The 71,839-nt window shown below is 29.6% G+C and overlaps 9 protein-coding genes and 1 long non-coding RNA gene across 12 annotated transcripts in view; 2 read left to right on the top strand and 8 right to left on the bottom strand.

Moving 5' to 3' along the window:
- Positions 1-5,560: 5,560 nt before the first annotated feature.
- LOC137832567 (dof zinc finger protein DOF1.4-like) lies at positions 5,561-7,650 on the top strand. Its single transcript, XM_068640790.1, has 3 exons — positions 5,561-5,611; positions 5,702-5,781; positions 5,964-7,650. The coding sequence occupies exons 2-3, from the start codon at positions 5,722-5,724 to the stop codon at positions 6,939-6,941; spliced, it is 1,038 nt and encodes a 345-aa protein (XP_068496891.1). The 5' UTR covers positions 5,561-5,611; positions 5,702-5,721; the 3' UTR covers positions 6,942-7,650.
- Positions 7,651-19,437: 11,787 nt separating this feature from the next.
- Positions 19,438-21,473, bottom strand: LOC137832575 (dof zinc finger protein DOF3.4-like). The gene has a single exon (XM_068640801.1). The coding sequence runs from the start codon at positions 20,644-20,646 to the stop codon at positions 19,753-19,755; it is 894 nt and encodes a 297-aa protein (XP_068496902.1). The 5' UTR covers positions 20,647-21,473; the 3' UTR covers positions 19,438-19,752.
- Positions 21,474-24,400: 2,927 nt separating this feature from the next.
- LOC137832576 (uncharacterized) lies at positions 24,401-25,955 on the bottom strand. Its single transcript, XR_011084598.1, has 2 exons — positions 25,613-25,955; positions 24,401-24,591 (listed from the first exon to the last, which is right to left on the bottom strand). It is a non-coding gene; the product is annotated as an uncharacterized lncRNA (long non-coding RNA).
- Positions 25,956-27,778: 1,823 nt separating this feature from the next.
- Positions 27,779-28,913, bottom strand: LOC137832568 (uncharacterized protein ECU03_1610-like). 2 transcript variants are annotated; one of them, XM_068640792.1, is made up of 2 exons: positions 28,728-28,913; positions 27,779-28,479 (listed from the first exon to the last, which is right to left on the bottom strand). In XM_068640792.1, the coding sequence occupies exons 1-2, from the start codon at positions 28,848-28,850 to the stop codon at positions 27,877-27,879; spliced, it is 726 nt and encodes a 241-aa protein (XP_068496893.1). In that variant the 5' UTR covers positions 28,851-28,913; the 3' UTR covers positions 27,779-27,876. The 2 variants fall into 2 exon arrangements, with proteins under 2 accessions (XP_068496893.1, XP_068496892.1); XM_068640791.1 differs by having other exon boundaries at positions 27,779-28,485.
- A 2,239-nt stretch (positions 28,914-31,152) lies between these two features.
- Positions 31,153-34,221, bottom strand: LOC137832577 (small ribosomal subunit protein eS6-like). The gene is made up of 6 exons (XM_068640803.1): positions 34,082-34,221; positions 33,937-34,001; positions 33,536-33,593; positions 33,319-33,427; positions 32,191-32,463; positions 31,153-31,659 (listed from the first exon to the last, which is right to left on the bottom strand). Exons 1-6 carry the CDS (start codon positions 34,085-34,087, stop codon positions 31,421-31,423), a joined length of 750 nt encoding a protein of 249 aa, XP_068496904.1. The 5' UTR covers positions 34,088-34,221; the 3' UTR covers positions 31,153-31,420.
- A 5,848-nt stretch (positions 34,222-40,069) lies between these two features.
- LOC137832569 (VQ motif-containing protein 4-like) lies at positions 40,070-41,164 on the bottom strand. The gene is made up of 2 exons (XM_068640794.1): positions 41,027-41,164; positions 40,070-40,885 (listed from the first exon to the last, which is right to left on the bottom strand). The coding sequence occupies exon 2, from the start codon at positions 40,881-40,883 to the stop codon at positions 40,260-40,262; it is 624 nt and encodes a 207-aa protein (XP_068496895.1). The 5' UTR covers positions 40,884-40,885; positions 41,027-41,164; the 3' UTR covers positions 40,070-40,259.
- Positions 41,165-49,503: 8,339 nt separating this feature from the next.
- LOC137832578 (eukaryotic translation initiation factor 3 subunit D-like) lies at positions 49,504-52,754 on the bottom strand. Its single transcript, XM_068640804.1, has 2 exons — positions 50,926-52,754; positions 49,504-49,795 (listed from the first exon to the last, which is right to left on the bottom strand). Exon 1 carries the CDS (start codon positions 52,618-52,620, stop codon positions 50,929-50,931), a length of 1,692 nt encoding a protein of 563 aa, XP_068496905.1. The 5' UTR covers positions 52,621-52,754; the 3' UTR covers positions 49,504-49,795; positions 50,926-50,928.
- A 7,071-nt stretch (positions 52,755-59,825) lies between these two features.
- Positions 59,826-61,367, top strand: LOC137832579 (transcription factor bHLH162-like). Its single transcript, XM_068640805.1, has 3 exons — positions 59,826-60,055; positions 60,641-60,979; positions 61,152-61,367. The coding sequence occupies exons 1-3, from the start codon at positions 59,939-59,941 to the stop codon at positions 61,230-61,232; spliced, it is 537 nt and encodes a 178-aa protein (XP_068496906.1). The 5' UTR covers positions 59,826-59,938; the 3' UTR covers positions 61,233-61,367.
- A 2,953-nt stretch (positions 61,368-64,320) lies between these two features.
- LOC137832582 (serine/threonine/tyrosine-protein kinase HT1-like) lies at positions 64,321-67,912 on the bottom strand. Of its 2 annotated transcripts, XM_068640809.1 has the most exons (5): positions 67,537-67,676; positions 67,390-67,442; positions 66,324-67,244; positions 65,677-66,132; positions 64,321-64,854 (listed from the first exon to the last, which is right to left on the bottom strand). In XM_068640809.1, the coding sequence occupies exons 3-5, from the start codon at positions 66,975-66,977 to the stop codon at positions 64,585-64,587; spliced, it is 1,380 nt and encodes a 459-aa protein (XP_068496910.1). In that variant the 5' UTR covers positions 66,978-67,244; positions 67,390-67,442; positions 67,537-67,676; the 3' UTR covers positions 64,321-64,584. The 2 variants fall into 2 exon arrangements, with proteins under 2 accessions (XP_068496910.1, XP_068496909.1); XM_068640808.1 differs by lacking the exon at positions 67,390-67,442 and having other exon boundaries at positions 67,537-67,912.
- Positions 67,913-70,467: 2,555 nt separating this feature from the next.
- LOC137832584 (uncharacterized) overlaps positions 70,468-71,839 on the bottom strand; it is a 2,060-nt gene continuing 688 nt past the window's right edge. Inside the window, exons 2-3 of the mRNA XM_068640810.1 lie at positions 71,457-71,685; positions 70,468-71,065 (exon numbers count right to left, since the gene is read on the bottom strand). Of these exons, the coding sequence (XP_068496911.1) occupies positions 70,635-71,065; positions 71,457-71,685 (660 nt within the window). The 3' untranslated portion in view covers positions 70,468-70,634. The remainder of the gene's footprint in view (positions 71,066-71,456; positions 71,686-71,839) is intronic.

Here is a 71,839-nt window from a genome sequence, read left to right on the forward strand (position 1 = left end):
GTATTATGTTATATATATATATATATATATACACAAAATTATTATTAATAGTAATTTCCATTATTAATATTATTGTATGAAATAAATAAGGGCACCATGGTTTTTTCATCTCATTTCACCCTCCTTTCTCTTCAATTATGAGAGGATCTTAAATACCCTCAACTTTCCATTCACTCTCACCCTCACCCTCCCCTTTCATAAAAGCAAACAACGGTGACACTCATTCACCCTCACCCTCACCCTCAACCTCCATCACCCCCAAAAGTAAACACACACTTAGGTTGTGTTTGCTTCTATGGATGTATTGTTCACAAGAAAAGAAGTGAGAAGATATCAGTGATTTGGATCCAGGGTTTTGCAAGAAAGAGGAGGAGAGGATATACATGTAAACAGTAAATATCTTCTCCCCTCAAAATGAAGAGATGTAGAGAGAAAGCCACATCAACATGTGTTATTTTTTAATTTACCCCTCATTCATCTGTAAGGGTTTTTAATATTAAAAAATAGTATTTTTTTTATTTATATAAGATATGATTTATTTTCTAATTTTATAGTATATAGTTAATTTTTAAAAAATTATTTGAAGTTCTCTTTTTATTTAATTTGTTGTTGTGTTTATATTAATATTTTTTTATAATTATTATGTTTATGAGTTAGTAATTTATTTGATAATAGTTGTTTATGAAATTATTTTCTATTGTTAAGTACATTATATTTTTTTAGTATTTTTTTTATTATTTTTCATTACTATAAGATTTTTAAAAATAAAAAATATAATCTTTTATTTATATAAAATCTGATTAATTTTCTTATTTATTTTCTAATTTTATAATGCATGTTTAATATTTTAAGAAATTATTTGAAGTTTTGTTTTTATTTAATTTTTTAAATACATTTTTTTTTCTAATTATAATTTTTAAATTATATCTATTTATATTTAATATATATTTATTTTTTAATTTTATTTTTTAAATGAAATATGTGAAAGTTGTTTATTTTTAAATAAAAATAACTCATTTCATTATTAAAAAATTTTAATAGGCAAGGAACAATTTGTAAAGTAACATTTAACAATTTAAAAAAAAAATAAAACTCCCTCACAATCATCATGTCACTCGCAAACTCCCATAAAATATTTTCACATATCCACTCTAACATATCCCAATCCAAACAACCCCACTTTCTTCATACTTTCTTCTCACCTCCACACCCTCAAATCCTCATACATCCACTCCTCAATCCGAACACTCCTCATTTTTCTTCATTGTGAATGATAAATTAATTTATTGAATAATATATGTTTAAATAACTTTATTTTCCAATCATTAGGTCTAAGGTAATAAAACAAAATTGTACTTCACAATTTAAGTGTCCAAAAGTTGCGATTTATAGAAATGAGTTTAGAATATGATTTAACTAATAATTAATGGTTGGTTATTAATTAGTTATGAATATTTGTTTACAGTAAAAATTACAACAGTAATTCAAAATCTATATGGTGGAAGAACGTCAGTTATTAAAATGTTAATTTATAGATTTTTTTTACCAGTAAAAAATAATTATGTCAAAGCAGGTCTTATTGGGTTTATTTTATTTTTATTTTATTTTATATTTTGTTCAATTTAATTTATATTTGATAATTTTATAAATATTAGGACGCTCCAACGCATTTTATGATAAAAAGTATGGTCACCAATTTCTTTCTTGACAGTTTTCTGTACTAATAATAAAAAGTAAAATAAATATGAATATTAAAAATATTTTAATTAAAAAAACATGTTAATCCATATCAGAAAGTTAATGGTGAAAATCATGTTAATGTAATCCATAAAATATAAGAATTCAATTCAATTCTATAAATAAGTTAACCGACATTATACCAAATACATATTTATTATAATCAATTATTTAAAATGGAACACTAATTTAACTTGTGAGATAAATACTTATAAAGAATGGAAAACCAAAACCCATAGCTTGTGGGCCGAGGTTGAAGAATAATGATTTAAAAACAAATTGTAGAGTGAGGTATTTGAAATGGTAGCGTATTAAATAGAATTTAAAAAGAATATGATATTTGTTATTTATTGTTTAAAATATTTGAATTTAATTATTGGGTGTTTTGTTGTGTTGGTGGTTTATTTGATTTTTCTGACATATTTGGAACAGGGTATATGCATTGCATGAGGAGTGAGTTGCAGAGAAATATGTGACTGAAACAAAATCCATTGGTTTTTATCCATTTTAGCGTAAACATTGTGCAGAGAGGTAATGAAGATGAGAAATAGAATTATTGGGGAAGGAAAAGGAGAAAAGAGTAATTAGACGTGCAGACATGAAAAAGAGTGAGTGAGAGGTAATAATATTAATAATAAAAAATAAAAAATGAATCTGAAATGAAGGAGAGTGAGATCTTTGTCTGCACGTTGTATAGGGTGCATTGGTGTCAGGTTTTGATGGGTTGGGTTTGGTCCCCTAAGCTTTTTACTATCTTCTTTCTCTCTCTCTCTATCTGTTTGCACAATTAGAGGGTTGCCTTCGCTTTCTTTCATGCTTCCTTCTCAAATTCGAATCTCTTCAATCGGGTCCCCACTCACTAACTACTGCATGCCTCTTTCCACTTTTACCTCCTTCTCTAACTCTACTTCTAAACTAATTTACCTCAAATTTCAAAATATAGAAGTGTTTATTTTGATGTAAGTAAAGGTTTCGTCTTGAATTTATATAAAGTCTAATTATATTTTTTTTCTTACTTAAATTAGATTTTAAATTTATTTTAATTAAAAAAATATAATATTATTTATGTATAAGGATTGGATCACTCCTAAATGATTTTCATTGTTGATGAAAAAAAAATATCAGCACAAACAAATTATTGTGGAAATTTGAAATAATAAGTGTATAAATAAAGGGGAATAATGAAGTGGTGAAGAATAATGATGGGAAGTTGAGAGGAGTAGGAGATCCCTTGGGAGACTACAAAATCCATTTGTTCCCCATCTCTGCTTTGCTTTATCTCACTTTAATTCCTTTTCCTTAGAAGCTGAGCTGCCACCACATGATTCTGCACCTCTCTCTCTCTCTCCCTCTGACAACCCCATTAACGGTTTCAACACCTTTCCTTCAAAAATTTAACAAACATGATGACATGTCATTAATAATCACATTTTAAAGAATTTTAACAATTTTTATTTTCTAATCATTCTTATCAAAGGAGTGTTTAATATGTAGTGGCCAAATCATGTGGGAGAGAAGAAAGAAGGATCTTAGAAAGAGGTTCTTAAGACCAAAGCGTGCCCTTCCTATGTTCTTTAACGTGATGGCTTTTTGTCCCTTTCATTTGGAACCTTTTACTCCATCATAATACAAATATATTGTTCTCACTTTTTCTCTTTTTTTTTAAAAAAAAAATATCTCTGCGTATTATATATTATATTAATCTTCCCATTAATTCAAACTAACTTACATAAACATCACAGACAATAATTTTTTGTATATTGTTAATGCAATTTATTTAAAAACCAGAAAATTAAAACCACAATTTAAAACAGACTTTTCTTTCTCCAATTAACTCACAATTTGCTCTTCATCTATACATTTGGCTAATACAAATGACATGTTTTCTCATATTGTTCATGAAAAAAAAATATAAGATTCTAATTAAAGAGGATGTTTCTCAACCAGAGCATGTCGATTAAATTCTGAAATTGTCAAGTGATTATATCTTTGTAAGCTTCACGGACTCCAAAGAAATGAGAGAGTTCTACCTGCAGAAGATAAAAACATAAAATATAACGAGTATAGTGTAAACTATGAGTTGAAGTACTCCATGTGTTGTCGTATTATGTGAATTTTTTCTTTTTCTTAGGTAGGATAGTGTCTTCCCCTTCTCCTTAGTCTTATTATTAATTTAATTTAATAATAAATATTGTCTCTTAATTAAGACTGATTATCCAAAATTCTTACTGAGACGATATTAATATTTTTAAATGTGAATACCAGTAAATAATCTATTTATACATAATATCAACATCAATTAAGACGTTAAAAAATAGTTAGTTAAAAAATTAGTGTAGTGATTAATAATTGGTAGAAAGTGGAAGTGAGATTCTTTTGTTACATAGGGATTCCCTCTTCGTACCTATTTATCAGATTGTCTGTGTAATGTGTAGAAGTTAGAAGTAGGAATGTTAGGTCGTCATGCGCGGACTCACGTCTACTCCTGGTTATTGTTTATAAAATTTAACACCAAAAACTAATAATTTATATTTTAATATATTTTTTTACATTTTATTTTTTGTTTATACAAGGTAGCTCAATCTTTTTCAACTAATGTACAAATCTATATGAATACTTTTTTTTTTTCAAAATACAGTGTCGAAATATTTATTATTCCATTCAAAATATAAATACGATCTATATAATAAGATAAATTATTTATGTTCAAATATTTTTAAGTTGTATATGTATTTTGGTTATAACATAAGTTATTTTAATTTTTAATGACATATTTTATCTTTATATCTGTATAAAAAATGAAAAGAATTCAAAATGTTTGAAAATCTAAAAAAATATACCTTAAAAGATATTTATTTCTAATAAAAAATATTTTATTTATAAACAAAAAAAAGATACCCTTTTTCATCGTTTTTGCACCTTCAGATTATTTAACAAAATATTTCAAATTAAAAATAAACTAGCATGTTATTTTTCAACGTTTTGCTTTCAATTATAACATTTAAATAGCTATTATGCTAATCATCCATTAAATTTAATCGTATTCAAGCTGATAAAGTTTACAGAAGGGTGAAATTAATTAGATTTTTCAGAAGAAAAAAAATAAAACTTGATTCAAAAGTCAAATAAGCATAAATTGACATCAATCATTTGTTACTTTTTTTCTCTTTTGAATTTCGTTCTCATATTTTATTAATCTTAATTTTTATATTCATCTGAATTTTTCCCCAGTATCTTAAATTTCTTTTTATTTAATGTATTTTATCAAATCATTGATTATATATATAGACACTAAACAGTACTTTTCTTTTTATTATTCTAATTGTTGTTCAAAAATGGCTATTCACATCCAGATGAGTATATACACACTATGGACAGAAGAGAGATACCAACGTAAAAAAAATAAAAAGTGGTTTACAATACATAAAGAATAAAAATAAATAAAAAGAGGGCAAGATGATATAAAAATTGAAATGTGAAAAAACTATAACTATTTAACTATAATAATAATAATCTTAATTTTGAATTCTAATATAAATCAAACTCGTCACGTAGGTCATGACATGAACTTGACAATTTTTCTTTTTATCAAAGTCATTAATATAATTCTAGTATCAATTTTACAACCTGAGCATTATCCTTTAGGGTCTGAAAATTAAAAATGAAAGAATATTAAAAATATAATATTTAATAGTATTAATGCGTTGCATGCGGTGGTTTTTAATAAAGAAAAAAATCTGGATTACTTTTTATAAGAATGGTTAGTAAAAGTGCAAAACCAATTTAATTAATATATATATTATCCTACAGTAGATAAATAATTAGGTTGATGTTGGTATGTGGTGATCGACAACTTGAAGTTTTCAGCTTCTGAGTCTCTTCTAAAACTCTCACTACATTACTATTTGAAACCTTGAAGCGAGTCTCATATCTGTTCTTTGTCTGTTTACTCTTTGTTTTCAAGGATTCCTTGGAAGCAGCAAAATGTCGGGTAACTGTGAGAAAATGGTAGTCATCCCTCCAACGACCAACCAATGGCCACAGGTTCATTTCTCTCTCTTCTTCTAACACACACAAACACACTTATTAGACGAATACATGAGCAGTGCAATTTTGTTGCTTAGCTTTTGGAAGAGAATATCACACCTTAAACGGGATCTTCCTTTTCTTTTCCTCCATATTTTATTTTTATCAATTTTGCTTACCCTCGAGTAATATGTTATCAGGTGGATGATGAGAAGGTGTTGATGGGTTCGTTCAGTGGAAGTAAGAATAGTAAGGTAATGGAAAAAGCAGATCAAGAGGTTTTGCAGCAGCAGCTGCAACAACAAAGCCTCAAGTGCCCGCGTTGTGACTCATCAAACACTAAGTTCTGCTACTACAACAACTACAGTTTGTCTCAGCCTCGACACTTCTGCAAAGCCTGCAAGCGCTATTGGACAAGAGGTGGAACCCTCAGGAACGTTCCTGTTGGTGGGGGGTGCAGAAAAAACAAGCGTCTCAAGCGTCCAATAACAATCTCTTCTTCTGCTGCCATTGAAACTGCTTCTTCTTCTAATTCTTCTGCTCTCACTGCTGCTTCGCAACCCCAGATCGACACTGCTTCAACCTCTTTGTTTTATGGGTTACCGAGTAGCTCCACCGATGTGAATCTTCCACTCGTCCCTAGGTTTGGTTCCAGAATCTCCACTTCCAGGTTTGATCTTCAGCTGAATAATGCCCTTGGATTAGGTTTTTCATCCAATGAAGCTAGTGAGAATAACAGTTTTAGAAACGGGTTTGGTTCAAATAACGCGCTTCTTTCAAGTTATAATTCCATCTTTGGTTCCTCTTCAAGTTCTACATCCACTACTCCAGCTATGTCTTCCCTGTTGAGCTCTACTTTTCTTCAACACAAGTTCATCGGTTGTGGATTGAAAGATGGTGTTGATAGCAACACTTTCCAGCATGGCTTAGGCTTAACCCCACTAGAGCAGTTGCAAATGTCTAGTGATAACAGTGAGGCAGGGATGGTAGCTTTAAAAGATGTGAAAGTAGAATTAGGACAAAACAACAGGTTGGAGTGGAATGGTGCTTGTCAAAACCAGATCCAGCATGTGGGCATGTACGATCCTTCGCTTTATTGGAATAATTCAGCAACAGCTTTGGGTGTTTGGAGCGATCAAGCTGCTAATATCGGTTCTTCAGTCACTTCTCTGATCTAGAAAATATTACCCAATCGAATCAAGAAACATGTTTTTCAAGTTTGTCTCCCCCTTCTGTGTTGTTACTGCTACTTTTTTTTTTCTTCTCTTGGGGTAAAATGGGTTTGGTTTACTCAATTACATAAAAAATTTATTGAAGAAGGAGGAAAGGTGATACTTGTGAAAAATGGGAAAGCTAAAGGTGAGAGGAGTTTGGATCGGAGCGATCATGTCAGCTGCATCCTGCAAAAATATATAATTACTCTTCAGCCTGTTATTTTTATATGTCAAGGTTGAGAAAAAATTGCATATATTGCTCTGAGAGGAACCTCGGATCCTCTTCTCTCATCATCTCACAGTTGCTGCCACCTCGTCAAGCAGTGTTCTCCATAGTTGAGCAATGCTAGTTGGTCTTTCATTTTGCTATGTATATACGCAATGACATCTCTTTTTTCTTATTTTGTAATGTATTAGCTGTTTCAGCCAGGTGGGGTAGCGGATTTAGTCCTTGAAGAAAGGAACTAGTATTGGTTTCAATTTTGTTAACTTTGCAATGATTTTGGGTTTGGATAGGGAGAATGGGAATATATTGGGTACATTTGGTATAATGTGGTATAGAAGAGAGGGGGAGTATTTACTTGGTTTTAGGTGGTTAATGATTTAATGTATGTGGGTGATTTGGTGCTTATATGTGTTCAACATTTTTCTATCTATTGGTTCTTCCGAGAAACTTTGGTCCATGCACAGAATATTGCTGCTTTAATTTATGCATGTATCTTTTCAGATACTTGACATTGGAAACAATACCCATATATTTCACACAAAGCAAATGAGCATGCTGAAAGGGTATATATGTATCTGTAAGATGGCGTAGGGAATCTAGATAATCTCTTGCACACAATAGGAACCTAATCAGGGTTTGGACTCATGCTGTCTTATGGTGAGAGGGGACATTTCGTCTATACTTTTCAATTCAAGAGATACATAACAACGATTTAGATATTCTCACACCTTTACTTTTACCGTATTTTTCTCACACCCATTCTTTCTTAAAACCTAATAAGTTAAAGTATAACCTAAGCTAACACCCACAGGGAAGATAATTAATTAATCCAGGGTTTGGCGACCTCTTAGGTTGTCTGCAATGGGTAACCAACGGATCGAGACTCATGCATGAGACAGCCTTATTATGATGGGTCATGTAGCGAGGTAGTGTGTCTTGGAGGTTGGATAAGTAATGAGGCGAACTTTGATGTGAGTTTACCAGACGATTATTCATGCAACTCAGACTAGATCAAAAGGGCTAACCAGGAAAACCTAATATTCAAGGATACACCAACGATAACTAATCACCAACTATACCATATCTCCACGATACTACCTTAAGGCAAAGTCCCATATCGACAATGGCTTCTTCACCAAGATACATCATCCTAAAAAAACGACTAATTAATCAGTGACTGCCCAAAATATTACTAAATAAGATTATTTATATTGGTCTTAAATTAGTATAAGTTGGATTAAGTGATGTTTTTGAGTTGTTGATTAGTAAAAAATATAGTTTTTTACTAATATAATGTAATTTTTAATATATATTACGTAATAGACACTTTTATTTTTTTTTATTATAATTTTGTAGAAGTCGTGTACTATATCAAGAAGCCTTACATGTTTTTTTTGTTTTTTTATGTGTTGATCTTGTTCTTTGTTTTTTTTAAGTTAAGAATTTAGTTTGGTAACGTTTTTATGAGTTATAATCTTTATGTTTTTTTTAATGAAATTTTGCTAAAAAAGTTACAATTAGTTGAAAGTAGAAAGATATTTTATAAATATATATCTTCTGAATTCGAATTATAAAATATTAAATTATGTATATTATCTATGTATATAAATAGAATTAAACTGAGGTCCATTATGAATGAGAGGAGTAATTGAGGTCCATATTATGCAGGATTAATGTAGGCCATTGCATTAGAGGCTTTAATTAAGTGATTTCAGACTAACAGGGAAGATGGTACTCATGCACACAATGTACTCTTCAAATTAGATTGAGACAAGAACTTCGTTCTCGAGCAGATAATAATGACGATGAATGGGACAACATAACAAAAAAATTGGGAGGTAGAAGCACAGAACCATATGCTCTAAAGATAAATAGCATTGTGAAACAAATATATAGAATGTATATTGGTTATTAGCCTGTTTTTTTTTTCCTCAACGAATAAATGAAATAGTGATTATTAAATAAACAAAGTGAACAGGGAATTTAAGGTGAGTATTAAAGAACAAAGTGAACAGGGGAACTATACCAATTTATTTATGAATATACATTATTATTTTCTTTCTTGAAAAAAAAAATTAAACATTATGTAGGGGAGTGAAGTGAAGTGATACCATCCTATAATATATTCTAATTGGTGTTTGGAACCTTAATGTGAAGATGATGGTTTCTTGATTTTTTTTTAAAAATTTTTTTAATGCGGGTAGGGTTTTTGTTAGTTAGTTTGGTGGTATTTCTTAAAAGTTGATTTTTGTGTATTTTGCATAAGGATTGAACCATCACTTCTCAAATGGTTTTCATTTATTTATTATTTTATTGCTGATAAAAAAAAATGAATGGTAGGCATACTTTTTCTTTCAAAAAGTTTAACAAAAATAATAATCATTGATTTATCATCAACTAGACTTTCTTTAAGTGATAAAAGAAATTAATAAGATGATAATTTTTTTTTCCAAATGTGGTATTAAATTCAAAATTAAAGTCAAGTCTAATCATCTATAATTTACCCGGACCTAACTCACAATAATTGAAATAAATGACCGATCTAATTAGATTAGGCAATTCTATACACGTTACCAAAATGTTATCGTGGTCCAGCATATTCAGTAGAGTCAGATATATTGGAGTTGAGTTTTGATTATTGAATGGAATTGATTTAAGAAAATAGATTAGCAAGTGATACCTCTATCAATATTCAAGTTAAACCAATCATGTTTATAACCTCACACAATTAAATTAACCCACAAAATATTTATTGCTGGCTAGCTACACAAATTGCAGGTTAAAAGCGCTTATCACGATTCAATTTAATCAAGTTTAGTCATGTAAAACATTATAATATATATAAGTAATCCTCTAGGATATTATTCTTCTATAACTCATATCAAAGTGAGTTAATCTCTCTCTCATATCAAACTATTATTTAACAATTTAAATTAATAATATACATTTTATGAAATAATTCAAATAAAGAAAACCTCTAGAAACCTTGATTTTTCTAGAAGCAGCCCCACCCTTAATATATTAAAGTCAACTAATTAATATCTCTTTCGGACTTTAATTGTCATTGATTTGAATGGTGAATGCATTCATTTAGTTTATCGACAATTGTACAGCTATAAGATTATGTACAAATATTACTCATCTCTGTACTATAACTCTAGCTAGGCTACCAGTCACCCTGTAGGAAAAAATGTGAAATAGATTAAAATAATAATAATAATAATAATAATAAATAAAATTATTGTTACAATTTGCATGTAATTTTTTTTCAAAATTTTTCTTATACAAATTTATCCACAAACCCGCATTACCATTGTTACATATGGTCCATCATCAAACGCTTGTCTTGATTAACAGATTAAGAAGGATTAAAGGAGAATTATCACATTAATTAGTTGTTAATAGTAGTAATTTTTGAACTAAACACGCTGCAATAATTAGACCCAAAAATGGATACATTAGTCTTATATTTTTCTCTGTATGGGCTTTAGAGTTTTAAGACCTATTGCCTATTCCAGGCCTAAATGGGCTTCCAGCCTTCAAGGCTGAAACAAACAAATCATTTATCTTTCTGTCTAAGAATATTTGTGCCCCCGTCAAATGAATACAGGATATGTTTTATTTTTTTATTTTATTTTTTAAGTTATTTAAACTATTACTCTCCTCAAATTTATTAAACTATTTGAAAATATTGAAAAACAAAAATGCATATCATATCTGCAAATCATGCATATGCATACTTGTGCATGTTGGTAACATAAAATATTTCAACAATTTGTTTATGTAAAATATTTTAATATATATCTATATTAACTCAAATAACTTGTTCAGGTGAAAAACACAATATGCTAAATTTAGTTGCTTAGTTGCTTTCGAAATTGGACCTTTTTTCTTATTCAAACGCTATACATATCATATTGCGTCTAAGATCATCTGCGTATTGATACAGAGACATACGTAGTAATAGTTTTATTGAATTATATATATATATATATATATATATATATATATATATATACACACACCCAATTTCGAAAGTAACTATGCAACTGAACTATACAATATTTTAGATTCAAACTTAATTGCTAATATTGTAATGAAAAACTGTATCAAACTAATGTTTGTTAATTAAATTTTGTTCGAAATTACTTGTCTATCATATAAATAATAAATAAGTTAGATTTAGAAGATCCCAAATATTAGTTTCAGTCATATTTTTAGCCATTAGGAGTATTTGACTATTTTTGTATTGATATAAAAGTGTTGAATTTTTTGAAATAAAAAAAAAATGTACTTATTTCTCTATGTTTCAGTCATACTACTACTTTTTACTTGGAATTTAATCAATTTATACATCTATCATAGTGAAAATGAAAAACAAAGTTATCATGCATTTATTGTAGAGTATAGATGAAAAACGGTAAATAAGAAATTTATTAAGTTTAAGCAAAATTTACTAATACTTCAGAAGAGAAGTTAACATAATTTAATTCTATTAATCGCATCTAAATAATTTATTTCTTCACGGAATTATTTTAAGAAAGAAATTTAATTTCAATTAACTGAAAGATATTTTTGGAACGCTATTGTTAAATAAGATATAAAAAATAGTTAAAATTTATTTATATTTGATTATACTAAGCTTTCTTTTACTTATAATTGAATTCAAAAAAATATGTTTTAAAAATGATTACATATTAAAAGAATCTTAAACAACAGTTATGAATATGAATAAGTGAAGGTAGTTTATAAATATGTTTCTCTTGATCGTCCCCTGCGTTGACTTGTAATAGACCGAAACCTTATTTCCATTGTTGTGACCCAACACAATCTCTGACGTAATAATAGAAGAGTAATAGTTTATTAGCATTGTTATAAAATAATAATATTTTTGGTGAGCATAATCTTTGGCGTTTTGTTACGCCCCCACCGAATTCATTGAAAAGATTTTGGTTAAATATTATTTTAGAGGAAGACAGCCTCCACGAAAATCATTCTGGATGGCAGCCAAATAAAAACACGACAAATGGTGAGAAACCAGACACGGGCAGTTGTATGGCATGAGTGCACACATGTCGTCACCCACAAACTTTTTTCTGTGGAACACAACAACAAAATATGCGTCTGATGTCAAGCCTTCAATTTGTTCCTATGATAGCGTCAAACTTCTGAAAGCTTTAGTCGCACGGAACCCCCAAACACACCAGATAGAAAAAAAGTAAAGCTAGGGAAATGTTCCAAAATGTTTTGGTGGAACCAAGTCAAAACTAGGTTGAAATGCGTGTTAGGGAATTATGTGCCTTCTTCTTCGGACTCAAGAAAAGAATCGAATAAATTCCATCACCACCACCATTAACTTTTTTTTCTCCGCTTCCACTTTTATAAGTCAATGCTTACTATTCTTAATTTTCAGTTGGTGGAGTGTGATCATGCTTTACAGATAAACTAATTCAAATATACCATATGAACTGAAACCGTAAAACCTTTTCTTAATAAAAACCTGGTGCACAAAATGCTCATGAATAAAGTATTTGATATTTTTGGTTAAGTTATTCTTATTAGTGTATGGTATAGGATATTAAAATGGCTTAAATTTAGCGTCTAAAGTTGATTCGGATGCTGTTGCTGCATATTTAGTGATAGACACATTATAAGTTTTACCCTATGCTACGTAGGGGTGTACTCTATAAATTAACTTACAAAATTATCCTATTTTAGTAAAAAAAAAAAACTAGATTGAGATATATTTTGTTTTGGTGAAAAGCAGTGAAAATGAACGTGATTTGAGATTGGAAATTGGGAAGTGATGTGGCTCTGAAGAGAGATATAGAAGAATGAAAGGGATGAAATGTAAGTTAGCAGAAGAATGGTGTTTAAGATGGGAAAGTAAAGCAGTGTTGATGGGATAATAGAGGTGTAGATGAAGGGTAAGGAGTCCCATCCCATGATATTTGATGGCATAGGGCTCCACCACCACTACCTCATGCCATGTTGCTAATGATACATTCTCTGGAAGAGCACGAGAAAAAAAAGATAAGAGTCCCACGCATACACACATGAAAATGATGATGGATGAGATTGTGGTGATAAAGCCAGACACTGGATTGTTCCTCCATGCATGTGTCACTAGCAGCTTTAAGCAAACACTGGTATGGTAGACCACCATTTCTAGAGTTCAAGCAGCAACAAGATATGGACAAGGTCCCCACTTCCACCTCCCATCTTCTCATTTTTTATGTCACTTTAATTCTAAGCTTTCACAAATAACACATGTCTTCTTTTTTTCTCGGCTACACTCAAGAGTTTTAATTATAAATTATTAAATTATAATAATAAATAAATTTATTATTTTAATTTATATTCATATAATGAATTTATTTTGGTGTGCTAATTTTATGTTGTTTAGATTAGTTTGAAAGAAGTATCTATCTTTACAAATAGATTAAATATGCAAAAATTCAAGTTGTTTTCTTGAATTAAAATCGAAAACAAAATTTGAGGAGAAGAAGAAGAAAATAAAATCTATAATATCTCATAAACATAATTAGAAAGAGAAAGGGGGGAACTTCATAGAGTTTTCTTAGTTTCTTTTATTCTTTGTAGTTCTTTTGTTTTGTCTCCGCGTGAAAGGTTAAACCTCTTTGATTCTTTTGTAATTACTCAGTGTAGTTCCTTTGTAAATCTTTTGAAAGACTGGTTTTTGTTAAACGTTATATTTGAATGCAAGATTTAGAGTCTTCCTTATCTTAAGTTTTGGTTTTTTAGTTAGCTCACATTATTCTAATTAATTTCTTGGGAACATCATATTGTTCTAATTAATTTCATTGGCGCATGATTCAAGAGAGAGAAGATAAGTATACACATGGAACAAAGTGAATACTGTTAAAATAATAGACGTATGTTTTACTAGTGAGTTTCAAGTTGAATCAAATTGACACATATTCAATCTGGTTTAGCTCTCTTTGTACATTAAGAAAGAAATAATCTTTAGAGAACCTGTAAGCAATTCATTAGTGGAAGAACTTGGGGATCTATCACTTTTTATTAGTTTTTTAAATCTCTTTTATATTTTATGTTAAACAATCTCAACCCTTTTTATCTTTATTGTTATGACTAACTAATTTTTCATGCTGAAATATATATTCTAAACACTGATTTACTAATTATTGGATTCGTTGGAAAATCACTTGGGGTCATCTTTTCACAATTATATTATCATCTCTCTAGCGTTAAACAAGTATACATTGTAATCATCTTAATTTGATAACAAAACGACAACTATCAATAGTATATTATATAATTTATTATATATATAATATATTATCAATTATACGTTAATGTATAGTTAATTATTGTCACAGAATAACTCCATGGATAATCGATTATGACCAAAAAAATAAATGTATGGACAATTAATTTAGATAATCGATTATGGTTAAAAAATAATTTCAAGAATAATATATTATGGCCAGAAAATAAATGCATGGATAATCAATTTGGATAATTGATTATGGTAAAAAAAATAATTGTATGGATAATCGATTATTGGTTACGTTGAAACATAATGGTAATCGGTTATGATTAATGAAAAATAGAACTCAAGTCAATTCCCTCTAGTTAATGTGACTTTCCTTTGAAATCCACTCATCTAAGAGAGGAAGTGAATAAAGCACTCTCACTTGCTCACATTCATACTGAAACAAACAATCATCACTCTCACTCTTCCTTTCTTGCTAACAGTGGAACCCCTAATTCAAAAAAAGGTTTAAAGATGTAACAATACTTGAAGAAGATTTGAGATGAATGATACATTTTTTTTAGCAAATAGCAATAAAATTAAATGATGTCACTTTAAGGGTGATCTAATCCTTATACAACAAAATGATTCTTCCAAAGAACTTTTCCATCTACATATCAACTAAAAGACCTCTTATTGTCTATCTCATCTCTACCAATAATAAAAGAAACTCAAGAATCGACATTTTACATAAAACTAAACTAAATGCATACATACCAAGGGTTCAAGACACCAATTAGAGATGAATGATACATACCAACTACATTCAGATGGAATTTCGTCCTTTAGTAATTATAAGTAATAAATATTATTTTTTATAGTTAATTATTATTTTATTTCTTGATTAAGGGTATCATTCATATCTAAACTAACTTAAGTAACTTGTTTGTTATGTTTCATATGTGATACATATACATAAGTATCATTTTATTTAATAAATTATTTATATTTTTTTAAATGAGATATTTGATTGTATAATTGTTATTATTTTAGGAATATTATTTTAATATTATTTATTTTATTTATAAAAATAGGTTTTCGTGTATTATAATTAGTTATAATGGTAATCATAACCCTAACTCCCATACCCAAACCCAAAATCTTTAAGTGCCATAAGAATAAAACTTACACCCAAATCATAATTCTAATCCATAAGACATTGGATTGTTAATTATTTTTTAAATATTTTTACAATTTTAAATATTAAAAATTTTATTATAATAGAAAATTTATTTTTATTTCTTATAATACTAAGTAACTCATATTTTATTATTTAAATATTTATAAAACACAAACAAATTTATAAAATTACAAATATTTTTTAAAAATAAAAAATTCTCCTACACATCTTATCATTCACTAACACCTGATCGTGGTTAAACTAAGTGAAGAATCCTTCTTAACACTCATCTTAATAACAGTATGAAAATATATTTAAATATTCCACTATTTGCATCTAAACCCTTTACCTTTGAAATCTTTTTACAAATAAACTTAAATCTCTAACACTTTTATTTATCCCGTCATCGTACAAATCATTATGCTTGTTTCTAAGTTTAGGATAGTTTAGTTTCCTCAAAAAATATCTAAGGCAATGTGTAGAGAGACTTCATTCCAACATTTTTTTTATTCTCTCAAAAGCCAAAACTTTCCTTTTTTCTTTCAACATCAACACCATGGACCAAAATTCATCGGTGAAATAAACAAGAAATTCCATTATAGCAGGATTAACAAAAACATCATTAGACTTCCTCCATCTATTAGTACCATATTTATCATCTTTTTTCTGCTAGTAAAATCCAACACAAGACTCTTTTTCAACAATTTGAACAAAAAAAAAATCCAATTAAAAAAAATGTGGGATAAGAGTGAGAGAAATTATACTTTGAATCATATGTCACGTTAGTAGTCATTTTACTCTTAGGTTCTGTTTGTTTCTATGGGTGTACTATTCACAAGGAAAGAAGTGAGAGGATATCAATGGTTTAGATTCAGAGTTTTGCAGAGAAGAGGAGGAGAGGATATATAGTAAATATTCTCTCTCCTCAAAATGAAGAGATGTAGAGGGAAAACCACATCAGCATGTGTTATTATCGAATTTACCCTCATTCATCTGCAAGGGTTTTTAATATTAAAAAATAGTATTTTTTTTAATTTATATAAGATATGATTTATTTTCTAATTTTATAGTATATATTTAATATTTTAAGAAATTATTTGAAGTTCTCTTTTTATTTATTTATTTTTATAATTATTATGTTTATGAGTTAGTAATTTATTTGATAATAGTTTTTTATGAAATTATTTTCTATTATTAATTACGTTATATTTTTTCCATTACTATAGGTTTTTTAATAATAAAAAATATTAATTTTTATTTATACAAGATTTATTTTTTAATTTATTTTTTATGTATTTTCTAATTTTATAATGCATGTTTAATATTTTAAGAAATTATTTGAAGTTTTTTTATTTAATTTGTTGAATACATTTTTTTCTAATTATAATTTTTAAATTATATATATTTATATTTAATATATATTTATTTTATAATTTTAATTTTTAAATCTACGAAATATGTGAAAGTTGTTTATTTTAAATAAAAATAACTCATTTCATTGTTAAAAAAATTTAATAGGCAAGGATAAATTTACAAAGTAACATTTAACAATTTAAAAAAATAAAAAAACTCCCTCACAACCATCATATCACTCACCAACTCCGATAAACTTTCCTCACGCATTCACTCTAACATACTTCAATCCAAACAACATCATTTTCTTCACACTTCCTTCTTACATCCTCACACATCCACCCCCTCAAATCCTCACACATCCACTCCCCAATCCAATCACACACTTAATCCCACCAAGAGAAGGACTCGTAAACTAACAAAATGAACATTAAATAATCCAAATAATTTTTTTTAAGGACATTAGTTCTTAATTTTTACACTTAGTAGAATCTCCCTTGTTTCTTTTCCTTGTTATCATAACCTTTGGTCTCCTTTTAACATTCTTCATATGAAGTTTGTTTGTACTCAACTGATTCATTTTTTTTATAATTAAGGCTAATTTTGTGAATTTAAACTCAACTTAATTGAAATACAACAAATACGAGACCAGATTGGGACAACACAACTTATTTCCATAATAGATGACTTTTTACCTTGTCTTTAATGCACTCAAACTCTTGACTAGAGATTTGGGGCTTGCACTTTGGAAGCATCTGATGTGAGTTTTCTCCCAACTACTCCGTTATTAACACGCATAGCAATGTGATGAAGCTTCACTGGAAAGATTTTCCAATCCAAACAAGTCCTCCCTTCATTCTCATCATCACAATGTCATCAGTTAAACACCTTAACATCTCATGGGCTCTTCAACACCCATAGATAAATTTGTTAAATTGCTGAACTATCACTGATATTATATAAATTCGAAGTAGTTCTTATGATATTTTTTTGTAATATTACTGATATTACTTCGTTTAGAGTCAAAGTTAAAGATAATTCATATTCTTCTTCTTTCCTTAATTTATTAAAACACTTTTTAAGAACAAACATGCGATGGAGTAACAACTTTAAAAAGAAACAATATTTCAAATACAATAATTCAGCTATGTTCCAGGAAATTTTGTTACATTGGCAGCCCTAATGAAATGCAAAAACTGATTTTGGTGAGCAGAGTAGGATGGTGGTATTTTCGAATTCTACATAGTGATTGCTGATGCATTCTATGGTGTCAGAAGTTGCACATTCGTGTGACAAACGATGCGGCAGAGTGGGGAGTTATCTCGAGATGTTTCACTGCTTTAATATTCTCTCTGCTTAGAGATCTCCTTATGGCAGACCAAAGATATGCTTTAATCGAAAGCCACGACTCACACACCCCACAAACCCCGCCATTTCGTACAATTTTTGGTCACTTCCTTCGTAGGCCACTTTTCCACAACACCAGTTAAGCTCCTGTACAATAATACTAATGTTATGGCCATTGCTTTTGCAATTGCCTGGCACAAAAATATCATTTTCACGTGCAATTTCATCCCAATTATACATCAACTTTCTTTTAAATTGATATATGATTTACTTGTGTTTAACAACATGCACTTGTAGGCATAATAATTAACAATTGACGAGATGCAAAATGAGGTGAACCTTTTGCATCTAACATATATTATTTTAAGCCTGCTACTATTTATATCATGCAACAGTTAAACGAAGATGAAGCATCGTTTAAACCATGGTATAGTCCGGCCAAAAGAAAAGGCAAAAATGAGAAAGAAAGAGGCATGTGGAGAGTGGGTTAGTTAATGATCAGATAATGAGGGAAACTCATGCAGGTCACATGCGCCTTTTGATTTGCACTTTGCAACGTCGAAATATAAGGACAAGTAACAGTTTGCATGCATTATTAGCTAGGAGGAGTAAGTAAGATTGACTGACATTCCCTAAAAATGGTACGGAATAAAAACTTTTTTAACACACATGTTACATAATAACGTTATTTTCTATATTTCAAAGTCTTTTTTAACACAATTTTATACCAGAAAGAATAAAGGACCAAAATGAAAACAATTCTAAACATTATCATTTTTTTAATGATCAAACAACGAATCTGATGCTAATAAGCCAGGACGAAGTTAAAGCGTAACAGCAAAGCGCACAAAGCATAGTTGCAAATAAAACAAACGGGACTCTTTAAAGCGAAAGAGAATTTGGATCTTCAGTCACCCACATGCCCAATATGGAACCGTTCCATCAACTTTTTTACCAAACACATCATTCCTTTTGTGCATGTATTTAGCAAAGTTGCCTCGTTAATTTCGAATTTAACATTCCTTTTACACTTTGGCTTAAACTAACAAATCATACTTTGCTTTGAGCAAGACAATAGCTTAAAAAGGCATAGGATAATCGATCGTAACAAAAAAACTTCACCTGATAATTCACTGTGTGTAATTAGAAAAATATTATATGTAAAAGTTTCGAAACGACCTGACCCAACCCAGAAATTCTCTATGCAGCTATCTATGACAAAGGAAGAAATAAAATGCTACGGTTGATCCACCAACAGCACAAAATTCTCTAGAGTCCAATGTTTGCACAATCAACTAAGACCAATACACCTGCTATAAACCTATGCTACAAATCATATACCTAAAAAAAAGACATAAAACAGATGGAGCTAGTAAAAAGACAAATCAATTGCTCAGAACTATGCCGATCAGGATTCTGAAGGTGAATGAAATCACGGTGGAGGGCCATACCCTGGAATATCAGGCCATTGATTTTGCACCAAAGAGGACCCAGAAACAGTAGCAGCAGCAGCACTAGTCCTCTCGGAGTTACCACCAATAGTGGTACTGATGGTGCTCCACAAAGAGGCATCAGAGGCTCTATTGCTGGCATTAGTATTATTATTGATGAAGCTATGAGGCCAATCATGGTGAGAAACACCACTGCTATTGCTATTGGTATTAGCCATGGTGGATTGATCATATAGAGACACCATCTCCCTTTGATACAATTGCGGCGGACGAATTGTCCCAATTGACCCAGTGGGCCGCTGAACATTGAAACCAGATAGAAGGCCCAAATTGGAAGAACGCAAGGCGTCAGTATTCAGAGACTGATCAAAAGGGTGTGATGATGGATTGAGCGAATGCATAGCAGCCAGAGAAGACAAGTAGCCACCACTTTGGTAGAAAGGTGAAGCCAAAACTGAAGAAGGGTCTTTAGCCCTCATCGCCGTTGTTAAAGGTGGTGGTTGGGTTTGAACCACCACGTCTTGTGATTGTTGTTGTTGTTGCGGAAGCGAGCGAGAAGAGGAATTATCCGATGATGATGGATTGGAATTCTTGGCGCGCTTCCCCTTGCGGCAACCGCCACCGACGGGGACGTTCCTTAAGGTTCCACCTTGAGTCCAGTACCTCCTGCATGTTTTGCAAAAGTAACGAGGCTGTGACAAGCTATAGTTGTTGTAATAGCAAAATTTGGTGTTAAGAGAGTCGCATCGAGGACACTTTTGGGGTTGTTGAGGGGCCTGAACCTGAGCCTGTGCTTCCCCTTGCTGCATCTCCTTCATTCTTGAATCCTGAGGCAGTTTCTTCATGTCACCTCCTTCTCCACCTCCTTGCTCCATCTCTTCTATCTTTTGACTTTCGAGTATTTGTGTGTTTTTGGGATGTGTTGTTTTGTATTTATATTCTAGAAACTATAGTAGTGGTTGAGGAGCATGCAGGTAATATGAGAACGTACGAGTGAAAAGTGTGCGGGGATTTCAGATTTGAGGGGTTTTATTTGACTTGTACGTGTCTGCGAAAAATGTATCTGAGAATCTAGAATGGCTAAAACTGTGGCAACTAATTACCTTGTGCATGAGTTCCCACCACCTACCCGCAATTAAACAAAAAAGAACAAGTGGGCATCTCAAATTTGCAAAAAAAACTTTGAAGAATATCTAATGAGTGTGTAAATGGTATTTGATTCAATAGGATCGATTCTGTGAAATCTGGATGGATTCTGACGATCTTGAAAGAGAAGAAATTTCCATGTGTTTGAAGTGTTGAGTATAAGGAAAAAGATGAGGAGAAAGAGAAGAAGGGTCAGAGTCCGGGCCTAGGGGTTAGAAAGAGAAATGGAGAAGTGCAGTGAGATTTTGGAGGTTTGATTGAAGGGCAGCTAGAAAGAAAGAAGAAAGAAAGAAGAAAGAAAGAAGGGAGAAACATAGAAAGAGAGTAGCTGAGAATAGGAGTAGGAGTACTTAAGAAGTGAAGAAAATAAAGATGGTAGAATAGGGTAGAGTGAGGACCAAGAAGAAGGGTGAGGGTTGAGGCGGCTGTGGAGGAAAGAAGAAGAAGAAGAAGAAGAAAAAAAAAAAGAGATTAATTGGAGTGAGTGGTGAATCAAATGGTGGCTATGTCACAACAACTGCTCAACTCTCTTCTCTCTCTCTCTCTTTCCTTTCACTGCTACACCTTTTTACTCTTCCATTCATTTTTAATTCAAAAATTCTATTCATACTCTCCTATCATAAATTCCAAGACCATACAATTAATAATTAAAAAGACTATCATATCTTAAACCTTCTCTACACTTCTAAAAAAACATCATCAAATTATAATTAATTTTAAAGACTAAAATAATTAATTATTATTAAATTAAATTAAATATTATTTTAAAAACTATAAATATATTAATATCTAAAATATAAAATAATTTTTATTATTAATAAATTTTTATAAAATAATTTTAAATTAACATCTAATCAATAAATATCAATATTTTATCTTTTAATATTTTAAATTATAAATTAGTCTAAAAATAAATTAATTTGGATCAATTTAAAATATTAGTAACTAAAAACTTAATAAGTTAAATAATAATTTAAAAATTATTTTTTATTTTTTATTAATAATAAAAATTACTTTAAACAACATTTAATTTAAATAATATAATAACTAATTATTTTTTATCTCATGTATAAAATTATTTTTAATTAAATTTTACAGAATTTAATATTTAACTCATGCATAACAATTTTATTTCCATTTTATTTTTATTTATCTCTTCAAGAAAAAATTAGGAAGAAATTTATGCTAAACAGATTCTATATGTGTAAGGTTATATAGAGCGATTTTTTTAAGAAAATTAAATTTTAATATCTGATTATATGTTTTACTTTAAAAAAAGTTCTAACACATTTATTTGGACACGTTTTTTTTCTGGTTAAAATTTATTAAAAATCACAAAAAAACTATAGAATTTGCTTCTTATTTAATGATTATTAATCTGGATTTTCTAATTTAAATAAATTGTGATTATTAAAAATTATTTATCTAAAATAATATTTAAGAAAACGATACTAACCCTTATCTTCTTTTTTTTCCGTACAGAGTTTGGCTGAAGATTAAGACTATAAAACTCAAGTTGTATCTTTATCAGTAAAAGGCTTTTTTTTATCAAGAAAAAAAATCGTATTTAGTTTTCTGATTTAAGTCACACTCACAAGTGAATGCATTTAATAATTGTTTTAAACATGTCATCGACTGTAGAATATTATGTATATATTTAGTTTTTATTTTAATTTTTACAAAATCTAGAATAGCTTATATTTATAATAGCTACATCATAACGAAGATGAAAATAAATAATGAAAAACCTTACAGAAACAGAAAAAAATTACAAAAAAAATATTTATTTATATAAGCATTAACTAAATATATGTTCTTTGAGAGTATATCGGACAACGTGCGAAATTTATATACGACATAATTAATATTATTGAAATAATAATAAGACAGATATTAATGTAAAAAAAAAACAACTGAGATTTCAATAGTAATAACGACTTACTATTTTGATTTACTTTATGATATCATTTCGTGTTTCGTAGGCAAACCTTTGACACCCCCATATATTTGACTATTTCCGAGGAACATGTTCCTACAACATTTTTAGGTCCCGTTTCTGTGTTCTCTCCAATTCAAAATTGGAGGGTCGTCATATTCTTCCGTCTCATAATGGCTAAATTGGAGTAAAAAGAATATAGAGACAGAAAAAAAAATATTTAATTAAAAATTCAAGATGAATTCGATAATTAAAAAAATCAATAATTTTTTTAATTTTGTTTGATTAGTTGATTTTTTTAGTTCAAACTCAAATTAATTATATTAAGTTCAGTTTTTTTTTTTATTTACTTCAACTTAAAAAAAAAAATAACGAATCATTAAACTTATTTTTAACCTCTACATTGACTATACTATTCTTTTATTTTTCACTTTTATTCTATTTTAACTTTTATGTGTTATTGAGTATCTTAATTTGATCATGCTTATTATACATATTTTTACATGGTCGAAGTGAAAAGGTGTGTATTATATTTAGAGGAAACTAAGGAGGGACCATATCCTTGGAGAGGGATAGTGTGGTGATATGAGATGATGCATCTGTTGTTAGTTGTTGTTACTTGTTACCTTATAATTAATTAATTTATGATTTCACTCACCTTCGTGGTCCACTTCTGACAACTCTAATGTGAACTAAACTATGCAAATTCCATGACTCATGTGATGATGCAGTGAAGGGAGATGGTGGTGACGATGCCTGATAGAGGGGTTACAACTGCTCCTACACCCTACTACTTCACTTTCTTCTCTTCTCTTCTCTTTTCATTGCTTAACTAATCTGCATACCCTCTAAATTCTTATATCTTTCTGTTTCTTTATTAATTTATCAAAAGCAAAACTCACAACTCATTGTGCTTATGATAACACTAGTTTTTTAGATGTTGTATTAGTCATAAGTCAGCACCCAAACTAGGCCTTGACCAGAAGGTAAAGTTTTTGGTCCTTGGTGAGGACTCCTTACCAAGTTTTGCAGTATGATGTCCTTAAAACGAAGGACCATGTGGGCCATGGAGTATAATTTGGCCCAAGTGATCGCCAGGTGTTGGCACAGGTTACGGATGATCAAGTGTCTGGCACTTTCAATGGGCCTTAACCAAAACATAAAAAATTGTGCTCAGTAATAAACTGTAAAAGTATCACCTTAAGAAGTCAAGTTCTCACTTTTAATTTCTGTGCTTTTATTAAAAGCATCACCACTTTTGCTTTTTCATGATTTCTTCTTATGTTTTCTGTATACAACTACCTTTTCATTTTAAAGTCTGATAACGTAAACATGGATCAAATCCTCTAACCTAGTTGAGTTAAGATGTGTTTGGATACCTATATATTTTTTTCAATTCACCAATCTATTCCTTCCCCTTTCTATACTTGAGAAAGGGTGAATTGACATTTGAAGTCTCAGACCAGATGACAAACCAAACACTGTCTTTTTGCCTGATAAATTCTTGATGTGGTTCCTGCATCAGCATTGTTTCATAAGTAGTTATGGAATTCAATTGCCTTCATGGGTTTGAATAGTTTATGAGAAGTTCTTCATCAAAAAAACTCAACAACAACATCTTCCTCTTTTGCACTCTCTTTTCCTCTCAGACATTTCTTCTGCCATGTGTCTTGCCTCTTGCAGAAACATGTGTTCTATCAGCTCTTCTGTCTCCTATTCCTTCACCTGAATTTCTCGACTGCAAAAAAATATATAGATTCATTCTTACAAGTTGAATTTAAACTTGCTACATATGGAGTGTGAAGTTTCTTAGATTCAATATCTATTTGTGGCTCTTTTTTTCATAAATTTGCATGATACGTTTGAATCACCACTAGCAGCAAAATTCATCTTTACTTATTTAACTTAACCAAGTTTGAATCGATATTTAATAAAATTTACTGGTATTCAATTAAAATTTTAAAAGACTAGAAAACTTAATTGTTATTCAAAATCATGTATATTTTAATAGATTATTTGATTCATTAGACTTCTATGGATTTAATAGGACTTTTTTATTTTTAAGTATAAATATTATTCTTATAGGACTATTTTTTTATATAAGAATAATAACAGTAGTATTCTCTTTTTCAATTTTAAATATTTTTCTACATCCAAGTAACTATTCTTTTGCTATTGTTCTGAAATATATTTTCAACAGTTATTGTTTTTCTATTATCTATGATTGTTGAATTAATGAAAATAAGATTTTATTTTATTCTGATTTGGTTATTATTGAGCTAACTAATAAATTGCTACTATGTTTTAGATGTATGAAAAAAAAAATTGTTTTGAATTCTTATTCACAAGTTCAGTTTATTTTCACTATATATAATAAATTATGAAGTACATATCTCTCCATTATACATATATTTGGATAATAAAGTTGTTCCTTATTTACAATAATAACTTTTCCATTTTAAAGGAATTATCATAGGATTTATATAGACTGCTATAAAATGCACTTTAATCTAACAGCTTTACAGAATAAGAGAGAGAGAGATACACTCTTTATGATTTGATCCAAGTATACTATTAACCCTAGTTCATAAGATAAAGTTGATACCACACTCATATACACTGTTTCAGCAACATTACTAATCAACTTTAAATCTCCAAGATTCAAAGTAAATAATGAGAAGCCATTTGAAGAAACATAACCCAAAATAAGACAGAAGCCATTTGAAGAAAAAGAAAAGTTGTGATAGTGATGTACTTACGTTCCTTAAGGTTCCGTCTGAGTCTTCATGATTTGCAAAAGTAACGACCTGAACTTGCCATCCCTTTGTTGGGGTCCTTCACTCCTTTCTTCATCCTCAGCTTTTGCTTCTAATTCATAAAGTTGATCTTTTATCTGTCAATTTGAATTGTGAGTCCCAGAGAAGTGAGAAACAGCAGAAAAGTAACAAAAAGTGCTGAATAATGAAGATTAAGATTATAGGATGAAGTTACTACAAGGAGAAAGAAGGTTTAGGATAGAGGAAGACGAAGAACAGAGGTTAATTGGGTTTCAATCAGTGGTGAATGAAATGGTGGTTCATCAAGACTTGTCATTGTCAACTCTTCTTTCTCTCTCTCTCTCACTGTGCTTTTTATACCCTCCACTTTACCAATTTTCTTTCTTTTCATAATAATGGTTCTTTCCAAAAAAAAATCCCCAATTACTCCTACAATATTTTCCAATCCACCACCTTTTAATTTTGAGGTCTCACACCCTAAATCTGAAGCTTCGAAAACATCCCTATATCTGTTTTTTTTTTTTTACGAAAACAATATAAAAAAACTCTACAAAAAAAGATTTCAAAATAGATAAATAAATAATTAATTAAAAATTAATTTTTTATCAGTAATTAAAAAGTAATGTTAATTTTAAAATTGAAATATTGATTTAATTTTTTTATAAATAATTAATTTATTAATTATTAACAGAAATATTACTAACCCAAATCGTTGATATGATAATTATTTTGAATAAAATTTTAAAGTTTAATAAATAGTCACTGAATCAATATTAAAAAAATCAAAATAATTGTAATATAAAAATTTTAAAAATCTTAATTTTAAATGTAAAATAAAATTTTATTAATTTTTAAAAAATATTCAATTAATCAATTGTTAGCAATTTTGTTAATAAATTTGAAGTAATAAATTTATAATATGATGTAAGTTAATGTTTGTTAATTTAATTTTATATTTGGTAGAAATTTTAGCAAATGTGAAAAAATATTATTGTATTAGACTTATTGATTAATAAATGACTAAAATGATTACTAGAAATTATGGTTATATTTTCTAAATTATGGTTTAATGACTCAAATAAATTGAAATGAATGAATTCAGTACTAAAAAAATACATTTTTTTCATACTTTATCATAGTAACACAGTATATAAATCAAGAATCATATTCTCAAAATTGACCCTGTGTAAATATTACATGTAGAAACAACTCAACAGTGCATGATTATTTTTCAATCACTAAACAGAATAATTTTTATTAGCCATTCTTTTTAAGGTTATAATAATCTCTAAAATATTTCAGTTTCTAATCATCTTTTTAAACTGTCGCAACTTTTATATATTTTAATAAATTTATATTTAGTTGTATTAAATTAATTATTATTTTCATCTTAGACTTTTGCTTGAAGAAAAGATATCTACAACTTTTACATCCTCGTGAAACATGCGTGCTTCTAGGATTCGTACTCAATATTTTAAGTATTTTTAACATTTTAAAAGTTTTAAAAACCATTCTTATGCCTCTGCTTGTGGTCTATTTATATAAAAAAAATTAAAATTATTTGACAAAATTTCACATGAGCTCTTCTTTTATTATCTGTAAGAGGTTTTGTCAACAACAAATATTTTCTAGTCATCGCAAACAACTAAAACTACTTTTTTTCCTTATAAAAAATTATTAAATATTTTTCAAAGTATTGAGGCAGGATTTCACATTCCAAAATTTAAATAAATAAAGAATGTGAACGGGTAATTTGTATTTCACATTCAAAAATCTAGAAAAAAAATCAATAAAAAATATGAAGGGGTAATTTGGATATGGGGTGCAGGAAGAAATGAAGGAGGTGTGAGGAAGACGGAATTTCCCATTCGATCCCCTTCAAATGGGTTCTACTATTTTCACCTTATTTTGTTGTTTTTTTCTCCAAAGTTCTGTTATCAAAAACACATTTTCATTGCTAGACAATAGAAACAAGAGGGGTGATATTTGACACCTGTAAATTAAAATAGGTCAACTACATAACCTTTAATATTAATTAAATTTCTTCTTCTATATTTTAACCTAAAATACTAATATAAAACAATAAAAACAAAAGTAAGGTTATATTTTTTAATTAGGAAATTTGATATACAATAAAAACACAAAATGGAATATATATAAAGTTTTTATTCCAATATTGAGAAGCAGCACTAGAAAGAAACATATACTTATATAGATAAGTATTCAACAACACAATTATTCATTCTCTAATAACCCTTATCACCATAACTCTTCCCAACTCTTCTCTTCAATTCTGCAACATCATCGTCATCAACCTTGAGACCACCACGACCATGACCATACCCATCATTATCATCATCATCATCATCCTTCCCAACCAAGGTTTCCTTGATCTTCTGCGTGGTGTCCTTCGCCGCGTCCCACGCCCCCTGCACGCCCTGCTTCGCCTTCTCCCCCACGTTCTTCAGCGTCTCCCCTGTTGATGCCGCCACCTCCTCCGTCTTCTTCTTCGTCCACTCCGCCCCTTCCTTACCCTTCTCCGCCGCTGTTCCCGCCGCCTCCTTTGCACTGTCTTTGGTCTCGTACGCATACTCTTTCGCCTTCTCTTTCGCGCTCTCCGCACTATCCCTCACTGACCCCGCTGCATCCTTCGTCTTCTCCTTCGCGTCTTGTGCATATTCTTTCGTTCTGTCTTTCGCTTCTCGCGCCTGATCCTTGGCCAGGTCCAAGCCTTCACTTGCCGTTTCTTTGGCCTTCTCCGACACTTCATCTGCCTTGCGCTTTGCCTCTGCCGAATCATATGTCCAATTCCCTCTTGCGTCTCTCGTTCCTTCTGCTGCATTTCTCCACTGCAACTATATACACGTCAAATTTGTCTTTCAACCTAACTTAACTACCCCACTAGTTTCTTGATTCACAAATTCAACCCACTTATATCATATGAACATATTAAGATACAGATCATATACCACAGTCCTAAAAACTAAAATTACACCTTGGTTATATCTACTATTTTGACCGTATTACTATGAAAGAAGGTTTCTAACATAAATAACAGAGTCGAAAGAAAATACAGTTGTGACTGTGATGGACTTACCTCTGAAGAGTTGGGAGAGGAAGAGAAGGTGACCGTGGAGGGTTTGAGGGCGAGGGAAGGGGCGTGAGGGATAGACTTTGAGAAGCGAAAGAGGGTACTTCTGGTTATGAACATGGCTGCCATATCTTTTTTCCTCTGTTTTTCTCAGAAAATTCTGTTACTCGCTTCAGTTTCATTTCTACGAGAATTTGATCGGCTTAATATATAGTTGAATGGTTTCACACCGTTTTGAAGAGCTGCATGTTAGAAAGAAAAGGTGGCAAAGAAAAGGGTTGCCATGTGTGTTTCTTCCTGCCACGGTCTCTTGCCAACTTGCCACGTTTTTAGTTGCAGGGCTGAAAAGTGACGTGAAGAAAGTAACTCCAATGAGCCAATCTTTTATTGACCAAAGTAGCAGCACCGTTTACAATGGGAATCAAAGCTATTGGCCGATTTTAAATGTGTAAATGAATTTAGGATCAATAAACATACATGCAATATATAAATTATGTTTATTGAATACATGAATATATAAGGGTATGAAATTTCTCTATGTACTACCGGAAACACAGGCCACACATTTTTTAAATATTTTTATTAAATTCATAATAAATTTTTAAGTGATTATATTTCAAATTTTCTATTATTTATGATAAGTGAAATTTGTGTTAATAAACATATTTATATTTATTAAATTATAATAATAATTAAATAAATTTATATTATTTATATACAAAGCAAAATTGATACTTGAATGAGGTTTTTTTTAATTATATGTAAAACATGTCATTCATATAATTTGTTGGTTTTTAAAAACTATGTGAAATTAAACTAAATGTATTTATGACATCTTAATAGTATATAATCTATAATGAAAGATTGAATAAATTATAAAAATCTCATAATAAGTGTAGATATTATATTTTACAAAAAAGATTGTTATTATAACATATACTAGGATATGAAATTATCTTGTATTGTTGTTACGGAAAATAATGAATTAGAATAAATGTATTATTACATATAAATTTAAATAATTAAAGAATTTAAAATATTTAAAAAAAAATATCTTTTTATTAGATTTGAAAGTTGAGTCTAGGATCTCCATTATGTTGTGAATACAAACAATAGAATGACACAGTTAAAAAACATACTAAGAAAACAAAAAAGTCTTAGTATTCTAATTTCATATTAGTGGGATTTTTACAACAAAATTGATAGATTGTATAATAAATGTGTTTTCATTCTCCTTTTTATGCTTTATATTCAAAAAATGTGTTTTCTAATATATTTTTTTTCAAATCCAAATTCAGTTTAAAATTTAAAAAATATATTTTCTATTTTTTTCAAATTCAAATTTTTTAAATTTAAAATGGTCATATTTTTTAAAATCATAAAGAATCAAATTAGAAAAAAATTATATACAAAATAATCCTATTTATGTATGTGGTTCCTTTTTCGAAGTCAAAAATTTGTTTTAGATTTTTTAGTTTAAATTTGTTATATTTTAAAATATAAAGAATAAAATTATAAGAAAATGTATACACAACGGGATTCTCTTTATATAATCTTACATATGAGTCACTGTATTCAAGTGAGCAAGCTAAATCAAAATGTGACCTAGTTATGAACTACTTCCCAGGTAGAAAATGAATCATCAAATATAATATGAAGTGTTCATATATAATGATTCTGCACTAATTGTCTTATTTTGATTTTAGGTTTATGTTATGCTAGCAATATTCTCGTAACACAGATTTTTTTAATTCAGTTTCAAATGTTTAACAAAAAAAATAAAGTTTTACTTATATAATTTCATTTGAATTTTTTTTTGTAATTTGAAAATTTCTATGCTATGATATCAAATTTAGATCAGCTAACACTATTCAAGTTACAGAAAGCATGCTTATCGCTGACCTCCTACGAACGCTAGAGAAACTGGTGAACAGAAATATAATATGATTATCCATTTGCAGATATCAATGCCTAGCATTTCAATGGCTGGTTAATAAATATTAAACAATAGATAACAAAGTGAAAAGTTAATCTTTCTTGCAATTTCATGATAGCTACTGTATAATGCAAAGCAGTTAGGAAAGTCCTATAATTATCAAAATGAATAAAAATACCAATTCCACGCAAAGTTCAGTCGTATCGTCCATCTCTAACGAGTTTACAGGGATCCACTCCAATTGAAAGATAATTTTAATCTACATAATTTTAAAGGCTTTTCTACACAATCTTTTTTAACCGTTAACAAGATTATAATGGTTCTTCTAGATTATTTTTCGCTGTAATATAGCAGAATCTCACTACTTACAACAAAAAATGATAAAAAGATCTTTCAGATTTGCTATTGTTACTAAACTAACATGCTCTATAGCTAATAAAGTGCTTGCATGATAATAGAGTAATGTTTTGAGAGATAATTCAAAGGCTATAATCCTTTTGCAACCCTTCTCTTCATTAAGGCATAAACAATAAGGACAAGCATTCGGTTGGGGGAAGGAAAAATATGACAGTATAAATATCAACTTCAAAAGGTTACTAATTTCACCGAAAAAAAACAACTCCATTAAACTGTCGAACAAAACATAGAAGAAATATTAAAAAGTATTTGAATAGCAAAATAGAAACATACCAAAAAAAGGTATCATGAAATGACACTATCAAAAACTAGAGCGAAGCTTAAACTTCATCTGTCTGAAAGAAGCTTATGCTGTGGCAGCTGGTTTAGTGGCACTGGAAAGTTTTGATCTTCTCTTGGCCAAGCTCTCACTCCGGCGTTCTCTCTGCTCCTTCAATCTGGAGGCCAGAAGTTTCTGGTACTCTGCTGCCTCTGATTTTGCTTTAGCAATTCTCTTCTTCTTATCTGCGATCCTTGCTCTCTTTCTTTGGAGGGTTAGGGGAGTGACCAGACGTTGTATTTTAGGAGCCTTGCTCACCTTTTTCCCTGCAACCAAAATATGTAAACGAATTACAATCACAACTTCCATATCCAGGTCATTTCAAACAATAATCTTAAACATAAATGGGCCCTCTGTCAAAAAAATGTACAAAAATATACTCAAACCAAAACTATACATTTTCATCTAAAAGAATGAAAAGTGATAAAATATAGGAGTTACCTCTTCAGCTCGCGCTAATATTTTAAACTTTTCAAAAAGAACGATGTGAAAAGAACACATTTATATCAAAAGTCCTATTTTTATACACACAGCTCCTTGAATGGATAATTTAGATAAATTCTTGCAGCAAACAAAGTATAAACTACATAGAGATATAAATTCAAAAGTAACTTTCATAAACCAGAACAGCTCTGTTAATGTACTCAACTTCAAGCTAACAAATTTGATAAATTCAAACTTGGATGCAGAAAAAAGCAGCAGTAAACATTACAGGTTATAAAAAGGTTAAGCTTGTAATTTATTCGTAAAGACAGCATAAAGCTACGTAGAACAGTTGCAAATAAAATACACATTACCAGCTTTAGTTGTAAATGTTCTCCTATATGTGTTGACATACTTCCTGACATCATCATCCTTAGACAAGTTGAACAGCTTGCGAATTTTGGAAGCTCTCTTTGGACCCCTCATCCTTGGCTTTTCAACATCTGTCAGGCCTGGTAAATCATTTTCACCCTTCTTTACAATTACCAAATTCAAAACAGAGAGGTCTGGGCTGACAATGCACCCACGAACAGACTTCCTCCTGCGCTCTCCATTGCGCCTTCCATATCCACGGAAACAAGGAGTTCCTTCTCATGAAAGCAATGAAATGAAACTTGACATCAGACCACAAATCAATGTTGCAAAACTGACAGTATCTCCAGAACAAATATGTACGATCTTACATAAAAAAAATTCAAACAACACGAGTTATTAAACAAAGAGGTGTTATGTCACACACAAAGGAATTTACAAAATATTCAAGGCCATATCCAACCCAAATACGAACGTGAGTTGAAAGAATGTGACTAATAGTTCCGTCTTATGTACCACGGATACTGACACAAACACTGAACACCAGACACGAACACTTTGACACATGTAATTTCCAAAATATAGGATACATATTTATATATTATTTAAATTGACAATCAAGATTTATGAGAACAAAGTTAATCAAATATAACAAAAATGAATCTAATTGATATATCTAAAATCTAAAAAAACAAGAAGTGAATATAATTCATTTAAGGCATTTCATCCCTTTCTTGATCATCATCATTGAAAAATACACTTTACTTTAAATTCATTTAAAAACAAATTAACAACTTTAAAAAACTTCATATTATATGAACATATGATAAGAGATTAAATAAAAACATTCTCAATAATACATATATAATCCCCTTATTCATTATCTATATGATTTGTTACTTATTTCTATAATCATAATAGAAACTTATACAATAAGTTTGAATGCTAAGAAAATCACTGTATTTGTCCGTTTTAAAATTGTAATGGAGACCCAAAAAATGTATTTGAATTGGACACTTGACGGATATGTTTTGTGCACAGGGATACACCATTTAAGAGGTGCGTCCAAGCTTCATAGCTTGAGACATATTCGTAATCAACCCAAACAAAAGAATTTCTAATGGTCAGACCTCTGTGCAGCAGGAGACGAACACGGCCAGGGGTCAACACTCCCTGCTTCATTGGAAATCCTTGCTTATCACATCCTCCAGTGATTTTGAAGACATAGCCTTTGAATTCCTGAAAGCAGCGAAACAAATAATGACAATAGATCAATAATTGATCAATGTTTATCAGGAAATTTCAGCAGATAACCGATCTACGGAAGGATTCCAGCCAAAAAACTACCTCGCCCAAAGCATCACCAAGAACCTCTTGAGAGATCCTCTTGTCCCAAAATGCTCGTCTGCAATTTAAAGCCAAATCACCGTAACATAAAAACACGACTCAAAATCAAACAAAATCCAGCAACACAGATTCCCACTCCATTCATTAATTTGTCACGCATAAAATAAATGTTACAAGACTTTTCAATTACAAGTTACATAGCCCAGTAACACAGGGAACACAGTTTCTTCAAATAACGAAAACTAGTACATAAAAAAAAATTTACAACTCCGTTATAGCGTTTCAACGTAGAAAATTGGTAAAATTACAATAAGGGGAAAAAATTAAAATTATGACATTAATCATTCCTTTCTTCCTAACATCGCAAGCAACGGAAATTAAAATGGTAAAGAATAAATTACAGCTTAAGGTCGTCATCGATTTCCAGCTTCTTCTGACAACCGGTGGTCGGATTCGCAATGTTGAACTGCAAAAGTTTTGAACGGTAAAATTTAGTCCTAATCAAGAAATCAAAGCAGCAAGCAAATTAGGGTTTCAGAGATAAACCTTCATCTTGAAATCTGGCTCCGAGTCTCTGTGTCAGCGTCGCAGCAACTGAGTGAAAGAATAGAAGAAATTAGGGTTTTTACTTTTCTTCAGTGAATAATTGGGCCTGACCAGCCCATGACCCGAAATCTAACGTTTAGTCTTTATTTTTATTTTTTCCTTTTCCCAATTTGTGTCTTCGTTAAATCATTTGTGTTTTCCCATTTAATGATTGGTCCAATTTTTAAAATATTATTTCGAATATTTTTATACTTCTTTTTTTTATTTTATTCCTCCCTCGTTATCACACCTTTATTTTTAACTATTTTCTTCAAATTGTCTCGGTGATTCTTCTTTCTCTCTTTCTTTAATTAAAGTGTGTGTGTTTTTAATTTTTTTATATTAATTGATAAATTCAAAATTACAGAAACAAATAATTCCATACCATATTTTAGTAAAAGAAATATGGTAGAATTTTTTCCTTTATTCCCAAAATTATAACTTTAATAAAAGTAAAAAAAAAAATTATTTAGTTCCCCAGCATATCTTATTTTGAACCACAATTAAAACACCAAATGACAATATTTCTTTTAATAAACATTCTTCTAATTAAAACACCAAAGGGTGGCTTGTTTCGTTTCTACTGATGCTGGTCATGGTGGCTGAAGCATCTAATTCAATCGATGAACTGACACTAATTAAATTTATTATAGACGACTATGAATTCTTTATGACCTTCTTGTTAGAATTTCATTTCATGAATCTTTACGTAAATTTCAAACTATAATTACATAATAAAACTAAATAAAAAAACATCTATGATTTCTCTCGTAATTTAATACTGTAATGTCAAATGATGATATTGCATATTAATCATTTGAAATTTTAAATAAATAAAATTATGAACCATACCAAATTAACTACATGCATTGATTCTAAAAGTGAATACTTGTTAAAATGTTATTAAAGAAAATGAACATTCATAACAACTATATTTCTTTCTACTCTCTCAAATTACATGATTATACAGTTGGTTTGGTCCGTTGCTATGAAGTTACATGTTGGATCAAAAAATAACACAAAGATCTTATGTGAGACGTGTCAAGAAAGTGCTAGAATCATTCCACATTCCGGTAATACCATTTTTTTCCCATGTTCTCTTAAAATTTCATAATTTCTCAAAAACAATTTCATTTTTAAAAAGTGTTCTCTTAAATAATACTAACCAACAGCTCCTACAAAATTTTATTTAGCTGAACAATTCATTCATATTTACAGCTAAACATAAAGATGCCATATCTCTTTATTTATAAGTTTGAATTTAAAGAAATAATTACTCAATAAGAACATATCAATTAAAAATCATTTTTCACGAAAAAATGCAACTAAAATAATTATATACACCTACTTGAGTAATAGCTACTTAACGATACAACCGTCAAAACAAGTTTTGCTCGATAGATTTGTCTGCAAACGTAAGAGAAAAACTAAAAAAACTCTTTCAAGTGTTGTTCTCAAACTATAGTTTAATCATTAGGTTTTAAGAATCACCTAAACTGTACAAAAATTTTATTTTTTATCCAATCGTCATGTGGTATCTCTACAATACAAATATTTTTTTTGTAATTCAATACTCATCGTATGTGTCTTTTTATATAATTATTCTCTTTCAAGTTGTCAACTAACTTATTTTTTTAGATTTATCTTTCAATATATTTTTTTAATATGGAAACCACGACCAAACTGTAAATTACCGAAATAATCATAGCACAAAAATCATTATATTAATATTTACTAATATATTAATATATATATATTGCACAAAAATAATAATTAAATAAATATTAATTTTAGAAATCAAAATAATTAGTTACTAATATTGACTAAATTAAAATTAAAAAAATATTGGTAATTAAAATAATTAGTATTATTAATAAAAAATTATAAAATCATTTTTAAATTAGTATTTAACCATTTACTAACAAGATTATAGTTACTAACTACTTTATATTCTATATTAGTCTCTATTATTTTTTTAAAAATTATTTTAGAATATAAAATATTAGTATTTAAAATATTATTAGATAATTTAGATATTAATTTAAAAAATATTTTATATATTTTTATTAATAATGGAAACCACTCTAAATATCACAAATTTTGTAATTTTTAAAATATTTAAAATAGTATATAATTTAGTCAGACTAACTATTTTTTATCTCCAAATTTAATTTTTATTTAATAATTTTCTTGTAGTGATATATAATTATCATAACATAGATATAAAAATATAATCATAAATAATTATTTTAAATATTATATTAATATACATACCAAGCATAAATACTAAATGATCATTTAAAATAATATCTAAATAAAATTTAAATAATCTAAAAAGTTAATCCAACATATTCATCTTAAAATATAAACTCCAAATAGAACAACATATTCGAAATCATCTTAAATTTAAAATACAATCCAAAATCATTTTAAAATTAAAATTAATATAAAATCTTCAAAATATAAATTATTATTAACCAACATCAAAACATATTGATCTTTTGTTAATGAAGATGTTTTAATTTTGAGAGAAGAGAAATGAGAAAGAATGTGAGTTAGAATGTATAATGAAAACTCGTAGGTATGTATATAGAAGGAGTTTTTTTTTTTTTATCACGGGTTGATGAGTTAGTTCAACTCATCATGAGTTCAACGAGGATGAGTTGGATTTGATTTTGACCCATACTAAAAATTGTAATTTTTTTTGTTTCAACTTAGTTTGAACTAATGAGAGAACGAGTTGGTTCATTGGTTTTGACTCATTGTGATAATTCTATTTGTTGTATAGTTTTTAACTCTTGTAAAAAGATGTTTTATATGCAATGTCATACAATGATAGTTCACACCACAATTATCATTTTATGCATATATGAAATGTTTCTTGCCATAATCGTATTCTTTTATATGTTGTTTATCCCATTTTAATAAACTTGGATATAACAAATTCCAATCACATTCCACACTTTTAATTGAATATAATTTATAATAAAATCATAAAATCTTCTTAGTATCATTTATAACATTATCATTTAGTATTATTTATAACTCAACATTGTTTAATGTTACAAAGGATCTAAAAGAATTCTAAATAAGTGTCAGAACAAACCAATAATATTGAAAAAAATTGAACGAACTAAATAACAATTAATCTAATATTTTAACTACCTTAATGTATTATATAAGTTAATAAGATAGGTTGTCCAACCAATCTGACAAGGTTTATTGCCTAGAAGTCAAACTATCAATGAAATACTCCAAAACATAATAATTTAAAACTTGTTCATAAATTACAAATAACTTTTTTCTAGTGAACTTGCAAGCATAATTACAGTCTCCACTTTGTATTATACTACAATTGAAGAACAATGTTTTTAACACATGTAATTAACATACAAAATAAACAGAGTACATGTAAATTATCTTGTGCTACACTTTTGTGATCTCTCATTTATCAGTCCTTTATATCTATGGTAGACAGAATTAGTTATGATCAACTATATAAATTTAATTAATACAATAGAAGTAAACAAAAAATAATTTTATTACTACTATTTTTACTTTTGTGAAATCGCATTTGGTCAATCCTTTACATTCATAGTAATCAATAATAAAAAAGAATTGGTTATTATCAACTATATAAACTTAATTAATATAATAGAAATAAACAAAAATTAATTTTATTACCATTCTTATTTGTATAAAATACATGAAGAGTTTATTTTACAACTATCAATCACACTACACCTACATTCGAAAATAATTATTATTACAAGTATAAAATTATGAATTACAATTAATAAATTAAAAACTGTGTTTACTCATAAAAAAAACATGTCCCACGACTCAATCGTTATTTTAAATTTTTGAATGTCTTACAATCGTATGACATTGCATAACACCTTTTACACCAACCCAATTCAACAACGAAAAAAAAATTACTTGTCAAATAAGTTTACTATAAAAAAACAACTTTATATTTTATTACATAAATATTAATTACATGTGTTGTGAACATTGTTACCACCTTAAAATTATTAAGAAATATCCATTTTTAATTTTTCTTGAAGTGATTGTTTTAAAAAAATGTAATATTGGTTTGAAAATGATATAAAGTTGGTAAATAGAAAGATGTAAAGTGAAGTGAAGTTAATTTGAGTTAAAATAGATATTAAAGAGGATCCGATTAAAGTTAGTGTGTAGCTAATATTAGAGATAGGAGGAAGTGGAGAGAGAGATAGAGTGAAAGACGTTATCCTTGAAGTTTTGTGAGGGCGCAATAAGGTGGATGGATTTTTGAAGGAGGGCGATGACTAATACGTCAAATCAAAACATGCCACATGTGAGATGTTTTATATTTTTTGCCCCAAACTGATTGCGAGAGGGAAATAGAAATGGAAGATGAGCTTCATAAAGGGGTAAGCAACAAGGGTTTGGTGCCACTGCACATGTTAAGTTTCAAACTCTCAATAAATGCACCACCAACCATGCCTTCAAAACTCCTCTTAAGTCATATCAATAGCCTACAAAAACCAACCACACCTTCACTTCTCTTCTCTTCTTTTCTTCCCTATCATCATCACAACCCCTTCCCTCACTTTCCCATGTCCCCATTCACTTCAATTCTGGTCTCCTTTCAGTCAAAAACCTTAATTAAAATATTCAAACAAAGACCCACTCTCTTCGCATGATTACTTTTACGCCTGTCCAATGCTCAATGGGGTCCCTACCCTTCTCTCAACACTGCAAAAACCAAACAAATAATTAATGCCTCAAACTCTACTTCTCCACTCACTCCACAACCGGATATTTATTGCTCTCATCTAATTATCATCAAGCAACTTTGACTTCTTATTAATACACAATAACTAATGCCATCTTTTCTCAATCCATGTACTACCCTCCCACATCACAATGTACTTTCCTCCATTTCTAATTCAAAACATTTCCCACACCAACTAGTACACCACCACAAAAGACACTGATCAATGATTCACCAAGCTCTTTTTTTTTTCTTATCTATTTTCATGTTTGGATTTATTGTATTTTTGAATTTGACGTTGAAACCCACGTCATGTGAAGCACATAGTATGTGAAAACCACTAGATGGATGCTTACAACACAAGCAGCACATATGATGCCTATCATCATCACCATCATCACATCTCTTGGGATCTTTCCCTCGTTCAGAAACACATCACACGGGTCAAGATTCCTTCCCCATTCTTCTACGCTTTCTATGACAGCTAACCCAAAGCTGCCTTTGCAATTAGATTTTTCAAACCAACACCTCTCTTTTTCTCACTCTAGTTTCTTCCCTAAACACCGTACTTAGTACACACTGCATTATTAATTTTGCTAATTATGAATAGCATCTCTAATTATAAATGCCCCCAGTTTCCCTTCTCTCCTTCAAACAAAGTGTCAGACCTTGTTTGACTAAACATCCAAACTAATTTTCTCTGAGGACCTTTCTTCATTTAAAATTTCCAACTTTTTTCAGTGTACAGTGCCCATGATCAAGTTACAGGCAAGTGGGTCTCTCTAAAATTAATAAAATAATCCAACACAGATATCGAAACACTCAACCAGTTGAGTTTACAAATGTGGCCAAAATTAATTTGGACACACATTTCAATTCAGATCAATAATTTAAAATTAATTTCATTATTTACAGTTTCACTCACCTTTAACAAGCATTAAAGTTTAACTGCGACAACAATAATTAAACGATTTACCTCTGAAAGAAAAAAATGCAGCAGAAAAAAGAAAGAGGAAACCAGAGAGTAGATGAATCACAATACATCCCACAACCGTAGCTCATTGCTACAACTGATAAAAGTTTAATCGTGTTAAAGTCAACTAAAATTGACATTCTCGAGTTGAACCTTTTTTTTCCTGGGTGAAATTAAACAACCTTGTTGCAAACGAAGGAGAAAGAAAGAGTGGAGATTGGGGGAAAACGGCATAATTTATACATACAATTAAAGCAGAATTATTCCCTTCTCTCGATAAGCATTACAAATTCTTCGGAAACGGATCCCTCAACCGGCATGAATGGCAATAATAAAGGAGAAATTACATAAGAATCTTACAGAAAATCCGAAAGGGAGCAATAATAAAGAAAAGAAAGAGAAGCGATTCAAGAAGCAGCGGTAGAAGAAGAAGAAGAAGGACCTGAGGCTCTGGGAGAGGTGGTGGGGAAGAGAGGGAGCAAGCGAGGTTCGGCGTCTCTGGGAGTAGAAGCAGGCGAAGGGTGCAAGAAGAAACCCTTCTCTTTGATGGCTTTATCTTCAGCTTGAGAGTCGAGGGAAGGGGGTGCGTTGGATCGGTCGAAGGGGTCGGGTATGAGGGGCGTGACGGGGCTGAGGACGAGTGCGGGGAAGTCAAGGATGCTGGGGGAGAGCATGTCGGGTTTTCGAGGCGAGAAAAACGAGGTGAGGGGGTTGATGTTGAGGTTGTTCTTTAGGGAGTTCGTCCTCCGCTCGTACAGCTTGAACTGCTGCTTCTTGTTCGGAACGGATTTCATGGGCGGGATGCTGTGGGTCGGGTTCGCCACGGGTTTCGAGGACGCTTGTTTCGCTGTCTCCGAGGACCCTGTCAGCATTTGGACTACTTGCTTGAACGACGACGTGTCGGCTTGGACGAACGTTGTCGGGTACGGGCTCCCGGGTTCGGATCTAGCAACGGGTTTGGGAGATTGCAGCCCCTGCCATGGTTTCTGATTCTCATGCTGTCTTGGGGATATAGAATGATTTGAATCCATGGCTGAAATCAGAGAAAAAGAAGAAGAAAAAGAAAAAAGAAAGAGATGAGTGAGTAGACAAAAGTGAAGACTATATCAGACTTTTTCTTTTTCTAACTTTGTTTTATTTTGTTTAAGAAAGAAATGAAATGTGTCGTATAGACCTTAGATTCTTCTTCTTCAACTCCGCTCCCTACGCGCTATCTACCTCTGTGTGCTACACTGCATTCACACTCATTACTCATAATATAATACAAATACGTGACATGCAAAATCGGAAACTCTTTTTTTCTCTCTTCATAATCATTAACACCTGTGTCTCTTCAATTGCAACTTATTATCTATTAATTTCCTTTTCTTCTAAATTTCAATTCAAACAAAAATATTTCATTTATATTAATTAAGACTATTATTAAATTCATTTATATTTTTTTAATTGCACACAACGAAAATTATATTGCCTAATCTTCTTTCTTTCTTTCTTTCTATCGTATACTTTTCTTAGAGCTGGTCTTCAAACTTCACTTTAAATGTATTTTTAAAATGATAATGTTAAATAAGATTACATTAATCGAATTTCATTTATATTTCAATTCATTCAACATTAAACGTGAACATATTTTACATTTGGCTACAGAGGAACATTTAATAGTAGTAAAGAATTTTATAATAAATTATACATTTATATTAAATTATGTTTAATGTTATATCTACAGTTAAAACAAAATTTTGAGATTTAATCTGTCAGATTATTACACGATTTAATGCAGAAATTGCAACTGAAACTATTTTTTATACATATATCAACTATATTTAATAAGTTAAAATTAAATTGACTGAATTTTTTAAAAAAGTTGTGAGCAATAACTGTTTTTGTATTTTAATTCAATTTATAATGTTAAATTAATAAATTGAAATAAAAGTTTTCTTGTCACACTGTGTCTCTGTTTTGGTAAAGAAAATATTTATTAAGTAAGCATCATTAATTGGCTTTTTATTTTTATATATTTATTATTCAAAATACATCATTCATTGTTTTGTAATAAAGAGGACAGTGAAAGGAAAGAGAATATGTTCTGGCTCATTTTTTTGTATTCATCTTTGCTAGAATAAGTTTTTTTATTCTGGAATCAAATAAAATAAAAGATACTAAATAAATTAAATATAATTTTTTAATTTTTCTGATTTTATCATACCAAACCCAGACATGAATCCTCTCCGCCCAATGTTCCTTCCAGTTGTCATTCTACAATGTCCTTCTAAATAATTTTTAAATATTAAAATATGTTTTTAATTTCATTTATAAATTTTATTGTTTAGAACAAATTTCAGATAATAATGGAAAAGTTTCAAACTGACCAAAGACTTAGAATATATGCTAAAAATAGTATTTTAATGACTGATACAGACAAAAAAGGAAAAAAAAGATATATTAAAATCAAATTAAATTTGCCACTGTCTTTGGAAAGAATTTTATAGTGATTTATTTCATTATATGGTATGACTAATTAGTTAATAGAATTATCGTTTTGGAATTCATGAAAATCCAATTTTTCCAGTCAAAATCTTAATAATATTTTCCCAAAATAACAAATTCCAGAACGAAGGAATTTTCTTTTCTTTTCAACAACAATGACCGTTGGCTAGTGCCTTAAAGTGATGTTTCTAGAATCTCAAAATATCAGTTTCATATTTTTATATTATTATATTTGAAATCATATATTTGAATTGCTTTCATTTATAATTCTTCCATTTCTCATCAGCGAATATAAACAACTACCGTGATTTTTTTTTATAAATAAAGTAATACCTTTTTAGCTTTCCAAAATAAAAATAGACTTGATAAATTACTCTAAAAAAATTGTGAAAATTCTTACAAAAATACGTAGTGTAAAAATATCTTTTAAACAACGGAATTAGTATAATATATAAGAAATGTCAGTATAATACTTAGTGTAAAAATTAACTTAGAAGTAGAAAAGGCAAACAAATGTCTATAATTTCAACAAACTCCATAAATAATTTGTATAATCTATTGAAATAAATTGTTTCTCGAAACATGACTAATGAAATGAAAAAGATATTTCTAAAAAATAGTTATGTTTTGAAAACTGAACCAATAATTGAATTGGTGAAATCATCATTTTAGGATTTATTCTTCTAACCAATACTAATAAAATAATACAAATAATTAAATAATATTAAAGAAATATAATACTATAACTTCGTAGTACTAAAAACTAAAAATAATATGTTTATGCTTTTTAAATTTAAAATACATAAAAAAAAATCAAATATACCATAATATTTAAGTTTAAGTTTAATTAATACATAACAATATTTATTGAAAATAATAAGGCTTTTGAAAAGAAAATGATAAATGTTTGACATTTTATTTAACATACAAAAATAAAAATCACAAGAAATATTGTTGACTCGCTTTGGACCCATTTTTTTTATTTTTGTACTTCTTAAATTGGATACCGGTTTTGTAGTTATAATAGGCGGAACATTAAATTGTTTCACCAATTTTGAAGTTAACTGAACGGTTATATTAATTATGATTGCAAAGAAAATAGTATTCTTAAATTAAAACATATTGGAAGATTGTTTTGGCTTTAAATATAGTAAGAGTACATGGATAATCTTATCTTCAAACAATATACATGAATATCTATACATTAAAACCACATTATAAATTAATTCGAACTTAATAATTTTATAGTATATTAAATTTATGAAACTTAAATATACTTTTTCATCCAAGCAAGGTTTGATTTCACATCTTGTAATTTTTTTCTTTGCTTTCGATTCTCAAATGTTTAAATTTTTTATTTTTTTTTTATTCTCAACACAGTATGCTTTAAGTTGTTTATATTTTTTGCCCGTTTTGTGTAAGGATAAATACATGATAGACTCTTCAATAAAAAATTATGATCTTTGTAAGAATCTATAAAATAACTATAAGTGTTATATCTTAAATGATAATTGAATATGTAAATAACTTTTTTATAAATAAATAAATAAATTATTTAAGTTTTATTTTATTAGAACCATCATTTTAACTCTTTTTTTTTCTATCTTCTCTCTAAAATTATAATTTTCTTTTATTAGTTTTACGATAAAAAATCACTATTAGACTCTTGACAATAATTTTTACAAATCTATCCTATCAAAATATTAGATATATTAAGTTCAATTTTGCCATTTTTTTTTAGGTTTTGTTTGAAACGGTTAAGTTGAGTTTCAGTATAGACGTTGCATGTGAGGTTTCTAACTTCAAGTTTAGTTCCGGTTAACTTAGAATTCTACTGATATAATTAGATTTTTTAACAAGAATATGTGGTGCATATTAAGTTATTCTTTAAACATGTTAGAGTTTGAATTCTTAATGGACTCTTGCTGAGGTAATGGAAGTTAGTTTTAGTTTCAATAAAACTCAAATGATTTTGTACTTGGATTTGATTACTCCTAAAGTGGTTTTTATTTATTTATTTTTTAATACTGATAAAAAAAACTAACTCATTTAAATGATTAAAATAAAATATTATTTTTAATAAATTATTTTTTTTAAAAAAACAAAAATAAATAAATATCACACTACAATAAAGGTGAATGAGATATGATTATTTTTTGTTGAAAAAACAATAAAATAATATTTTTTATTTATTTATGTGGGCCAGCAGGTCTATCTATCTCGTTCCGTTGTTGGCCCGTTTGGACTACAGATTATGCAGGACGGGCCATGCAGGTCGGCCCATAGTCTGCTACCAAAAAACGCGGAGTAGACTCACTAATCTAGCCCACTGACCCGTTTAGGCCCGTCCCGCATTATCATCCCTATATATATATATATATATATTTTTATCTATCACACATATCTAAATAAATTAACTAATTAAATAAATTAAAACATCAAGGTCTATTCTATTTAGAAAAAAAAAGTGTATTTAATAGCAATTTTTTTAACATATTTTTATTATTTATTAAAAATAATATATTTTGTAATGAATTTTTCTTCTTGTTATAAATCTGTTAATTTAATTAATAATAAGTTATCTTTTACTCAGCATAATAAATCATTTGTAAAATAATGTTCAAAATTACTTCACTAGGCTTTGTTTAAAATGCATTTGCACAAATTTGTCCATAATAATCTTTAGAATAAAGATTAAAAAACTAAAATAATTTTCTTAGAAGTTAAAATTGATTTATATTTAACTTATTGTGTAAATGTTTCTTAATATATATTCTTTAATTTTTTTTTTTATATTTCATGGGGTCAATCTTATGCAATCCCATTAGAAGTGCTAAATAAACTGATTCATTGATCATTTAAAAATAATATGTTGGTTTCACTTAATATGATTTTAAAAAGAATAATTTAAATTTGTGTGTTTAAAAAAAAAATTCAAAAAACTTTTATTTTTTCAAAATATAATTAATATTTTAGAAAACAGTTAATTTATCCTAAAATCATTTAGTTGTTGGCTAAATAAATTCACAAAAAGAAATGACTGAAATCTTAAACTGTTCATCTCACTGAACCCATTCTGGCAATAATAAACCTAGTTAAAATACTTTTAAGTTGGATATTTTGTGTATTTGGATCAAACCTTATATATTTTATTTTAATTTATTATCTGTGTATATTTATTAAAAATAAATATTGAGAAAACACATAGATTATACTTCATAAGTTATTTTGTCAAATATACCTCACAACATATTTAATGAAGAGCCAAGTTTTGCATACAATTCAATCAAACCCAATTTTTTATTTTAATAGAAAAATAAAATAAATTAGAGTAGAAATATTTGAACCTATAACAAATTTAATGAAATACAACCTAACAGTGTCCTATAATACTAATTTTTTTTCTTAAAAAAACTATTTATAGAGAATGTGTGTGGAATGATAAGAAGAAGGTAAAGTAAAGACACGCGAGTATAATGTGAGTTGCATTTGATGGGTAAAGGATTGAAGATGGGCCCAATGCTGTGACGCATAAAGTAAAAAAGAGTCAAAAGGAGTTTAATATTTGGCATTGACTAACACAGACCAATAAAAATCATCTTCATTCATCCTTGTGCCTTGTTTGGATGTTCTGCTTCATATGGTCTTTTCACATTTGTAAAATTCCTAAACCAATAAAACATTTAAAGAAACTGTCTAAACTACCTTAGATTTTGCAACATCCTATTCATATCAACACTCTCATCTTTCTTTTGTCACAATCACAAACAACATAACCCTTTTAGCTATGCATTGGAATTCAACATATGCCACTCTTTGTAATTCTCATTCTTCTTCAACAAGTTTTGCTGGTATAAATATACAATAAAGTTGATTTATCAGTTATCTGGTGGAAAAAAGGAATAGCAGTGACAACCACCCTATAAGTAAAGTATTTAAACTTACAACAAATTAATACTTCGTTTATTTTGAATACCAGTGTTTTTTTAACAATTTGTTAATATTATTTGGATTTTCTAAAATATGTTGGTATTATATAACATATTATCAAATAGGTATAATGTATGGCTTTTTAACCAAAGTGTTGTAATTTTGTTTTGAATTTATGTAAGATCACACAATTTTTAAATATTATGAATATAGATAAATTGTGTCTGAATAACATCATATATAAAAGATTCTAATGTTAGTAGTACAATTGTGTGAGTCAATCACGACTTATCCGAATTCGTGCAAGGTGAGCATGACATCAGTTCAACATTTTTTCATTTATGGATGACAATTCGTAAATGAAACAACATATTATGGGTGGTCCCATAACGATCCAATAGCGGGTGGCATAATAGGTCAAACAAACACTCGTTAAGATAGACTTTAAATTTAAATGAACAAAGTGAACTTTAGGCCTAACTCAATCCCATAAAACCGGCTTATGGGGTGAGGTTTACACCTACTTATATACAATGAAATATTATCATCTCTAGTCGATGTGCAACAGTAATTTTTATAAATTTTTATGAAATTCATTAATTCCTACATAATTTAATTTTAATTACAAAAAATAAATTTTATTTTATTTTCTGAATTTCTTTATAAAAATGTTTGTATAAGAGCTCCATTAAAAAAAAACTAAGTGAATTTTCAGAGTTTCGTTGTGGAACAAACCTTTTTTAACAACTTACATCACCTTATTCTAAGGTTCACTTTTATTGGAATAAAATTATTTTTTGTATACAAATAAAGGGAATTGATACGGAATCTATAATTAATATATATATATATATATATATATATATATATATATATATATATATATATATATATACACACACACACACACACTGATGAGTCAAGAAAAAAAAGAGTAAAATTCCATTCCCATGTGTGTTTTCCCATTGAGTTTTCTTAAGTGCTTCAACTTTGCTTTTTCGTGTCTTTTCTATCAATATTCCTACCTACACAACAAGATAAGAAGATGGTAGTTTGTCATTTGGTAACTTTTTCTCCTTTTAAACACATTATTCTCAATCTACTTCTATTTCAATTTCATGGTAGTACCCTAAATTGGAAAATAAAATTTACATAAGTTAGTATGTTCTACATAAATTTAATTTTGTAATAAAAAAGTTTTATTATAAAATATATTATCTCATGTTCAAATTTCATATAACCTAGTTATATTAAAACTATTATAAGAAAATTAAAAACCTTAATATGTAGAGATTATTAAGTGTTTGCACCGGTTAAGAAGCCCAAGACGGTTAATATTACAGTTATTGGCAACCAAAAAAAGAAGAAGAAATGTGTGTGTTAAATCTAATTTGTTAAACTGTGTTTATTAAAGACATCACCTACTTATGTAATTATTAAAAAATTAACATTTTTATAACTCAGAATAAAAATTATACTAATTGGTAAAAAGTTGTATGTATTATAGAGGTGTTGGGTTCACATTATGGTCTTTTATTAATTGAAAATATAAGAATGTAATTAGATATTCTCATATATTAAGAGGTCAAGAAAATATATTTTCAGTGTTTTTTATTTCTGAGAAAATTATGTTGTCACCTTCTAAATAATTTCTATTCTTATGGGAAGGTGGTAGCTAACTAATATTTAAATGGAAGTTGTTATTTACCACAACTATCCCTTTTCACTGCATTATTCAGTCTATTTTAATTTTTAAATATTAATTGTCATTTTTAAAATATATTTATTTTTTTAAAATAAATTATTTTAAAAAATATATATTTATAGCTGGTTATAATAAAATTAATATATATATATATATATATATATAATTCATATATATTTACGATTGTTCATTTCTATGATTTTTTTTGTTTATTAATATAATAAGGTAAAAAGTAATATTACCAAATTAAGACGTTTGATAACACAGAAGATCAAAATGATTGGAAAAAAAAAATAATAAACTCATGATTCAAATTTCTAGAAGATTGAGAGTCAAATAGATAACTTTCAAAAACACGTCAATCAAAAAAATTAATGGTATTGGTGTAAATTAATATATATGATCTTATTATTACTACTGAATGCAAATGAGGATAGGATTAATCTGAGTAAATTTTTGAGATTCAACTATTTCTCTTTTCTGTGAGTTACGTATTAGAAAAAATTATTTTATTTGCCCTTAGGAAACTTGGAGATGGTTATTTTCTTTATTTTTGTAATAACTTAGTTTCGTTATTTAGGTCTCAAGTTTCCTATAAAATTGTATCGATCTTATAATTTTTTTTTTAAAAATACAATATCTGGTCATAATGAAAAAATAGATGGATAAATAAGAATGTCTGTAAAGAGGTATATATTTATAAATATAAATTTTACAAGGAAAATTTTGCTTAAATTGTTTGAATTAATAACTTGAAATCATTTTCTGAACTCATTTTTAATTGTGATATTGTTACGAATTAATACTTGTTTTAATATAATAATTAATAATAAAAGACACCTTAAACGCAATTATATGCCTTATTACAAAGCCGGAATTATATGCCTTATTACATAGCCAAAACATAATAATAGCTCATTTGATTGGGTGTTCCAACAACTCAACATTAAAAATGAGACCTGGAAGAAGAGAAACATAGTGAAATTTCATCAAATCATGGCCCCAAATGGTGAAAGTGAACTGTCATAATCAAGGATGGCTGTTTTATGTAATCAAACGATTTATATGACCTTGGTTTGGAAAATTCACCATTACTACGCTATCTTTGGACTATAAGTAGACTTCAACTTCCACTGAAGATATTTTTCTTCATAAAACATATCAATTAATGTTGTTAACGTTGATAATAGGAATTTTATATGTGATAAGGATGATCACAAGCATATTATAAAGGAAAATTCGGTAACTCAATTTGGTATTAAAGACCTGACAAATGGTATTTATCTATTCACTAACTTAAATGAGAGAACTAACAAGCATATGTTCCTCAATTTCTTCATTAATTTACAAGTATATTGTGCAATTCATGAAGGAGATATTTTTATAATACTCCCACAATTTATGTAACTACTTTATTTTCTTATTCGACGTTGTCTATTTTTATCAGACAATTTACAAGAAATAAAGCATTGTTTTTTATACTTTTTTGATCGTTTACAATAGATAGAACGCACGATAACACACTAAACTTGCCAACATGGAAACTTGTAAACCACAAAAATAATTTAGAGCCCGATTGAGCGTATCACAAATTTGTAATATAGGAATTTGGGGATTCCACTTAAAATGCTAAGGTCTGTTAATCATAAACAGCTGTAGCATAGGATAAAAAAAACTAAAGTTCAGACTTTAAACTTTTGGTCCACAGGAACATCCGGAAGTTAATTGCAAAATTTAGGCCGACAAAGGAAGTGCTAAAGCAAACTATTGAGAGCGATCTGATCCCAAATGATCGGCCGTCAACTCCGATACATATCTGACCTGCACCGACCCCAAAAATCACACCTCATCTATGAGTAAATAATGTCAACAGAATTCAAGACTGAAATTAACACTTCTGCAACATCTAACGATATTAAACTGCAGGCATTGATTATTGATCTACAACCATTTAATATACTAAAAACCAAATAGCAAATGACAATGAAATAAGAATGTAAGATATGATACTTCGACTTCTGTTTATTCAGTAGACTCTCAGTATGTTACTACACCTGCCATTTTACAATAATTGCTTTTGCAAACTCAGTTTAAAAAATGAAATCTATTGAAACTTAAATTTCACAACTTTGATCCAAACATTTCACTAAGATGGCCACAGAGACGTTGAGTAAATATTAATGAAATGAAACTTGGAACGCCGAGGCATAGGAAAATATTGTATGAAATCTTCACATTTTAAATTAAAATTTACTTTAGGAAGAACATAGGTAGCAAAGTAACAGAACTGGCTACAAATGTCATCCTGAAGTTTTAAGGCACAGTGTTGATAACGTTTTAAAGGTATAGAGAAGAATGCCGAACCATTATCTTCAACTCAAGAGATAAATCAAACAAGTATAAGATGCATAGAAAGCTCCTACAAATAGGATCCCAAATGAGTCATACCTAAGGAAGATTTAAAATTATAATCACTAGGAATTCATGAATTTTTCTTATTTACATAGCAAAGGCATTTGCAATATTCAACCAACTTAAATGCAGCTGCTCGATTCTACTACTAGCTGTGTGACAATTATATCTTTGAACATTACTAGTCGGAACAGGAACATCAAAAGCAAATCAAGCAATAGATACTTGGATCATCAATAATATACGTACACATAAATAATAATAATAACAAGGAAGAATAAAACTGAATAGACAATTCATTTATTGTAAAAAGATATGGGCTGAAACCAGCATGCACAACTCCAAATATTAGAAAGGAAAGCTAACACACTACTATACCTCCAAAACAATTACAAAAACACCATATCTTAAAAATAAGCAATTAACCAAGAAAACAAAAAATCAAAACTTGAAGGAAGAGTCACAGAGCAGAGTACGCAATTTCTTAATCCCCATGCCACCCCCAAAAATAGGGTAAGAAAAAAATTGCATTCAATTACCTTTCAAGCTTGAACATCTACTTGCTTATCTTCCACATCATTAGTGGTAACAGTTTCTCCCCCTTCAGTACCCTCCGCCGGAGGTTGAACTTGTTCATCCTCCGGAAGTGGCTCCTCCACATAGTCATTTTCAAAGGCATCGGCCGGAACCTCATAAATTCTAACTTGAGGCTTGGATGGATCCTTCACAAGAACATACTTTCCTTCGTTCAATTTCATGCACAAATCAACTATGGACTTCACAATGCCCCACATATTTGAAGTATTCAAATTGATCTGTGCTGCAAAATCCCTGGGCTTATACCCAACCACAGCCAAAATCACATGATTAAAATGATCGCGGGGATGAATCCTAGACACATAACCCAACTTCATCATATCCGCGCTAGCCAAAAGAGCCTGAGCAGTCCACTTAGCCAACTTATTCGCATTGTTTTTAAGTTCAGTGGCCAACACAGCACCCCTCTGAGTCTCCAACTTCTGTCTCCAATCCACACCCGAATACTTAGGATCAAACTCATTCAAAGCATTCAAAGTAAGGAACGACCTCTGCTTATTCACATCAACCACACTGTGTACCTCACACCTCGCAACAAGATACATTTCATCATCAAGCTTCCACCTCCTATACCTATAACCCACAGAAGCAACCTCCTCACCCTCATTAGCAAAAGGATTAGCCTCATCAAAAGTAACCTTATTCCCATCCCTAATCAGAACCTGCTGCGAAAAATTCTGGTTGATGTAAGCAGCCTCAACGCTCAACGAATGAGCAGAGTTAATATCATCCTTAGCCTCAGGCAATGGCTCTTGGGAAGTCTCGTGAACGGAGAGCAAATCAAGCTGCGACCCATCACGCTTATCGAAGAAAAGCTTGTTTCCAACGCGCTGAACAACAATATCCCAAGAATAAACAGACCTGGGGGCACACATGAGAGTGGAGAGAATAGTGTCAGTGGCGAAAACCGTGGCTTTGTCCTCGTTTGCGAGTCTGCGTATAACAGGGTCGTCGGTGGTGGTGACTTTGAAGAAGTTCCGATTCTTGAAACGCTCAAGGCGGCGTTCATTTTTGGGTGTAATGCGATCATAGGAACGATCGTAGTATTCGAGAGCACCGCAGAGGAGAAGGTCTTCAGGCTCGGGAACAGTGAAGGAGAGCTTAGAGAACGTGGAGAACGGGATCTGGTCGTGCATGTTCCATTCCGGTTGGATATCCACAGAGGATTTGAAAACCGCGGCTTCACGGCGGGGCGCATTAGGGTTTGAGCGGTTCATGTGGTACAGCCTATCGCGACGCGCGCGTTCCTTCTCCTGTTCACGTTTTCGTGCCTCGACCTCCTCGTCGCGGCGCTGTGGAAGCTGACGCTGCTGCTGGAAACGCCACTTAGGGCCAAATTTGGGGCGCGGCGGAGGCTTGCCGTCGACGAGGCGGAACGAGGCGTCGTCTTCGGCGGAGGCGGGGAAGGAGTCGTCGTTGGTGAAGTCAAAGACGGAGTCGGCGGGGTTCTTAGAGCGGGTCGGGTTGTTGAAATTGCGGGTCCAGTCCGCGATGCGGCCCAATTTGTCAGAACGGGAGAAGGGGGCGAATGGGACGTTGAGAGGAAGGTTGCTGCTGCCGCCGGCGGCCCCGGTTTCCGGCGGGCCCCACCCATCGGAGTTGAAAGGAACGGCTCCCACATCGAAAGCTTTTCCCATTGGCGCAATGCAAAGTGTTGAATCTGAGGAACAGATTGGTGTCCTCTGTTAGCAGAAGACGAGTGAGAAACCCTAATTCCGCAAGCACCTTTATACTCTGTTTTTGTTACTTGTTTACCCTTACCAATTCTTTTATTTACTTGTAGTATGTCTAGGCTGGGCTTGGAACTATACACCCTTAGTTGTTTACTCTAATTATTTATTGGACTTAATTGATTTTAGGGTAAGTTATCATGGGCTGTTTCTTCCTGTATTTCTATACATTTTTTTATTTCTAAAAAATATTCCTATATTTTGGATTACGTAATTTAAAAGTCTTTTTTTAAATTCGTAATTAAATTCCGGATTATGTAATCTCAAAGTCCTTTTTAGTTTTTAGATTATATAATTCGGAAATATTTTTTCAAATGCGTATTCGGATTACATAATTCAAAAACTACTCTATGGGAATGACAAAATAAGGTTAAAAATGTATTTTCACGTTGTATATGGAGTGTTAGGGTTTAGGGTGTTCAGAACCGTGGCTATCATGATATGTATTAAATAATAAAAACCAGTTCAAAGAGTCACACTTTTAAAATTTTGAATTTATTGAGATGAAAGTTGCACTAATGCGTATTTTTCCTTATAAATCATTATAAAAAAGAAAAGCTCACGAAGTTCAAAATTGTAAATGTAATTTTGTACAAAATTGAAAAATTTCTTCCAACAAATTCTTCTTAAATAGAATGCATGTTGAAGTTAAAGAATAAAACTAATATGAGAAGGAAGTTAAAATGGTTAGTGGAAAAAAATATTAATTCACTCATTATTATATAAAAAAAAAATTGTTAAATTATTATTGATATTCAACAATTTATTTAGAATAAAATAATATGTGAATTTAATTTGCTATTTCCACAAAGGTAAAACTATATATGTTTCTTAAAATAGTTTAAGGATCGAATACACTGAGAAATTTGACGTTATAAGATATTTTTGTGGACACTTTTTTTCTTTTTTATGAAAGTTGTTATTGATATTTTTTCTCTCCTCAAAGATTTTTATTTGCATGTCTTTAATTGAAATTATGCTCCAAATCAATCATCTTCATTATTTTAAAGAATATTTTTCGAGCTTCAATCTTTTTAGCTGTTGCTTTGATCCTAGCAATTGAGATCGTGCTTTAAACTCTTTTTAGATGTTGGCGATACTAAATTTGGTATAATTCTTCTACTTTACTAATAGAAATAAAGCCTCATCTTCTCTTTGAATCTTATATATTAACACATAAAACGATTCATTCATCGTATTTTTTTTCTTTTTAAAGAAATATATGTCGAACTTTAACATTGTTTTGTAAAACACTCGACATTACTTTACAGAGAGAAAAGAAAACAACTCAGAAAGGGTGTTTCAAGAAAATAAATACAAAATTAAATTAATTTGATGCCTAATAAATGGAAGATTTCTATCAAGATATTGAAACGTATGATATTTAAATATACAAATATTTTATTTATTTTCTAAATATTTTGTTTGAATATGATAATTTAATATTTTATATTTTAGTTTTATTGTTTGAATAAAGTATTTGGTTATTTTATTTTATCTATTTATTTTAACTTCCTTATCATTCGAATAAATAAAAATAAAACTTCAATTTTATTTTTATTTTTTTTATTCAAACAATATATCTTCTATATTTTTTGTTCTGATTTATTTTCCTCTTATGTTCTTGTCTATATTTCATTTCTTATCCAATATACATGCATTTAAGCCTTATTTAACAATTTTATTTTTAATTTCCTCAAAATGATCTAAAGATCTTTTTTAAAGTAATAGGACCAATGCCGTGATTATATATGAAAAAGGATCAATCAGTGATTTAAAAAGAATAATAACCTTAGTGATTTAAATATTTATTAAATTTTACACTCTGAAATACACTTTACGTTTAAGGAAGTCAAAATTTATTAAAGCAAAGTCTATTTGAAGAAACTAAACTATTTGAAACCCTAAAAACAAATTGCATGAATGATTCTTTACTTTCCTTGGAGTCAAAGTATGACATATAACGACGACGTCATGTAGATCACGTCACTTTAATTATACACATCAAAATTATATGACTGATAAAAGTAAAAGTTAAATGCTAATTCACATCTCCAAAGTTAAAACAATAAAAAAATAAAATTATTATTCACTCTCTCGTAATTTATAAGATCATTTTAGCCTAATTTCTAATTAAAAAATTATTATTAGTAATTCTTAATTTGTTTAACATATTAACTAGCAAAACTCAAACTAAAATTATAAATAGAGATAGAGGGAGAAATTTGAAGTTAATTTATTGACTCTTTTATTTCCACATTATCATGGAACTCTTCATTCAAATCAAATATGCCAATTTTATATAAAATATTTCTGGAATCTGAAAATATATTGAATGTTTTTGTAGATATTCAAATTTGTAGATTGAATGTAAAATTCGTCCATTTCAATTCTATAATTCTATTTAAATCTGTCAATTAACGATATTTTGTTATTTTAAGTCATGTTTTTTAATTAGAAGTTATTTTAACATTGAATATGTCGTGAAAATATGATTTACCTTAAAGCTTTTTATGGGAAAACAATATTTGATAGCTGTTGTTTTGCTGTCAAATTAATATGATTCTAGCGTAGACTTGTTTAACACTAGAGAGATGATAGTATAATTGTGGACAAATGTCCCCCAAGTCGTCTCCCAACGAATCCAATAGTAAAATCAGTTGATCAGGATTTAAAATCTATCTGCAAGCAATAAAAGTTAGCAATAACAATAAAGATGAAAAGGGGGTTTGAGATAGTTGTGCAAAAAATATAAAAGAGATTAAAATAACAAATAAAAAGCGGTTGATCCCAAGTTCTTCCACCATTGAATTTTTCACAGGTTCTCTAAAGATTAATCTTTTCTCAATCCTCCAACAGAGCTAAACCAGATTGAACATGCGCCGATCTAATTCAACTGAAACTCACCAGTAAAGCACGCGTCTACTAGTTTGATCAATATCCACTTTGTTCCATGCGTATACTCCATGGGAATGCTTACCTCCTCTATCTTGAATCATGCGCCCAAGAAATTAATTAGAACGATGCGAACTAACTAAGAAACCAAAGTTTAAGATAAGGAAGACTCTCAATCGTGCGTTCAAGTACAACCTTTCACAAAAACCAGTTTTCCAGGAGATTAGACAATAAAAACAACTGTTATAGAGAATTAAAAATCGAAACTTTTATTGAACAAAACCTCATAATTCAATGGGGAATTACAAAAGAATCAACCAAAAAGGTTTAGCCTTCCATGCGGAGGCAAAATAAAAGAATTACTAAGAATAAAATAAACTAAGAAAACCCTATGAAGCTCTCCCTTTTCTCCTTGATGCTTGTGTCCTTTTATAGGCTTTTCTGCTCCAAGGATCTTGGGAAAATATTGCAGTTTAGATTTTGTAAACAGTTTGACTTTCCATAATTCTTTTTATTTTGCAGAAGATTTGCTTCCAATTCTGTTTCTGGAATCTTGTAGCTTTTATTTTCTCTTCTTCTCCTCAGAATTTGTTTTCTGTTTTGATTCAAAGAAGCAACCTGGACTTTTGCATATTTGGCCCATTCACAAAGGTAGATGCTTCCTCTAGATAATTTACTCTAAAAAGACAAAATTAACAATAATAATAGTTAAGGCCCAAATAAACCCAATTATAAGAATATTAATTAAAACAATGGATTTATTTATTATTATAGTCCAATAATCTATGATTAAGGCTAGTGTGTGTGAATAAATATATGCTCATCAGAAGTTATTTTAACATTGAATATGTCGTGAAAATATGATTTACCTTAAAGCTTTTTATGGGAAAACAATATTTGATATGATTTTTCAAATCAATATTTTTGCGGTAAAAATTCTAACATTAAAAATTAATAAGAGAAATGATTTTTTTCTAAATATGTTAATAGAGAATTCAAAGATTAAGATTCTTGGGGAATAAACCATAGAGATAGGAAGCGAGGTTTTCAATTAAGAATTGAGAAGTTAGTGTGAAAAGAAGCATCAAACAAAAAGCCTTTCATTTTAATATTTTAAAAATTAAATTCGAATTAATTACAACGAATTAACTAAATTTACAAGTTTTTAAATTAGTTTCTATTATTGTTAAATAATTTTTAAATTGGTATTTAATTAGCGAACATGATTTTTCTATCAATTTTAGAATCTAAATAGTTGATAAATAAAATTTGATAGTTAATTAGATATCAATTTAGAAACTAATTAACAATGATAGAAACTAATTTAGAAACCAATTTTTTTTTTAGTTTCTAAAATGGTCTCTAATTTAATTACTATTACAACTAATTATTTTGGTCTCTAAAAATTGGTTTTTATTCGATGATTTTCTTGCAGTGAATATAGATTATTGGTGGAATAGACTTAATATATTTTCATTATGATTCTTAAAACAACATTCGTTCAAAAATATGAGCAAATTAAAGAAGGTAAATAAAATTTTATTTTAGAAATATTAAATTTTTTATAAAATAAAATTTAATTAGTTAAACTTTTTTATATATAAATGTGAGGTTATGGATCGATATAGTTGACAAAGTAGCCGTTTTTGAAGGTTTTTTAGTCTCGTTGGCTTACGTCTGAGATTGAAGGACTGTGATGTCATGAGTCCATGGTTGACAAGGTAGTTGTGAAAGCTTTTTAACCTTTTGGACTTACGTCCGAGGCTAAGGGGCTTTGAGGTCATGGATCGATCCCGTTAATAGAGCGAAATGACTCAGTAGCCAATTTGCATAATTAATGGAAAAGTCACATTTTAATGAGGGAAGAACGTTAACAAAGGGAGGGACTAAGCTAGATATGCAGGATAAAAAATAATAAAGGAATACGGAATGAAAAGAAGACTAGATACAAGAAAAACTTAGTATAAGAGAGAGGAGGACGAGAAGAAAAAACGGACTATTGAGCTATAAACCACTATTTTTTAGTTAAACTTGATGTTCTAGATTAGAAGAGATACCTCTTAACTAAAACAATAAACTTTAATTTTAAATAATAAAATATTTATCGTTCATCAAATTTGTATAACTTTTAATCTTAAACAATTTTCGAGAACCTTTCAAATAATGTTTTTGTTAATAGTTTTTTTAATATTTTAAAATTCCAATTAAATACAACCTTTTGCCCTCCTCTCATTCGTTGAATACGCACTAAACTATTGACTAAAATATAGTAAGTAATACGTCCAAATTTTTGGGTTTTTCTAGATATCATAACAGAGCTTTTTTGTAATTTGAAGACAGCTTTTTGACCGTTCTTAATTGGTATGAAATAATGCAGCTAGTTGTCGAAATTGTTTAAAGTTAATAACAAAATTTATAGCTATATGATGTTATTGAAAGAAAATCATTAATAAAATGCATTAATGAAGAAAATATTTGATTTAATTAAAATAAGGAATTTATGTAAGCTCCTATTGGTAGTCATCTCATGATATTTGAATTATTTGGCTTGGGCGTAGTAAGTGTTCTCTTGAAGAGGGTTCCAGCCACTGCATCTACATCTCAGCACCACCACCATAACTTTTTGTTTTCCTCTCCCAAGTAACAAGCAATGCTTCTTTCTTCCAACCACAGAATCTTATAAAATCAGAAGGTGGCCCATTTAAAGTCTCCAGTTATTCACCCCGTCTTCTCCGTCATCTACTTCCGACCATCTATCTATATCCATAGTTTTATGTTGCATGTAAGAGGAAGGTGGTTTAAAACTAAATACTATGTTGTAAAATATTCCTGCGATGATTAGTGAAACTAAATAGGAACTGTGTTTCATTTTTACATGTTTATTTCTGGAAGAAAGAGTTCTTAATACAAATATGGTAGTCATTAAAAAACTTTTAACTCTTTCAATTTTTTCTGTTATCCTGTTGTAAAGTATTATAAAAAAAAAGATTTAATGTTTCTTGGGGATTTAATCTGTTTTAATACTTGTGGGTGTTTGAGGGTCTACTAGGTTATATACTGTTGAAAATCTTGAGATATAATGTTGCATGCATTTGTGAATTAGTTTTTTAAGATTAGGATTGTCTCAATTTTAAACATTTTTTAATTAGACAGAAAAATGTTCAAATAATATACAGATATATATTTCAAAATGTAATATATAAATAGATATAAATTTTATATATAAGCTTTATGATATTGAATATAAACACACCATTATGAAATTTAGAGAAACATGATACCTCCATTTTATTATAAAAACAAATTACTTAGAAAATAAATATACTAAATAGTAATCTAACTAACTCGTTAACATATTGTATTACGACTCAAAGGGTATATTGTACACATAATTTTCATAAACTTAAAGTAAATTTTGGGTCTGGTGGTCTCGTACGATAAATATCAGATGTTATTTCTGATGAGAAAAAATACACGCAGAAATAATACACGTAATTACGAATCAACGGTAAAAAATAAGCAACACAGGATTTAACGTGGTTTGGTCGTCAACTGTTATCTACATCCACAAGCAATTATTAAGTTTTATTTCTATTCTGTTGCACATCAACTACAAGTACAATGATCTCTTTAAATAGAAATTAAAAAAAACACACAATGACTAAGTCCACTCACTAAACTTTGTGTCTATTCAACCCAACCCAACCCAATTGTTTTTTACTTCATACCCAAAAATTTCATAACTTCGTTTGTGATTGTTTTTTATGTTTGCCTTTGTTCTTAGTTTTACTCTTTCATTGGTATATAAGTCGTGACTTATCACCTTTTATATATAGTGATCAATTATACTTTTTTAATTTTCTTTTATTGTTGATTTTGCTCTTTTTCCTTTTTTTCCCTTACATATTCTTTATTCTTTTGATAAACGCTGGACTTCTCTCTTTTTGGAAATAAATTTAAAAATTATTATAGTCTAATGGAGCGAGTTTAATTTGATAGAAGCAAAATGTGTTCACATGTGATGAATTTCTTTATGTAGGGACCAACGTGTTCCATGATCCAATCGTTTTTTTTTAACAAAAAAAATTGTTCCATTATGAAGGAAAAGAAACAGTGAAATTTAAGACATTGGCAAAGCTAGCTGGGTCCACCACAAAGAGAACTCATCTCCATTCCGAACTTTGATCAGTAGCATCTAATAATATATTATCTAGCTTTTCTAAAAGTCATTAACGATTCCAAAACATCTGACACCATTATATGAGAAGCGTTATCTTTTTTCATGGGAATGAGTATTCTCAGTTCTTGAAGTTGTTGAATTACTACTGATATGGAGAACAACCCTAGTTCATCAGTTGATAGAAAATTCACTGAGAGGAATAGAAGAAATCAAATGAAAGCTCTCTTCCGCAAGCTCAACTCACTTGTGCCTCATCAAAGAACAAAGGTTTTCCCCTTTTTCACTCTATCTTTGGGTTACATATATTTTATACAACCAAAGCTGTTGTGCAGTAAACGGTGATAGTTCCACAAGTCCTAATCTTCCTGCATTAAAACACTATTATTAATCATATCGATCACTTGATTTAATTTGCATGGTGCTCCTAGATATTAATTTGATTTTTGAAAATATTTTAATGATCTTGATAATTGATAAGTGAGATTTAGAGATATCGGAATAAGCATATTTTTAAAAGAGGAGTTGATCCATTATTTTAAAATCTTCTCCATGTCTTAACTGAATGTCTTGTTCTGGATAACTTATAAAGTTCTTTCAACTTGTTTTTTCTTTTTAGATTGGTGTCTTGATTCTTTAGTTTGCATGTATTTTCTTCAACTTGTTTTTCCTTCAGGAGTTTGTTTTGCTATTTGTGGAGATGTCGTTTTTGTTTCGTCGAGAATTGAATGTTAGTTGTTTAACATGTATATGGGTTGAAACACCGTTGAAATAATCCATATTTTGTTTTTCCTCATAAAAGAAATCATTTTTTTTCCATTTGGATAGATGTTTCTCTTTTGTTTGAATTTGTAGGCGGTTTCACTCCCGGATCAGCTGGGAGAAGCAACAAACTACATAAAGAAATTACAGATGAATATGGAGAAAATGAAGAAGAAGAAGAGCATGCTACTAGGAATAATAGAAGGGCCAAATGTGAGAATGAATGAAGGAGGAGAGAGCTTAGGGTTAAAATCTCCACGGATTGAGATCCAACAAATGGGATCAGCCTTAGAGGTTGTTCTAATAACTGGGTTGGATTCTCAGTTCATGTTCGGTGAAACCATTCGTGTTCTTCATGAAGAAGGAGTACATGTTGTTAACGCCAGTTATAATGTTATCGAAGATGAAGTTTTCCATTCAATACACTGTCAGGTGACCTCAAAATTCATCTTTTCCTTTCAATCTATGCAACTTGGGAGATTGTTATGAACTGGTTATAGTCTCAAAACCTAAATCATATCTCATATAAAAAATAATATAATGATAAAAACATGCGGAATCATATAATAATTTCTTCGTATGAATGTCTGAATGCATTGTTCAGGAGGAGAAATCTGCCAACAGAGCTGCCAGAATATCTGAGAGGCTAAAGAACTTCATCTATGATTCTGCCTACATACCGTGATTTTTAAACGAAAGGTTTTACTAAATTCAGTTTTTCTTCTATTTCATTTTACATTAGTTTATTTTTTATCCTTCTGTTTGTTTTTATTTATTTATATTTTTTGTGTATTATTTTCCTGTCTGTCTTTTTGCTTCATCTGTTCAACCCAAAGATGGAAGGTAGCTTTAGCTTTTGCGAAGTTTTTAAGATGCCAAATTGGTATGCCAGCTAATTTGAGTTAAAATTAAAAAAAAAAAAATTCTGAAAGAAAGTCTTGGTGATGACCATTGATTGAAATTTCACACTTAAAAGTTATTAAAAATGTCATTTATTTAAAGAATGTATTTATATTTATATAAATATAAAAGATTTTTTATATCAAATATTCATAAAAAAATTATAATAAATAAATGATCATTTATGTAAATAAATAAAACTCATTTATTATAAATTTAAATATGAGATTTTATAGAGAATACATTTGCATTTTACCAGCTAGCCAGTAAGCAAATTCATGACTTTTGTCTCCTTGTTTCACGGAAAGTTGTCTTATTTTAGTGTGCTGTCAGAGATACTTTGTGAACCAGAGATACAGAGATAGTGACGTGATTACTGTACAAATTTTTTAACGAAGGAAAAACAAATTTTTTTACCAGTTTTTATAATTTTATTTTAAGTTAAATTAATTTCTTTTCATATTATTAATTTACTTACATATTTAATAAAGTTACTATATTTTGCTTGAATAAAATCTCTCTCCATATGTGGTATATGTATATATGGATAATGATATGCTGATAATTTCAAATTTTTATATAATTATACAGCTTTTAATATTATTATTTTAATATTTTTTATATTAAAAATTATATATGACTCTAAAACTTCTCAAATTATCATTTTCCATGTATATAAGCATATTTGTAGTAACTTTGCACACTGTAAAAGGAAATGAAATGTCTTCAAGACTAAAATCAATGCAAGTGTCGTGTATTCATTTCTTTTCCCAAAAATAAATCCATTAAAAAAATGTATCCTCATTCTAATTTTTAAACTAGATCTATTTATTTTATAGGTTGAGAATTTAACCTTGCGACTCAAAATCCCTCAACTCTTTTTTCCAATTTGAAAAAAAAAACGTTTAAATTTAACTTAATCGAATTTGAGAATGTTCATCTTCTTGTGTTTTTTTAATTTAATCACCCAAGAAGTTGATTAGACTTAAATTGAAAACTAAGAAACAAAAAATACTTAAAACAAAAAATTAGTTTGATCAAATTTGTTATCTTTTAAATTAAGTCTTCTTATCATATAAAAAAAATGAGAAGATGTTGAAAGCATAGAAAGAAAATTTGAAAATAGATAAAATTTGTAAAAGCAAATTATTAAATAATTAAAACTCTAATATATACCAAATATAATTTAAAATTTTAACCTTACTTTTTTTATAAAAAAACATCTCTACTAAAAAGTTACTTACTAGTTTGTGTGGTACAACAGAGAGAGATAGAAACTTTTCCTTTATTGAGCTCTGCATGTCCATAAGCATCTTATCTCAACATTCCTTTTTCTGCAAAGTGAGAAATTCCAGTGACCCCTCTCACATGCTTCTTCACTCATAACAAATCCCTGTTTTATACGATTTCTCTCTCTTCTCTATTCATACATATTTATACAATAGCTATTTGTTTATCAGCTAATTATATTTTCAATGATTAAATATATTTTTCTTTTTTTACTTTACTGTAATTTTTTTTTCTAGTTTAAACCTTAAATTTAGTTACTTGTAATAAAAATTATTGTAAATTTTTACGTTACACAAGTCACTATGTTAAAAATTTAAATACTAACAAAACCTTTTTTTTTACTAATATTTAAGATTCTACTGTTTGGACTAGGAAAAAAATCAATGACTTTAATTAATAGATTTTATTTTATTGTTTGAAATTATTATACTAAAGATTTTTTTATCATTACAAACTCCATCTGCAGAGATGAAATGTTTTCCAGACAATATTAATCAAAATTACTTTTAATTGTATAATTATAAAAAAAATAGATATAACATTAATTTGTGAACTTATATTATTCGTTTTTATTTTACAGAAACATTCTTCTAATTCTATCAAATATAAACTCTATCAAACATGAGTGATGTTAAAGTTCACGATGGTGATATTTTGATCCCTATAAAAAAATATTTACATGGTAACTAAAAATAATAATATTTTTATTATATTTTTTACCAATCAATATCATTACTTGACATTTTGTTTTTATTAGAAGCCATTTTTTACCTTTCTCTTTTGATTTTTTTTTCAAGAATACCTTAATTTCTTTATCCTCTACCTCTCACAATCTTTTAATCGGTAGGATTGAATTAAAAGAATGCAAAACTACTATTAATTTTATTCAGTAAAAAATGTTATTAATATCCTTCAAATCTTCAAATGCATTCAACATTTTATTATTTGAATCAATCTCTTATAATACGTATAAAAAAAAGCAAATTAAATTAAAAATTATATAATTTAAAATAAACTTTAACACAAACTTTTATAATTTAAAATAATTTTAGGGAAAAAAATAATTAGTTACTAGATTAACTAAATTAGAGATTATTTTTTTAATTTTTAAATTAATTTTATTATGGTTAAATACTTTCTAAATTGATATCTAATTAACTACTAAATTCTAATTAGTATCAATTTAAAAATTATTTAATAATAATAAAAACTAATTAAAAAACCTTTTTCTTAATTTTTTAATTTATCTTTAATTAATTAATATAGTAATTAATTATTTTTGGTCTTAATGATTTTCTTAATTGTAATTTTCTTAATTGTAATGAAATCTCTTCTGTCTTCTTGATAAACATTTTCAAACTTAACAATATTCTGAAGTTTTCTCTTAAAGAATGTCTAAATAATGAAATTTTATACTTTCTAATAAGCTAACAACTAATTTTTACAGAGCCAAAATCATGTTCCCTTTTCAAGGTTTTTCTTTCAAAGTGTTGGTCTTCTTTGTTTGGTTCTGGATTGGGGGTGGGGAAACATCAAAACTTCGAATCCCTCGTGTAACCCTTTTTGACCAATGGGAAACAACATCCACACAAGAATTATAAACATTCATAAGAAGTAAAGGGGTGATGATTTCTTGGTACACACGATGCAAGAGTTTCATAAGTTGTGAATGCACTCAGGTAAAAAGAAAAAAAAGAAGCTTTCACCTTTATGTGCAAGCCTAAAAATCAATTTACTATCACATGAATGTCATAACGTGACTACAACCAGAGAACATCAAAAACCAACCTTTCATTTTTAATTACAATGGACCTGGTGTACAATAAAAGCCAGGACACTTGAAAGATTCATGTGAACTTGGGTTTAGGCACAGGGCCACTATTTTGTTGCACAGGACCAAGCTTTTGAATCCAATGAAGAACCCCTTTTTTAGTATCCCAACAAGGGTTTGGCACCAGACTCAGGGTTCCATCACGGGCAAGTGCAGATTCAAATTGCTCTAATATCTTCACAATCTGCCAGAACTCAGGCCTCTTATCTGGTTGCAGGCTCCAACATTGCTCAACTAAAGCTCGCATAGCAGGTGGACAGTCTGATGGAATAACTGGCCTTGAATTCTGAATAAACACAAATATAAGTACTGAGAGAAGAAACAATATACAAAATCTGCTGGCTAACTACATTTTTCTCTAGACTCAAGTAAATCAAATATCAAAAAGAGTTAAACAGTTAGATGTTCATCTATCCTGTGAAATAAATCAGTTCTGTTCTTAGTAATATAGTAGCTAATACCACTCAAGGAGTAATTGACAAATACAATAATTTATTTAATACATGTGTAAATAATTGTTAAGAAATCATTTGGTTGAACTTATACTTCAACTTGATTTCCCTTTAGACCCATTGGAGACAAAAGTCAGGGATGAAATGGATTTGCACCAACTCCACTGTTGCTCTCTAAGAAAAGGAGGCATTGACCAGAGGCTGTCAGCTATCAAAACTCTAGGTTTTGTAATAAACCGCAGTAAACATTAGGATGGGAATAAGCTGGTTTTGAATTTCATTTAGGGGCATTATAGTTTGACTTCCTCAGATGTAAACAGCAAGAGGAATCATTAACAGAACACGTCTTGTCTAGCTGCAACTCAACTCAAGTGAATCACTAACTATATGAAGCCTGGTTTGCATTACTCTACCATGGTAGCAGTTCAAAAAGGTCCAAAACAAATTCAAACTCTGTTAAACAAGAAGAACCATAGAGAGGATAACAAAGTGAGATTTAGAGTGGAAGAAGGGGCTCAGGGCCTTCAGCAAGCATTTGAGAAATGCAAAGGGCAATCAAGATAATACAGAACATTTACAAAAAAAAAGCTGGCAATAGCTAAAGAGTGAGATGTTCAGTACAAATGTAGATGACTTCAATTACAAAGGACTCATACCTTGTTTACAACGGCAAAAGCAGCCTGTATTGGATTCATGTCCTCATATGGAATAGTTCCAGTCAACATCTCCCATAAGATAAGCCCAAAACTGTAGACATCAACCTTTTTCCCATAGGATTTCTGTTTGATCATCTCGGGTGCCATCCAACGGTAGGTGCCAGGGTCATCAGCCAATAAGTCACAAGAGGCTTCCTCGCATGCAATGCCAAAATCAGCAATTTTAAGGCGATAGTCTTCGTTGATGAGGATATTCTCTGGCTTAAGGTCTCGATGAATGACACCTTGAGAATGTATATATTCCATACCGCGAGCAATATCCAGGGCAAAAGTTAATAGTTTTTCTAGAGAAATAGTTTGGCGCTCCAACTTATGCAAATATGCCCTCAAGGAACCTTCCGAAAGATACTCTGTGATGATGCAATAAACAGGTGGCTTTCTGCATGCTGCTGAGAACTGTAGTCACATCAAAACACACGAGGAAACAGGTACAAATCAGCATCCTCATAAATTATCCCAACATCATACGATCAACACAATTAAACCAAAACATAATATTTGAACATGATTAAAGGTTCAAATTCAACACAACAGATATATTCATCTTACTCAAAAGGCATACAAAAGAAGAGACAAAATGGCATCACCTTTATAACATTTTGATGGTGAAGGCGAGATAAAAGGGTAACTTCTCTAACGAACTGTTTCTCTAATCGACAAGCCAAATCTCCACTTTCATCGTCTTCGGGTTTCATAATGATTTTAACAGCAACTGATTCATCCTTATATACACCATGGTAAAGTCGGCTATGTGCTCCATGAGCAAACTTTAGGCCAAAAAACAGTTGAGACATGTCAATATTCCACTCTTCAGCTGTTTCGATAGCAGTAATCTTGCTTCCACCATTATCCAAAAACTTAGTCCATGCTGCATCCTTGTTGTGCTTTGACTTCACCTGCCTATTTGGACTACGGGGGGAAGGCAACTTTGAACTTGATTCCTTAGTCTCCCCAGAATCTTTGTTCATAACCCTATTACCTCTCTGGGGATTCGGTGTGGAGAACCTCCTCTGATCATGTTTAGCTTCCCTGAAGGCCTCAGAAAGAAAAGTCTCTGGCAATGGTGACAAAGATCTCTGCTTGTTCGTTATGGGGTGCCTCTGAGCCTGTGGGGCGGGCCTTGATTTTTGCTCTGACTGAATGCTGATAGGAACATGACCTAATCTAGATGGATCCAAACGATGGCACACTGTGTGTGAAAACTTTGTTCTCCTAATCCAAGAATAACTATCTTCCCCCATCTTATTCTCAACTTTTCCTTTCTACAAAAACTTCAATATTGAGATCTTGTACTTACAAAACTGAAACTCCTCCACCCCTAACTGAGACCCTTCAACAAGGAATGACCAAAAACCCAATCTTGACATTTGAAAAACAAAACCGGGATTGGTTCGATTAAAAACTGAAGATAGAGGCAAAACAAAATATTATTCAACAAAGAACATCACCATCCATAAACTCAGAAGCCAAGCACCCCCATCTGTTCAAAACCCAACTTCCGTAAAAGCCTGAAAAAAAAATCCACACAAATATCTCTGTAAATTAATCCATCCAACAAAAAGGTAAAATGATCACAGAAACCATGAAATATACAAAAGTAAAAGAAAATAACTCATTTGTGTTGATAATGAAGAAACGGCCATGATTACGTACCTAATGGCCACAGAGGGTGGGAAAATCCGTAAACGAATCACATAGATACCAAACTAATAACAGATAAGGGTAAACCAGATTTACAAAGAAAAGAAAAAAAAGGCAAAGCAAAAGAAGCATGTGGAATTGTAATAAAACATGCATTACCTGAAAGGGTACAGGGCTTTCACCGAGGGGGGAAGAAGAAATAGGTGCTAAGGCAGAAATGGTGGTTCTGTTTGGCTTTTAACGTCTGCAAGGATAGAGAGAAATGGTGCACCTAATACCATCTTTTTCCTTAAGGAAAGAGAAAGACAGGTGGAGACTGCAGAGGATATCTTTCTTTCTTTCTTTCTTTTTTTAATTAATTTTTAATTTTAGAAAGTAGCAGCGTAATATTTAGTAGGGTCATACAAGGATCTTGTCATACGCTACGTAAGATACCGGCAGAAAATAGACCATAAATTTCATTCAAGGTTCTACTGTGTGTGTCTGTCGGTTTTACAATTTCAAAACCTCACTCATCTCATCATCACCACCAACATGACACTTTTCTATAAATTTTTTTATTTTTATTACCATCTTAAAAATGTTATTATTATACTATAATATGATGAAATTGTTTTTTGTAATAGTTATAAATATGAACAGTGATGCATGTGGATAGGGACATAGTGTGATGGGTTAGGTTATAGTGGGGGTGGTGGGATGTGGGACCATGTGAGAAAGTCAGAGAAGAGTGAGAGGGACATAATTTTGTTTGTTTTGGTTTGGTTTTGGAATGAATGAGAATGAATGATGGAGGAGAGAGAGAAAGGAAAAAAGGTTGAAATGTGGTGAGTGGAGGAATCTAAGTGTCACCGTTGAGGGAATTGGTACGGATGGGTGGTTACGTGTAAACCTTTGTTATTTATTTTTAGCAACACTTGGAACTCACTGTTGCTAAATTCACACTTCCAACCACTTTTTATTATACTTAACACATCAAAGGAGCAAAGGTTTTTTAAGGTACGGTTCGCACGGATGTCTATCATTTCACTTTGCTTCCAAACTCATCAATTCTGTTCCATTTCAATTTAGGAAATACAAATTCACAACCCATTTCAGTTTTTATTTTTTTTTATATCGAATTATAATATTCTTTTAAAATGGCAACAGATAAAAATACCTTATATTGTGATATAAACTGATTATTGTAAATCTAAAATATGAATTATTTGTTTACAAATATATTCGTTTAATTAAAGTTTATATATATTTAATACAGTGACTGAATCACTTTAAATTCATTTAGTTCAACAGGATATGATTCTAAGATAACAAAAATCAATGAAAATCATGTTTCATTGATTTTTTTTTTATTTCGTTTGTCGGGCCATAAAAAATAATAAAGAAGTCCATCCTTTGTTTGGCTGGTGCAAATTGCAAAATATTGAATGATATAATTGGGCCTGCGATACAAGAACCCATACAAACTTTAAGCCCAAATAAGCAGATCTATGGTTTGGGCTAAGTTGACAAATTTGATTTTCCTTCATTTTTTTATTATTGATTAAATATTAAATTTATCATTCAACATTTTAAAGATCAAACTTATTTCATAAAAAATAATAGTGAAACTATTTTCAACATATATTATGAATTGGTTTCTTCTATTTTTAAATTTTATTCAAAGCAATTAAATTTAAAATTCACCAAATTAAATGGCTGGTCTGAAAAACCATAAAATTTTACTTATTTATAGTTAGATTGATTTATTTTTTCCGTTATCAAAATTTCATTCAAAAGACAATCAATTTAACAATAGTTGGGTTTTCCTATTACTTTTTAATTCCAAAACAACAATTAACGACCAATTTTATTGTAACAGAACTATTTCGAAAATAACAATCTAGAATTATAAAAAATTCGTTTTGAAAAATATTACTCTAGAATAAATTTTAAAATTATTATGATTTTTTTTTTCTATAATAATAATTTTTATTATAAAATGTTCTAGAATGAATTTTCTATAAAAGGTATTAAAATATTTTAGATGCAGCGAAATTTGAAAAACACTTAAAAGATAATTTAGTTATTTAACATTTTTAGGAGCTTCAGGACAAAATCATCAGTAGTTACAGGAAGAAAGTGTCACTGAGCCCAAAGACAAAAACACAATTCATGGGCCATTCATGGACCAAAACGTATACAAACAAACCACGACCTAGTTTGGACGAATTTGTAGCATGTTAAAAAATGTAAAAAATATTAAAATAAATTTGTTAATAAGTAACAATACAATAAAATCATTAAATAAAAATTAATTTTAGATAAAAATAATAATTAGTTGTTATAATGATTAAATTAGAAATCCTTTTATAGACTAAAAAAGTTATTAGTTTTTAAATTAGTTTCTATTATTGATAAATAGTTTCTAAATTGGTATTTAGCTACCAAGGTTTTAATTGCCAATCATTTAGAATCTAGATTTAGTATAAAAATCTTGGTAACTAATTAGATACCAATTTAGAAACTATATACCAATAATATAAACAAATTTAGAAATCAATAATTTTTTTAGTCTTTAAAATGGTTTCTAATTTAGTCACTAACTAATTATTTTTTGTCTTTAAAATTATTTTTTATTTAATAAAATAAATTAAGTTCTGAATTAATTAATTTTATAAAAGTAATATAATTTTTTTGAATTCTATTTTTAATTTTTATAGAAACTATTTTTAACTTATATTTTTTTCTTCATAATTTCTTGTAATTTTTTGGTATCACTCCGGGTGGGTGCTTGTATCCTATCATCTCATGCAGTCCATTACAAATTTCACATGTGCCCACCAAAAAATCTCCACTTTGGTTTAGAAAAAAATCAAACCACTTGTTCGATGTAATTATTAAAATCTCCGATTTCATAGCAGATAGTTTAGGGCTTAACCTTAACAAAACCTTATAAGTTCGATGTAATTATTACTAATTGTCCAGGTGAGATCTCTGAACTCATAATTTTTTTTTTACAATTTACGTGCGAAAACATGAAGGAAAAAAAATGATGCAAGACAAATTGTTCGTGTTGAAAAGTGGTGTATGATATATGAACTCCAAGAGTAGCTTTGAAATGCACACTCATTTCCACAATTTATTTTGATGTACATGTGTATGGGACATTTACCAATCACTCATTTATATTCACCAAGTAAAGATTGGGAGAATCAATAACAAAATTAAAAAAAGAAGAAGGAAGAATGTAAACTAGGGTTCTCTCTCTTTACAAATTACACAACCTCAACAGCAGTGCAGTGCATATTAGGAAAATTGTCTAGCAGATCAACAGTCAACAGGGATGCCTTTTGCCTTGGCTTTGGCATTGGTATCCTCTCAGAATATCCCATTGAGACTGAGGTTGTGGAAGTGTTCCTGTCACATGGACCTAACCACTTGGCTTGCATGTACCTATGCTTCCTCCATGGCCCCATGTGCATTTTCTTTTCCTTCATGCACCTTTTCCCTGCCACACACAGTACCTTTATCAGGTTGCTCAATCTCTCTACCTTCCCCACAAACACCTCTGGCAGCTTCCCAACAAGTCTGTTATACTCCTCACTTCCCTTTGCTATCTCAAACTCTCCTCTCAAATTCAGCTCCACAATCACCCTCATCTCCCCCCTCTTTGAGTTCTCCACTACATCCAAAAAACTGTGTTCACCTGCACATACTTTTCACACTAAGATTAATGCATTCACAGTACTAAATTAAATACAACTACCCCCCAATATTTAATCTGCTAACAAAAGTTCAAAAATCTTTTCACATCTTTTTACAATTTTATATAATCAATTTGACAGAGGCAATGTATATCCACTAGTTGGAATCTTGTGAACAGTAACGTTCCTTGGCCAAGTGCCGACAAATCATGGTTTAGTCATAATAATATTTTCACAAAGCGTGGTTATAAATTGACAGGGACATTTTCCAGGTGGATAATATAGTTTAGTAAAAGGATCTTATCTTAAGAACCACCCTTGAAGATCGCTTCTGAGTTTTTTAAGAGAGAAAAAGCATGCAAGTGGGTAATTAATTGGAATCACTGTATTTACCTGATGGAATATCTGGTGAGCTTCTCCATTTTGTTTTGCAGACAGCACTGTTATAACCTGCTTTCTGAAGCCGCCCAGAAACTTCTCTCATCAAGCAGTTTCTGCAAGTGGTGAGAGGTATCTGTCTGCCGCAACCGCACACCGTTTCTGCGCTTTGTATGTTCTGAAGCGCTTCTTTGGTCGCATTTCTTATCCCTGACTCCAAAGAACTTGTTCTGTACGCATTGGCCTGCACAAAATTTAACCACTCAGTCAAAACCAATTTTACAATCATTAATTTCCCTCTACCAACATCTCAAAACAAATAAGTTAAACATGCACATATAAATAAATGTAGATGAGAAAAACTAAGTTGTTTTTTTCCTTCTTTTGAAGTATTTACT

This window comes from Phaseolus vulgaris, chromosome 6 (assembly GCF_000499845.2).
Source record: "Phaseolus vulgaris cultivar G19833 chromosome 6, P. vulgaris v2.0, whole genome shotgun sequence".
NCBI lineage: Eukaryota > Viridiplantae > Streptophyta > Magnoliopsida > Fabales > Fabaceae > Phaseolus > Phaseolus vulgaris.

Coding starts and splice junctions, on each gene's coding strand:
- LOC137832582 (XM_068640808.1), bottom strand. CDS start 66,977: ATGGGGGAAGATAGTTATTCTTGGATTAGGAGAACAAAGTTTTCACAC. Junction 66,133..66,323: donor ACCATCAAAATGTTATAAAG/GTGATGCCATTT, acceptor ATGTGACTACAG/TTCTCAGCAGCATGCAGAAA. Junction 64,855..65,676: donor CTTTTGCCGTTGTAAACAAG/GTATGAGTCCTT, acceptor GTGTTTATTCAG/AATTCAAGGCCAGTTATTCC.
- LOC137832568 (XM_068640791.1), bottom strand. CDS start 28,850: ATGGCAGCCATGTTCATAACCAGAAGTACCCTCTTTCGCTTCTCAAAG. Junction 28,486..28,727: donor CCTCTCCCAACTCTTCAGAG/GTAAGTCCATCA, acceptor ACGTGTATATAG/TTGCAGTGGAGAAATGCAGC.
- LOC137832579 (XM_068640805.1), top strand. CDS start 59,939: ATGGAGAACAACCCTAGTTCATCAGTTGATAGAAAATTCACTGAGAGG. Junction 60,056..60,640: donor TGCCTCATCAAAGAACAAAG/GTTTTCCCCTTT, acceptor TTGAATTTGTAG/GCGGTTTCACTCCCGGATCA. Junction 60,980..61,151: donor TCCATTCAATACACTGTCAG/GTGACCTCAAAA, acceptor TGCATTGTTCAG/GAGGAGAAATCTGCCAACAG.
- LOC137832575 (XM_068640801.1), bottom strand. CDS start 20,646: ATGGAGCAAGGAGGTGGAGAAGGAGGTGACATGAAGAAACTGCCTCAG.
- LOC137832578 (XM_068640804.1), bottom strand. CDS start 52,620: ATGGGAAAAGCTTTCGATGTGGGAGCCGTTCCTTTCAACTCCGATGGG.
- LOC137832569 (XM_068640794.1), bottom strand. CDS start 40,883: ATGGATTCAAATCATTCTATATCCCCAAGACAGCATGAGAATCAGAAA.
- LOC137832577 (XM_068640803.1), bottom strand. Junction 33,594..33,936: donor ATCGATGACGACCTTAAGCT/GTAATTTATTCT, acceptor TTTAAATTGCAG/ACGAGCATTTTGGGACAAGA. Junction 31,660..32,190: donor AACATTTACAACTAAAGCTG/GTAATGTGTATT, acceptor TTTTGGTTGCAG/GGAAAAAGGTGAGCAAGGCT.
- LOC137832567 (XM_068640790.1), top strand. CDS start 5,722: ATGTCGGGTAACTGTGAGAAAATGGTAGTCATCCCTCCAACGACCAAC. Junction 5,782..5,963: donor CGACCAACCAATGGCCACAG/GTTCATTTCTCT, acceptor ATATGTTATCAG/GTGGATGATGAGAAGGTGTT.